General features: G+C 27.6%; 6 protein-coding genes across 7 annotated transcripts; 4 read left to right on the forward strand and 2 right to left on the reverse strand.

Annotated features, from left to right (window-relative positions):
• Positions 1–8,002: 8,002 nt before the first annotated feature.
• On the forward strand, positions 8,003–10,280 carry LOC114165848 (probable polygalacturonase At3g15720). The gene is made up of 5 exons (XM_028050455.1): positions 8,003–8,205; positions 9,191–9,272; positions 9,411–9,519; positions 9,778–9,888; positions 9,978–10,280. Exons 1-5 carry the CDS (start codon positions 8,046–8,048, stop codon positions 10,203–10,205), a joined length of 690 nt encoding a protein of 229 aa, XP_027906256.1. The 5' UTR covers positions 8,003–8,045; the 3' UTR covers positions 10,206–10,280.
• Positions 10,281–15,606: 5,326 nt separating this feature from the next.
• On the reverse strand, positions 15,607–21,057 carry LOC114167626 (probable polygalacturonase At3g15720). The gene is made up of 7 exons (XM_028052736.1): positions 20,896–21,057; positions 20,614–20,748; positions 20,027–20,194; positions 19,676–19,883; positions 19,171–19,252; positions 18,927–19,035; positions 15,607–15,894 (listed from the first exon to the last, which is right to left on the reverse strand). The coding sequence occupies exons 1-7, from the start codon at positions 21,037–21,039 to the stop codon at positions 15,814–15,816; spliced, it is 927 nt and encodes a 308-aa protein (XP_027908537.1). The 5' UTR covers positions 21,040–21,057; the 3' UTR covers positions 15,607–15,813.
• A 9,412-nt stretch (positions 21,058–30,469) lies between these two features.
• On the forward strand, positions 30,470–34,886 carry LOC114166945 (polygalacturonase ADPG1-like). Its single transcript, XM_028051830.1, has 8 exons — positions 30,470–30,616; positions 31,116–31,257; positions 32,329–32,420; positions 33,212–33,419; positions 33,529–33,610; positions 33,707–33,815; positions 34,456–34,574; positions 34,706–34,886. Exons 1-8 carry the CDS (start codon positions 30,470–30,472, stop codon positions 34,884–34,886), a joined length of 1,080 nt encoding a protein of 359 aa, XP_027907631.1.
• An 8,720-nt stretch (positions 34,887–43,606) lies between these two features.
• On the forward strand, positions 43,607–48,754 carry LOC114165774 (probable polygalacturonase At3g15720). Its single transcript, XM_028050357.1, has 8 exons — positions 43,607–43,776; positions 43,946–44,080; positions 46,777–46,983; positions 47,123–47,330; positions 47,816–47,897; positions 48,045–48,153; positions 48,244–48,351; positions 48,445–48,754. Exons 1-8 carry the CDS (start codon positions 43,615–43,617, stop codon positions 48,667–48,669), a joined length of 1,236 nt encoding a protein of 411 aa, XP_027906158.1. The 5' UTR covers positions 43,607–43,614; the 3' UTR covers positions 48,670–48,754.
• A 3,627-nt stretch (positions 48,755–52,381) lies between these two features.
• LOC114167514 (putative UDP-rhamnose:rhamnosyltransferase 1) lies at positions 52,382–54,036 on the reverse strand. Of its 2 annotated transcripts, XM_028052614.1 has the most exons (2): positions 52,806–54,036; positions 52,382–52,678 (listed from the first exon to the last, which is right to left on the reverse strand). In XM_028052614.1, exons 1-2 carry the CDS (start codon positions 53,913–53,915, stop codon positions 52,646–52,648), a joined length of 1,143 nt encoding a protein of 380 aa, XP_027908415.1. In that variant the 5' UTR covers positions 53,916–54,036; the 3' UTR covers positions 52,382–52,645. The 2 variants fall into 2 exon arrangements, with proteins under 2 accessions (XP_027908415.1, XP_027908416.1); XM_028052615.1 differs by having other exon boundaries at positions 52,382–54,036.
• On the forward strand, positions 53,914–60,176 carry LOC114166946. The gene is made up of 4 exons (XM_028051831.1): positions 53,914–53,980; positions 58,419–58,590; positions 58,701–58,770; positions 60,107–60,176. The coding sequence occupies exons 1-4, from the start codon at positions 53,914–53,916 to the stop codon at positions 60,167–60,169; spliced, it is 372 nt and encodes a 123-aa protein (XP_027907632.1). The 3' UTR covers positions 60,170–60,176.
• The last annotated feature ends 11,913 nt before the right edge of the window (positions 60,177–72,089 follow it).

A 72,089-nucleotide genomic window follows, 5' to 3' on the forward strand; every position in this document is an offset into this window, starting at 1 on the left:
CTTAATAGGAATGCATCAGTGCGTCGATGAATAATACAATATATATGAATTTTAAATTCTTTCATATTTCGTATTCTTATTATACATCTAAATGTATTAATCTGGAGAAAACGGGTAAGATGTTGGGTCGTTGTGTTTGGAGTTGCAGAAGTGAATTAAGCATTGTAGGATTGGTGATTTGCTTTACTTTTTGGTTTGATGCATTTTGATGGATGAGTGTACACAGATGTTCCTTTTACGCATCATAAGTAAATCTTTCGAATATTAGGTTTTCGGTATTATCAATGGGATAAAGATGATATGGTTTTGGAAAATTACAGTTTTGGTTTTGCTCTGTCAACGCAACTTTGATGAGGCATAATGTGTTTTGCTTTTATTATGGTTACATGAAAAGACAATATGTGACTTGGTTAGAATTTAGTTATATAACTAGGGTATAAAAATTAAAGGGGATATTGTTTAGTTTAAAGTTTATAATAAATCATATAATTTTCAAGAAAAAGAAATTATATGCAGATGAATATATTATATATATTTTAGGATTATGATGTATAAACATATATAATAATAAGGGAATAAGTAACGTGCAAGTGTGAGAGTATAATTGTTTTAGTTTGGCATGTGTTTAAACTTTCAGGTGACATTATGATTTTGTTAGGTGGCATCAAATTAAATTATATATGAGCCGAATAAAAGTAGTTTTTTTGCTTTGTATGTGAATTCATATAATATAAAAGATAGCATGATAATATATTACATATAGAAATATGTCTACATGGAAGGAATTAAAGTAATAAAATATTAGTATATTAAATTAGTTACTGTTGGGTATTATTGTAACATACATAGATTATTACCTAGCTTTATATGGATATTATTTATATCTTGATTGATGATATTCTGTTTTGGTTTTTAGGTAATATTTATGATCTAAAGTTTTAACGTTCAAAGATTGTTAGTTATATTTTATAGGAATGAGTTGGATATAAAAGTTACTTAGGTTGAAAATTGGCAGAGTATCTTTCATTTTATTTTAACTGAAATGTTTAACGTTTTTAGATAATTGTTCGGTTTGTGGTTTTCTTTCTTGTTCTTGTTAATGAGGGGTTCTTTTTGTAAGAATTGTGAATTTGAGATAAAGAGGAAGGGTTCTGTGATTGGAGGGAGAGGCTTGGTGTCGTGTTAAATCCCTTATTATGGTTGGCATTTAATAAATTTTTATTTATACGTTATAAGTTTGGCAACTTCAGGGAAAGCTTTAAGTAGTGGAAATGTTTTCTTGCTTTGTATGTTAAACTTCCAAGTTGGAATAGATACAGGGAATTAACTATATTCTCGATAATTAAAATACTTAACATATTTTAATGTGGCTTAGTTTCGTAATCTATCCTTCTCTTTATTTTACTCGGCGGTAGAATAATCATAATATTTGGAATTTTGGAACTTGTGGCGCCGACGGCATGTTAAGACCGTTAGGCAGTGTATAGTACAATTTCGCCTGGTGGCGCTTAGGCAGCGCCAGGTAATAGTGCAGGGGCAAGGGTCCATTGCAGATGGATTTGCATGGATGGGTTGATAGCTTGGTCAGGGACATGCTGGATTTGTTACGAGCGGGGAGGTTCGTAACGGAGGTTTGAGATGCGTGATTGATCGGGCGGGGAGGTCCGTATCTGTTGTACTCTTGTGTGGGGATACGAGCGGGGAGGTTCGTATGTTCCGTGCTCACACTTGAGGCTACTATGAGCGGGGAGGTTCATAGTAGGTACACGCATGTTGGACTACGAGCGGGCAGGTTCGTAGAGTTGGACTACGGGCGGGGAGGTCCGTAGAGTTGGACCACGAGCGGGTAGGTTCGTGGGAGCATGATAATCCCTAAGGACCAAGGTTGTGAATGGATCTTTCTCATATAGGTTATGAGATTGGGGTATAATGATAAAAAAAAAAAAAAAGTCAATAAACTAAAATTGACTAAGTTAGATTGGGTGAGGGACAATTCTTATTATCTTATTATTTGTATAATTTTTCTTTCTCAGCTCACCCTTGCTTGTTTGTGTGTTTGTGTTTGGCGATGATCACGTGACTTGTTACGTGGGAGCAGACGTGAATTCAGGTGATCATGCGAATGCTTAGCGACAGAGCGGGGACCACCGATGGGGAATTTTCTTTATGCTATGCTTTCTTATATTTTGTAATAGACCTTACGAGGTTTTATCCAGTATGAACTTGTAATAAAGAAGAGATAGTATGAACGGATTATGACGAGACAAGTTTTTAAATTTCCCGCGCTTGGGAACTTATTAAAATGTCTGAATTTCTTAAAGTATACTTTGCAAAAATAAATTTTATCTAGTAATATCCATCTGGGGTGTTACATCAATAATATTTACAATTTGATTATATATAATTTTAGTTTATTTTTGTAAATGATTTTATTTATTTAATTTAAAAAGATAGATAAATTTAGAAAAATGGTAAAAAAAAAGTTAAATTTAGAAAATGATTACTTGGACGATTAAAGTTAAAATGAAATGTAAACTTGAAGGATAAAATTGAAAAAAAAAAAAGATCAAAAAGGAGAAATCCTTCTTATGATAGTATAAATATTAAACACAAAATGATGCATATATGATAATTTAAACGGTAAATGAATTTTTCATTTTTAATCGGTTCTACTTCTTATACATAAAATTTAAAATAGAATTAAGCATTGAATATATATATATATATATATATATATATATATATATATATATATAATTTAAATAAGTTATGATTTAATGTTAACTTTTATTTTCAATTAGCATTTATGAAATGTTGAAATAATGGATTATCTTTTTATATAATTCCACTTTCAATAAAAAAAAAGTAAAAAAAAAAATTATATGTTTAGATTTTGAGATATTGTAAATAGTATGTAGTTAATAAATTCTGTAGGAAAAAATAAAAGCTTAATTATGTTTTAAGTGTTTAATCAATTTGAGAGTATATAGTCTATTGAGTACTCAATAAATTTAATTTTTTCGGTTAAAGTGGTAGTTGTTAACTTCTATTGTGAATAGATTGATGTGGCGGTTAAGAGGTAGATGTAGTTATTATCTTGCCATGTCACATTTTTTAGTTATAGTCACATGTCATCTTATTATTTTAAGATTTGATTGAAGTTATTACATGACTTTTCCTTTATTTTTTCCTTCAAAAAGTTACTAAATTTGCTCATGTCAAATAAAAGGTAGACATGCCTGTCAGGTTTTACAATTTAAACTAGACATGTCAAAGTGGGCCAACCCGGCTCACACGGGTTGGCTCACCACGAGCCGGGTTGAAAATGAGTGAACCCAACCCAGCTCACTTTCCGGTGAGCCAGAAATTCTGTAACCCGGCTCAACCCACCACGGGTTGGTGGGTTAAGTGGGTTGGCTCACCAACCCACCTAAAAAAATTATTTTTTTATTTTTTTTAGTATTCAAATATTTAAATAAATTTTTAAGTAACCCATGAAATGACAATCATACTAAAATCAAGAACCAATATTTTGATCATGCTCACCGCCAATATATGAAGAATTATTTCCAAGAAAGTATCCATTAGTCTAAGGAAGCATGACTAATATTACAAAGTTTCTGTCATGCTATTCAACAAAATATAAATAAAAAAATTATATATTTTTTTCATGCTAATTTAGAAAAAAATGTTTATAAGACGGTTACTTGAGTAATTTACTATAAAGATTATAGTTAAAGATTAAAGTATCAACATATATATAACTTGACAATCAAATTAATTAAACATTTAAGCTATTCAAATATAATTAAGCAACATTCTAGTATTTAAAATTATGAAATTGTGAACAAATATAATAGGAATAGTAAATAATTATTAAAAAAAATTAAAAAAAAATTAAAAAAAAATTGTAAAAAAATGTTGGTGGATTAAGTGGGCCAACCCACCTTCAACCCGGCTCGAACCCGTTTAACTCGTGGGTTAAGTGAGCCGGGTTGAGTTCAACCCACTTTTGAAAAAGTTGAATTTTTCTCAACCCAACCCGGCTCGAATCCGTGGTGAGCCGGGTTGGCTCACGGGTTCAAACTCATTTTGACATCTCTAATTTAAACCTATGAAACGTCTATTATATATCATTTAATTAAGTTACAAGTTAATGTTAACTTTTATTTTAATGATTTTTTGAATTTCCTTTTCACTTAGTATTTATGAAATATTGAAATAACGCATTTTTTTATTTAATTCATTTTTGAATGAAAGAAGTAAAAAAAAAAATGACATCTTTAGATAAAAATTCATGATAATGATATTTCGGGCCTACTAAATAGTAAAGCACTCACTTTATGTCTCCAGAAAAAAGAAAAGACCTCATTTTTTTACTATTAATATGTTTTTATTAAATTAATTATAAAATTTAAGAAAAAAGTCTCAATTTTTTTCTAATATACCTTTATTAAATTAATTATAAAATTATATTTAAGAAAAAATGTCTCAAAGAGATATTTTATTACTAATATAGTTTTGTTAAATTAATTATAAATTTATGTTTAAGAATAAAATTTAATTTAATTATTATTAGTGTATGTTACTTTGTATTGGTATTAAAAATTATAATTAATTAGTTAAAAAATTTATTTAGTAAATTATAATTTTGTTTATGAAACATAAAATTATTAGTTATTTTTATTCTCTTATAATTAATGTGAATTTTATTTCCTTCTTTTATATTTTTTTTTTGACCTTTCTTGTCTCTTCTTACTTTTTTTTATCTTCTAAGAGTCTTTCTTTTAAGGTTTTAGCATATTACATTTTTTGAATCTCATATTGCTCGTTTGTACCAATTTTTCAATCCTCATATCTAGTTAGTATATTTTTTCTTTTTATTTGTGTTGTTGTTTTTATTCCGTTCTGGATTTGTATTAGAATTAGAAATGTGTTTCTTTTGTTCGATTTTACTTTTTGTACTTTTTGATTTACGAGTTTTGAGAGTTTTTTTTTTGCATATATCTCGATGATGAAATGTAATTTTTCTACAAAACTATTGATTTGTGGATAATATATTATATGAAGCATAATTCATAGTTGGGTTTTCTGTAAAAAGAACATTGAAGTTTAAAAAAACAAAATACTTACTATTGAGTTGAGAAGAACAATAAATTCTTTAATTATTTTTATTTGTGATTAATTTTTAGTCCATTCTGGATTTGTATTACAATTATAAATGTGTTTCTTTTGTTTGGTTTTGTTTTTTTTTGTACTTTTTGCTTTACAAGTTTCGAGAGTTTTTTTGTATATATATTGATGATTAAGTATAATTTTTATAAAAAACTATTGATTTGTGGATAATAGATTAATTAGAACATAATTCATAGTTGAGTTTTCTGTAGAAAGACAATTAAAATTTAAGAAAAAAAAATACTTACTATTGAGTTGAGAAGAACAATAAATTCTGTAATTGTTTTTATTAATGATTAATTTTAGAATAAACTATGTAAGTTTGTGAAAAAGTTGAAACTTAATAAGAAGAACTGAGATTTGAGACTTCAAGATAATACAAATTTACTTATTTTTTAACCAGAACCATGTTTTATTGTTTTAACTTATTTATTTTATATACTTATCTTTAGTAGTGTTTAATATATTATAATTTTTTATTTCACATAAAAAATATAGATATGTAAACTAAAAAATTTGAATGAGGATATTCAAAAATCCAAAGGAAGACAAAAGTTGAGGTTTTAATTGTATCACAAAAAAGAGCTATGAATAAATTTATAGAAGTAGATAAAAAATGAATTAAAAAATACAGGTGGGTCAACAATCTCTAAAAACATTAAATGAATTACTCTTATTTTCTATTAAAAAAGAAATATTAAATGAAATTAATTATGACAATTTAATAAATAATTTTACATTAAAAAAATCTGAAAAAATAAATTTTGAATAAATAACTTTATTTTTTTAAATTTGTTTTAGGTCTCTCAAACTCTTGAGAATGGTCTATGATGATGTTTCTGATGATATTGAAGTATTGTATGCAATATATAGTTAATAAATTCTATGTGGAAAAAAAACACTTTGAAGGTAATTTCAAAAAGAAAAAGTCAAGCTAGTTATTATTTTAACTATTTATATTTGATAATTATGAAAAAGATATGAGTTACAAGTCAATACTATAAGAAAATATTTAAATACAATCAATTTTAAATAAAAAATAATTAATCACTATAATTTATAAATTAAAAATGATTAGTATTTAAAATAATTTTTATTATGAATAAAAATATATAATTAATTTATAAATTAGACTTTAAATTGGTCTATTGATTATTAAAATTATAACAATTAAATGAATTAGTGTTTAGATTGCTCAATAATTAATTAATGACTAATTTAAAGTTATTTTTATTCTTTAAAGAAAAGCATGTGTGATTTAATAATTATGACATTGTGCACTTAATATTTTTTTTTTTCCATATTTATTCATCACCGGTTACAATGAATGATGTATGTAAACCCCTTTATAAATTGACTTTCACAAATAAGAAGAAAAAAAAAGTGGTATTCAAGAATTTGTAAAAAATGCAAAGGTTAATGAGTGGTATATTGATTCTAGGTTTTGTTTCAGCCACATTGTGTCTGAGCAGCAATGCTGAAACCAAAGTCAAATATTTTAATGTGATGGATTATGGAGCTCATGCTGATGCCAAAACTGATGATTCAAATGTATATAAATGTTTTTTTTTTCTTTTTACTTTCTTTTCTCTTTCACTCTATATAATATTTTCTTCATTCTTGGTTTTGCTTTTGCTTACCCTTAAATAATCAAATATATAAGTCATATTTCTTTATAATGAATGCCTTATTTCAAAACTGAATTTTTTTAGATAAGTAGCTTTCACCATGATTAAAGTTTAATATCATCTTACAATACTAATTTTATTGTAATTATAAAATAATCTTTTAAAATGAATGCAAGATTTTATTTTATTTTTTATTTCTTACAATAATCTTTTGATTGTAATATTTTTGTGTGTCTAATCATTGGAGTGATCTTTAACCATTTGTGTTAATTGATTGTAGGCAATTTCAAATGCATGGAAAGATGTTTGTGGAGAGGAAGGGCCAGCAACTCTATTAATACCTTCAAACAAAATATTTTTGGTGAAAAGATTAAACCTAAATGGTCCATGCAAGGCTCCAAATGTTGGCATTAAGGTATTTAATAGGATGTTTAATAAAGTTAAATATTTTTTCTCTAAACTATTATAAAAAATTATGTGTTATCAAATTAAATTTTAAAGTATTTTGTCTCTATACTTTATAAAAATAATTTAAAAGATTCTCTTCATCATCAAACAAGTAAAAACTATATTATAGGTGATTATGAAATCCAGTAAATTTTTTGTAATAGTTGAGAAAAAAAACACATTTATTAAGAGAGAAACAATACTAATGAAATATAAATTCAACATTTACACCATTTTCTCCGCACTTCAAAGAATTGTATTTATGAGTATTATTTCTTATGTGATGTTCAACTTTATCGTTTTTACGCGATGTATCGCTAAAACTCGTACTTAGATTCTCAATAGAAACATTTACTCAAATTTATAGTAAAGTTTGATCATTTTCTTCTAATTTTGTTATGTTTTCCTGTAATTTTGTTGCAGTTTGAAGGGAAGATAGTTGCTCCATCTATGAATGAATGGGTTGGTGATTCATTCAGTTGGATTCAGGTATTTTATGTAAATGGTCTAACAATTGAGGCTGATGGAGGAATGATTGATGGTAGTGGTTCCACTTGGTGGGAGAAATGCAGAAGATGCAGAAGGCCAACGGTATTTTATCTCAAATTCTTTTTCTACATTTCGCTTTGTTTCTTATCCCATTCATCATTTACTTGTTACATCTTTAGCACAGAAAATGCATTCAAATTAAGATTTCTTCTTAATCTTAAAGCCTTGGTTGAATTTTTTCATATGAATGTGATGCAGTCCTTACGTTTCCATTCTTGTAATGGGCTTACTGTGAAATCTCTGAGTATGAGTAACAGTCCTGGAGCTCATATATCAGTAAATGGCTGCGATGGTGCATTATTCTCTCATATCAATATCAATTCTCCTCCGAAAAGCCCCAACACTGATGGCTTTGACATTGCAGTTTCAAAACATGTAGTAATTGAAGATTCCATTCTAGCAACAGGTAAATTAAGAAATATGAGTTCAGATTCTTTATTAATTTTATAATGTCTTTAAAATATACTGATTTTAGTATTTTAAAATCTTTTTAATATACTTTAAAATATTAAAATCAATGATATAAGTATATTTTAGGGGTGACAAAACAGACTAGACCTAACGGGACAACCCGTTAAAATAGATAGATTGGTTTGAAGATTTTAACCCGTCAATCCGTTTTGGTCTGTCTTGTGTAGATTGTCAACTTGACGGACCAAAGTATGGGCTAACCCATCCCAACCTATTGGCCTGTTTTAAAAAAATAAAAGTAATTATAAAGATTAATTCTTTATATTAATTTTTTTAAATATGTAAATATATCATAGTATGTAATTTAAATCATTAACACTTACAAATTAAGTTTTAATTATTAATTATAATTAAATAATTTAATATGTAAATTTAATAATTATTTTAATTTATCTAATTAAAAACATTAACTATTGAATTAAAAGTTTAAAAAATATTTATTTGATTAAATATGTCTTTAATAATAATTTATATGTATATATAAACAAATTTTAAAAATAAAAAGATTAAAATTTTTGAAAACAAATTAAAAAATTTAAAAAAAAATTTAAAAAAAAAGAAAAAAAAAGTAGACTGGCCAGCCTGGCTTGGTTGGTTAGTCCGTCCTATACGCGACGAGTTGTGATTATTGACTTTTATGTTTGACGAGTCAGCTCGGCGCAGCCCATTTTTACGGGCCATAGACAAATCGAGCCAAAATGGAGCAGCATCCTAGTATATTTTGAAGATATGGTAGAGGAACAACACCAATAAATCAACAAAGAACTCAAATAAAATAAAATAAAAAAAACACTTTACTTGCTCGGAGAGATATTTTAAGATGACAACATGAAAAAAGTATTTAAAATAATATGCATATATTATTGATATGGTTTTCATCTTATTCAATGCATTGTAATTTACCTTGTCTTTCAAAATAGGTGATGATTGTATTGCCATCAATGGTGGTTCTTCTTACATCAATGCAACTAGACTCTTTTGTAAAGGAGGCCACGGGATAAGGTTTGTATAAATTGCATCATGTAGTTTCTATAATTTTAAATTCTTCTTTATTCTGAAAATTGATGTAATAATAAAGTTAAATATCTGATTGAATTGTGCATGACATGTAATGAAACATGTATGAAATGAATCACTCAGCATTGGAAGCCTTGGTAGAAATAAATCCCATGAGACAGTTGAAGAGGTACATGTACAAAATTGCAGCTTCATTGACACCACAAATGGAGCAAGAATCAAGACATGGCCAGTGAGTAACTTATATGTACAATACATTAGATATTTTATCAACTTAAAAATTCCAACAAAGATAAAACAATTTTATAATATATAAATGAGGTGCAAATCTCACCTTACAAGCCGATTTTGTAGGATAGAGTTAGGCTTAAAACTCACTTCTAACATGCTATCAGAGCCAAGTTAGAATTTATCTAGCGAACTTTTTTTAGACATTCTATTCTATCTCATGGTGCCATTTTGATTATTATCATTCTCCAATTTTATACAGGGTGGATCAGGCTATGCAAGAAAAATCACGTATGAGAATATCATACTCCAAGATGTTAAGAATTCAATTATTATAGACCAATACTACGGCATTAAAACTCTAAGTGAAGTGGTATAAACTTGAATTTGCATTCATATTATTATGATATATGTGATTTCAACAATAGTTGAATTTTGATTTTGAAATATTTATGGTAACAGGAAGAAGATGCAGTGAGGGTGAGTGAAGTGATTTATAGAGGGTTCATTGGAACTTCTGCAAGTGAGAAAGCAATTAACTTGAACTGTAGCCCATCTGGTTGTTCCAACATTACATTGGAGCATATTTACATTGCCTCTTCAAAATCTATCAAACATGTCTATGCTTTTTGCAAGAATATTGTTAATGGGACAATTGGATCCACCGTTCCAAAAGTATCTTGTAAATAATTCAAATTCCCATGCTAATGTTGGTAGTGGTGGATTTAATGTAAGGGAAATTAAGCTTTGTTAGATTTCCCAATATTTATGGCATTTCTAAGATGGAACATGGAGATGTTTTGAATTTAGTGTATTTTCTCAACTTTCTTGCCTACTCATCTTTACTTTCAAAAATCCTAAAATGTGTTTCATCCTAGATTTCTTCCTTCTTTTTACTTATCTAATCAATGTAGGATATACTCGTCTAATATATATCACTAAACTCATTTAACTAGTTTATGAACAAACTTATCTAATGTATATTGCAAGATTTTTCTAATCAGTAAATAGATAGATTCGTCTAATGTGTATTAATAAACTCGTCTAATATGTATATGAAAAAATTTATCTAATATATATTGTTAGACTCCTCTACTCAATATATAAATGACTTGTCTATTGCTAGACTGATCTAATTAATGCATCAACAACTTGTCTAATAAAAAAATTTCTAAACTTATTGTATGAAATTACTCGACTAATGTTTTTTTCAGACTCATCTAAAATTTATCTATAATATCGTATAACGTGTATCACTTATAAAAACTCAATATTAATTTTATCAAGATAACACGTGGCAATCAACCCCTAGAGTCTAACATCAATGTCGTTCCTAATTTGAACAACAGAAGGATTCCCCTTGATTTCTCATCATAGAAGGTAATATAACCGACGATAAAGTTTTAGAATAAAAGGTCCCATCTATATATTATCATTTTTTATACTTCCTCGTAGAAATGTAATTGTTTATCTAATTGGAAAATTTGAAACACTTCTTAAAATATTTATATATATATATATATATATATATATATATATATATATATATATATATATATATATATATATATATATATATATATATATATATATATATATATATATATATATATATATCTTGAAGTTACTCTCTATTATTATAATGATGAGATTGGTGCACCGTGATTTGGATTGTCACAATTTTGATTGCAATAAAAAATGATATTCTTATTATTAGTATTTTAGTATTTAAACTTCATATCCAGGAAAAAAATCATAACCTTTATTTTATATTTTGTTTTCTTTTGAATGTATCCAATTTTAATTATTTATCTTTCCGCTAAGCACATACACAGTTATTAAGTATCAAATTATAATAAAAATTAAAAAAAAATTATGGATGAAAACCAAAAATAGTATATGTATATCAATTAAAATGAAACTCTCTAATTTTATAGAAAATAAAATCATATTTAATGTTTGGTATTAATTCAACAAATAATAATAGCTATTAAAAATATTATTTATATTTATTAAATATAATACATGGTTAAAATTAACGATAATACTTATTAAATACAATACGTAGTAAATATTAATGACAATAATTATTAATTATAATTACTAATATACATTAAAACGTAATAATATTAATTATATTTATTAAATATAATATATTGTGAAAATTAACGATAATATTTTATTAAATACAATACGATGTAAAAATTAATGACAATAATTATTAATTATATTTACTAATATACATTAAAACGTAATATACATGGATAAAATTAGTAATATATATTAAATGTAGTATTTTTTTCATCACAATTATTAAGCCCAATATCAAATGCAATTATCAACTGGTCCTGTGGTCCGGTTGCTACCGTCTAAAATGTTTTCATCTTTGCAAAAAAAAAAATATCTCTGTATTGACTAAATATGTAAATATTTATCCTGTTTTTGTCTCCATCCCCTTAATCGTCCATAATATTCATTCTCTTTTAAATTATTAAAATATTTATAGTCTATTAAGTAACTTCTTTTATATATATATATATATATATATATATATATATATATATATATATATATATATATATTCTACTTCTTCATTTGTTATGAAATTCATTTTCATCTTCGAGATATTTTTTGTCTTATATCACAATCTTTATGCAATTATGCTCAAATGATGTATGTCGATTAAATTTTTTTATGTTTCACATTTAAATATTTCTACTACTTTTTAATATTTTTATTTATTATATATGTTCTTTTAAGATTATAATGTTTAGCACTCTCAATTTAAGTGTTCAATAACATAAACATTTCATTTACTAGATTGTATACAAAAAATCTTGTTTATTCTATTATTACTAATTTTTGTTTCATTTGAAAAGAGTTTTGTTAGTTCTCTAAGGTGTCTTTCATCTTATTATCTTATCATACCGTTAATTATACACTTATTTTCCTTTGTGTGCGATTTCATTTCATGGTCTCTTAAATTGTTTCTAAGACACACATTTGATCATTTTTTAATATTTTCTTATGTTTATTTTTATCATGTATAATACTATTTTGATATTTTGTTTGTAATTATTTTTATTTACTAACTCATTATCATACATGTAATTATCAATATAATTGCATAAATAAATTTTATTTGCTATAATATATAACTTAATGTAATTGTCATATTTTTTTTATTACCATCCAACATATATTAAAGTTCATAAGATAAAATATCTATGTCAAAATTCTATTATTATTAGTTTAATCTTTCTTTCCTTTGTGTGATCGATCAAGTGGTGTATCATAATTTTTAATAGTGTATAAAATAAGAGAATTCATTACAATGAAAAGAATTAAAGTAAACAAACATTTAATTTTTGTCATTTGAATATTTGTTTTTCTTTTATATTTTCTTAAAAAAATATTTTTAAATTTTATCAACTAGGTTTCATTAGTATCGGTTCAATTTAATAAATGTTTTGGTTTTTATGAAATTTTAGTTAACATTCTAATTTGAAATGTATATAATTAAAATATATACAATTATAATTTCTTTCTAAATACTTAATATTAAAAAACAAACATCTTTTCAATATTGTATATGTAATAATATTATGTTTATGTTATCATAATTTTGTATTATTTTATAAAAATTAATTAATTAATATTGAAACAGTAGAAAAAACGAATACAGGATACAAGTATGAATATATACATGTTATTAATATTAAACGGAGATAAACATGAGACACAAATTTAATACTCCGTTAAGTTTGGAAAAAAAAGATAAAAGATAAAATAATTTCTCATGTTAAATCTTAACATCATCTTCCATCTATTCTTCCTTTACATCCCAAATTAATGAGTTATAAATCGACATTACTTATTATCGCATATGAATATAATATCATATTTTGTGATATGTGTTCCCAAGTATTACAATTCTATTTTCTCTTTATCATTAAGTGAATTCTAATTTCTCTTTCTATTTTCTCTTTATCATTGTAAGTGAATTCTAATTTCTCTTTATCACTGTCGGTGAATAGACATGTGTATGCTTATTCACTTTTTTATATTCACTTTTTTTTATAGTAATATAAAATTATAATTATGAAAATAAATATAAATAATATTTGCAATTTAATCATAAATAATTTTTATTTATTTTATAAATTATTTTATTTATTTAATTTAAAAAGTACATAAATGTAGTGAGAATGGTTGAATAAAAAGAAACGGTTAAACTTAAAAAAACAGTCACTTGATCAATAAAGTTGAAATTAAATGTATACTCGAAGATAAAATTAGACAAAAAAAAGAGAGTGGACACGTTATATTTATATAATAGTACAGACAGAAGTATAGGTTAAATATATTTATCTTTTTAGTTAAATATATTGATCTTTTTGGAGTATACATTTGTCTTTTTCAAGTTTACCCTTTAATAAGTAACGGTTTAAATTTTTTACCTGTGACTATTTTATTTAAATTTAATTGTATTTTTCTTTAAATTCAACCATTTTTTTAATTTAACATTTTTTTGAATTAAAATAATTATTTATAATAAAATATTAACTATAAAATTAAAAAATTCTACAATAAAATTATAAAAACATATTTAAATTAACTTTTATAGTTTTAGTTTTATTATATTTTGTTATCATTAAAAAAAATAACACACATACGTTAGCACATATGTTTTTATCAGGATAGATAATAAAAAAAAATGTTTTTTTTTGTATATTATTTAAATAAGTTAAAATTTAATGTTCACTTTTATTTTACTAATTTTTGAAATTTTTTTCACTTACCAATAATTAAATGTTGAAATAACGCATTCTCTTTTATTTAATTAATTATTCTTTCAATGAAAAAAAGTAAGAAAAATATTTGTTTAGAAAAAAATATAATTAATAAATTATGCGTGAAAAAGAAAAATAACATTCGAGGGGTCAAACTAGTATTATCTTAACTATTTTTATATATGGATGACCATGAAAAGATATAAATCACTCAGACATAATTTTAGTAGAAGATAGATATTACAAGAAATTTTTTAATCACAACCAAATTTTAAAAAATAAAAAATAATTAATTATAATAACTAATTTAGAAATTAATTGAGAAATTAAAAATTATTAATATCTAAAATAATTTCTATTGAAAATAAAAAGTTATAATTGGTTTGCTTTTAAATTAATTTCTAACATTAATGTATTAAAATTTTGACTATTAAAAATAGTTTATGTCTAAATTATCAATAATTAATTAATTGATGACTAATCTAAATTTGTTTTTACTCCTTAAAGAAAAGCATGTGCAATTTAATTTGTGCACTTAATTTAATGAAGAGACATGGCCAGTAGTGAGTAACTTATATACAATATATTATATAGTCAAGTCAACCTAAGTTCTAATCAAACTAACTCGAGTCAAGACCACATTCAATAATGTTAGGCTTAAGGTTAAGTCTAAGTCGAGGTCGGATCTAGCTAGGATCGAAACAAACTAAGTTAGATTTTGTCAACCCAAGTTGGACTAAGTCATCATGCCTACATTAAGTCCAGACCATGTCAAACTGAGTTGGACAAATCTAACATCAGATTGAGACAAGTCCACCTAGCCTAGGTCAACGTAACTTGGGGCTAAGCAATATTCAATTGAGTTGGACTAAAGCCAAGTCTAGTTAGGTTTGATCCAAGTTGGGTTGAGTTTGGTTAGATGAAAGTCGATTTGAGCTTAGGTTGGACCAAGATTGGGCTAAATTGGGTCAAGTCACATTAGGCCTCTGTTGGATCAAGACATTAAGCCCACACCGAGTTGGTTCCATGTCAATTTGAGTTGGGTTGATTCCATGTCAAGTCGAGCTATGTTGGGCTCCAGGTTGGATCAAGCCTGATCGGCAATTAGGTTAGGTAGGGCTCAAATCTAATTGTTTTTGGTTGGGTCTAATTTGGACAAACTCAAGTGAGTTAGATCGAAATCCACATCTTATTTAATCTAATTAACAAAGTGAATTTAATATAGATTTATTCCAACTTAAATGCAAATATCCATTATCAATTGGATAAGTTTATCCTTATCTATTAGCCATCTAAAGAACATATTTAAGAGATTTAACCATACAAACCATATACATCCAACTTAATTAGAACATAGTGATTGTTAAAAATGTTGAACTCCATAATGCAAGTTCACTTGATAGACCCTTAGAAGATTTATTGCATGACTTGTACATAGAGTTCTAACAAACCTTAATTTCCCTTACATTAAATCAGCACCACCAAGGTTGGCGTAGGAATTCATTTTATACACAAGAAACTTTTGGAACGGTGTTTTCAATCGTTCCATTAACAATGTTCTTGCAAAAAGCATAGCCTGATCCACCCTGTATAAAATTGGAGAACATAAAGATAATAATTATGATATCATGAGATATTGATCATGATGAGCATCTATTGGTTGATACAGGAAAGAAATTACTATTAGTATTAGATCAAAAGCGACTTGAGATTTTTATGTTTAATCCATTTTTTCATATTTTTGTGGTAGGGTCTAGTATTGTAACATCCTTTTTTTTTAAATAAACTGTATTATTTATTTTAAATAAAACACTTAGAAAATCTTCTATGTTTACTAATGTTTTGTATTTTATTATGATGTAGTTTAAACATTAAAAATATATTTTATCATGATGTAATTTTTACTTATTAAAAATAACAATAAGAACAAAATAAAACAAATATAATATATATATATATATATATATAGAAAAGAAAAAGAAAAAAAAAAGAGAAAAGAAGAAGAAAGGATAAGAAGATAGGAAGAAAAGATAAAAAGAAAAAAATAAGAAAAAAAAGAAAAAAGAAAAAAGAGAGAGGATAAGATGAAGAGATAAACATTATCCCTTCATTAATTAAAGTAATGATGATTTCAAAAGGATAAGCACATGTGTGGCTTATAAATACATGTATTTGGAGATGAAATCAAGTAAGGAATGAGAAGTTACGTGAGAGAGAGAAAAAAGAAAGAAGAGAGAGAAAGAAAAAGAGAAAAATAAGGAAAAAAAGTTTAGAGCAAAGATTCAAAGAGATCCTAGTCTTTTACAAATATTATTAGTGTGCTCTTCAATCAATAAGGTAAGGGGGAGTGGGGTTGAGCTCTTTTTATATTAATCTTGATAAACTCATGGGTTTTATATTAATCTTTTTTTGACTCATATATTATTCTATTTACTTTCATTTAACTTATTTTCATTTATTATTCTCTTATATTTATTTTATTTCATCTCCAATTATACACTGATCACGTTTATTTATTTATTTTATTTAATCTTCAAATATGTATTGATCCTATTTATTTATTTTATTTTATTTAATTTATCTCCAGTTACGCACTGGTCCTATTTATTTATTTTATTTTGTTTACCTCCAGTTACGCACTGGTCCTATTTATTTATTTTATTTTGTTTACCTCCAGTTACGCACTGGTCCTATTTATTTATTTTATTTTATTTACCTTCAATTACGCAATGGTCCTATTTATTTATTTTATTTTATTTATCTCCAGTTACGCACTGGTCCTGTTTATTTATTTTATTTTATTTTACTTATCTCCAGTTACGCACTGGTCCTGTTTATTTAGTTTATTTTATTTATCTTCAGTTACGCACTGATCCTATTTATTTATTTTATTTAATTTAATTTATCTCCAGTTATGCACTGGTCCTGTTTATTTATTTTATTTAATCTCCAATTACGTACTGCTCCTGTTTAATTTATATTTTTATTTATTTATAACATTCTTACCCTTATCTAATTATTTATTTAAAGTTCTTGCTTTGATTCTTATTTTATCATTATTTTTACAATTAAAAAAAAATGTGAAGTGAAAGTAAATATTATTTTATTCAGTGAGCTTGAATATAAGAAAATTACATGCACATTTTATTTTATTTTATGTTCTTTGTGTATAGTTTATACAATGACATTATTTGATAGTCATCACATTTTATGACCTTTGAAAATATCCAAGAGTATGTCAGTTGAATAAGAGTTAAGTTTGGTTTCAATAAGTTGAGATTAAACCAGTGTCAAAGTGTTTGTATTTGGGAAGTCACAGTTTAGTACACTGCGGGATGAAAGGCAGGACCATGGTGGGGTCTAAGAAAGTTTTACCAAGTAGGTGAATATCTGGATAGTTCAGAATAGCGCCCTGGACTAGGATATTCATAGGCCAAACTTGGGACTATCCAATACCTGCTCGGCATCGCCAAGGTTAGGTAGTGAGTATATATCTCTTTTGTGAGCCGATGAATGACTAATATTCTCGAGAAAGAAATAATTATGATTGTACCAATATTTTATGAGAAATATTCAACTACCTAATCACTTCCCAAAGTAACTTTTGATGTTCAGATTGGATCATCAGAAGTGAAATATGGATCCATATGTCTGGTAAATCAAGATCAAGTTTTGTGGTTGTAGGTCCAAATCTAGGCCCCCGGTGTCTGCATTGTTTGTTGAGTTTATTAAGATTGATATTTAAGGCTTATAAAGACCTCACTCCTTTCATAATTTCTTTCATATGTACCTGTTGCATGAGCAGAAGAGGAACCTGCTCAGTGAGAGTTGTTCGGGATATTATTGATGGATCTTCTGAAGATTGACTCATGGATAATTTCTATTAATATGTTTAGGAGATATTAAAAATATAGATAATCTTCTATTCTAATGTAGAACTCTTAATATTTTACAAATATATATATTTTTTTAATATTTCATGAACAATTATAAAGATGCAAACTACATATATGAATATGAAGTTATGTTATTATTAATGTTCTTTCAAGGATAATCTCTAAAAAAAAATTGATTCCATATCTTTTTATCAAATAATAATTATTTAGTATAGTAGTCGGGGTGTCACAAGTATTGCTTTGTATGTATGGGTATGCAATGTTTTTAACCTTTGTGTTATTTGAGAATGTTAGGTTTATACATAGTAGGCTTAGTATAGGAGGGAAAATTATAAAACTTTAATTTTTGTTTTCTTCTATTTGTATTATGTATATGGGTTGAAGTAACCTAATTATCTCATTAAATTAATTTATTTTTGCCGATAAAAGAAAAAGAAGAAGATCTTACATTGATTAGAAATAAGATGGATTTACAATATATAAGTGAGTATATATCTCATTTTATTGTATACAAAATCTATCCTAAAGAAATTTGTTATTTGGAATCCGTTATCTGACTATTCATTAGTTTCATGCAAGAAATATACATGTCTAGACACAAAGGTATGTGTTGAAGTTGATTTTGTAAGGTTTACTTAAGTTAAAAGTCTATTTTTTTAGATAAAAGGATAAAATATGTAATGAAAGTTAACAATATGAAGCATTATGTATAAGTTACTCACTGGCCATGTCTTGATTCTTGCTCCATTTGTAGTTCCAATGAAGCTGCAATTTTGTACATGTACCTCTTCAACTGTCTCATAGGATTTGTTTATACCAAGGCTTCCAATGCTGAGTGATTCATACATGTTTCATTACATGTCATGCACAGTTCCATCAAATATTTAACTTATATTATCACAACAAACTTCAGAATAAAGAACAATTTAACATTACATAAACTATATGATACAAATTTATACAAACCTTATCCCATGGCCTCCTTGGCAAAAAATTCTAGTTGCATTGATGTATGAACTGCCACCTTTAATGGCAATACAATCATCACCTGATTACAAAGGCAAGGTAGATTAACGTTCCACACAGTATTTAGTTTAAATGCTCACACTCTATTTTATTAGTGCTTCATGATAATTTGAGATGTCAAAGTTATTATTTTTATCGACAAAGAATTAAGAGTTAATTTAAATTGATAATAAAATATTTGAAGGGTACTCTAATCCATTTACAAAAAGATGAGAGAAATACAGTGTATCTTAAAAACCTGTCAAATCCTAAATCCTAAATCCTAAATCCTAGACCTTTAAATCAAAGTTTATAGTAATATTTAATACGACCTTATTTGAATACAATGAAAACTTGGTTTACCATCTCAAAATAAGTATATTTTAGGTCATTTTTATATGTTATCATCTTAAGAATACCTTACAATGCAAGTAAAGTGTTTAAAAGTGTGTTCTTCTTAGTTCACCTGTTGCCAGAGTAGAATCTTCAATTGCTATATTTTTAGAGGAAAATATATCAATGCCATCCGTGTTAGGACTTTTCCGAGGAGAATTGATATTGATTTGAGTGAATAATGCACCATTGCTGCCATATACAGATATGTGAAATCCAGGACTGTTCCTCATTCTCAGAGATTTCACAGTAAGACCATTACAAGATTGGAAAAGTAAAGACTGCATCATATTCATATGAAAATCTTCAGTCACAAGGTTTGAGATTTAGAGAAGAATTATAATCTGATTGCATTTACTCTACTAAAGAAATAATAAGTAGATGATGATTGTGAGAAGAAACAAAAGTATTGAATATATCATACTATTGGTCGTGTACAATTTCTGCATTTCTCCCACCAAGTAGAACCATTGCCATCAATGATTCCTCCATCAGCATCAATTGTTAGACCATTTACGTGTAATATCTGAATCCAACTGAACGAATCACCAACCCATTCATTCATTGATGGAGCAACTATCTTCCCTTCAAACTGCATCAAAATTAGAAGATGTTGAAAGTCTTACATCAATTAAAAATAAGACAATTTCATAATATATAAATATCTCACCTTACAAATTAGTTTTGTAAAATTGAATTAAATTTAAAACTGACTTCTAACAAAAATATCAAACTTGACTATAATATTAAAAATTTAAGTGAGTTTAAGTGGTATTGTACATAGTTGGGTTCATAACCCATAGGTTTTGTGTCTCCTAATTAATATATTTTTAGTCCCCAAACTAATATAAAATCAGAGTTTTATGTTGAGAAAAATGTTTTATATTTTTTCATAAAGTATAAAGACGAAATAAATTACAATTTAATTCGAAACATAATTTTTATGATAATTTTAAGAAAAAAAAAACATATTTAAACCTATTAAACCCCATTAAATATCCTATTAAATACCTTAATGCCAACATTTGGAGCCTTGCATGGACCACTTAGGTTTAATCTTTTCACCAAAAATATTTTGCTTGAAGGTATCAATAGAGTTGCTGGCCCTTCCTCTCCACACACACCTTGCCATGCTTTTGAAATTGCCTACAATCAATTAGCACAAAAACATTGCAATCCATATATTTCATAAAGTTTATTAGAATCAACTTAATATTTTAAGATGATATTAAAGTTTAATGAAGGTGAAGCAAAAGAAAAACTAAGAATGAAGAAAGTAACACATTTATATACATTTGAATCATCAGTTTGGCCATCAGCATGAGCTCCATAATCCATCACATTAAAATATTTGACTTTGGTTTCAGCATTGCTGCTCAGACACAATGTGGCTGAAACAAAACCTAGAATCAATATACCACTCATTAACCTTTGCATTTTTTACAAATTCTTCAATAACACTTTTTTCTTCTTATTTGTGAAAGTGAATTTATAAAGGGATTCACATAGATCATTCATTGTAACCGGTGATGAATAAATATGGAAAAAAAAAATATATTAAGTGCACAATGTCATAATTATTAAATTACACATGCTTTTCTTTAAAGAATAAAAATAACTTTAAATTAATCATTAATTAATTAATTATTGACCAATCTAAACACTAATTCATATAATTACTATAACTTTAATAATCAATAGACCAATTTAAAGTCTAATTTATAAATTAGTTATATATTTTTATTCATAATAAAAATTATTTTAAATACTAATCATTTTTAATTTATAAATTAATATTTAAATTATAATGACTAATTATTTTTTATTTAAAAGTGATTGTATTTAAATATTTTCTTATAGTATTGACTTGTAACTCGTATCTTTTTCATGATCATCAAATAACAATAGTTAAAATAATAACTAGCTTGACCCTTTTTGAAATTACCTTCAAAGTGTTATTTTTTCCACACAGAATTTATTAACTATATAATATATACAATACCGCAATATCATCAAAGACCGTTTTTAAGAGTTAGGAAGAACTAAAATAAACTTAAAAAAATAAGGTCATTTATTTAAAATTTATTTTTTGAAAATTTTTTATGTAAAATTTTTTATTAAATTATCATAATTAATTTCGTTTAATATTTTTTTTAATAGATAATAAGGATAATCCATTTAATCTTTCTAGAGACATTGCTGACATACTTGTATTTTTTAATTTATTTTTTTATCTACTTTTATAATTTTATTCATGACTCCTTTTTGTGATGCAATTAAAACCTCAATTTTTCTCTTCTTTTGGATTTTTGAATATCCTGATTCAAATTTTATAGTTTACATATCTATATATTTTTATATGAAATAAAAAATTATCATATATAAAACACTACTAAAGATAAGTATATAAAATTAATAAGTTAAAACAATAAAACATGGTTCTGATTATCAAATAAGTAAACTTATAGTATCTTGAAGTCTCAAGTCTCGGTTGTCCTTCACAAGTCTCAACTTTTTCACAAATCTACATAGTTTATTTTAAAATTAATCATTAATAAAATTAATTACAAAATTTATTGTTCTTCTCAACTCAATAGTAAGTAATTTTTTTCCTTAAAATTGAATTGTCTTTCTACATAAAACTTAACTATGAATTATGCTTCAGTTAATTTATTATCTACAAATTAGTAGTTTTGTAGATAAATTACACTTCATCGTCGAGATATATGTAAAAAAAAAACCTTCGAAACTCGTAAATCAAAAAGTACAGAAAAGAAAATCGAACAAAAGAAACGCATTTATAATTTTAATACAAATCCAGAACGGACTAAAAACAACAACACAGATAAAAAGGAAAAAACATACTAACTAGAGATGAGGATGAAAAAATTGGTACAAACGGACAATATGAGATTCAAGAAATGTAATGTGTCAAAACCCTAAAAGATAGACTCTTAGAAGATAAGAAAATAAGGTGAGACAAAAGAGGTTACAAACAAATAAAAAGATAAAAGAAGAAAATAGAATTAAAATTAATTAAGAGAATAAAGATAATTAATCATTTATTTTTTCATAAACAAAATTATAATTTATTAAATAAAATTTTTAACTCATTAATTATAATTTTTAATACCAATAAAATAAAAAGTAACAGACAATAATAATTAAATTAAAATTTATTCTTAGACATCAATAGATCAAGCAAAAGCATACACCCTTATAATGACGTTATATTAGTAAAATTATCTCAAAACAAATATGTGTTATTGTTTTTTATTGGTGGGTAAATATCTTATTTATTAAAATTTATTAAATGGATTTTTTATTTCACAAAATAAAGAAGTACACATTTTAAATAAATTATTAAATAAAATGATTTACTCGGAATCTCAACTTTCTATTATATATATATATATATTATATTATATATTATATATTATATATTATATATTATATACTATTCAAATAAAATATGTAAGGTCCACTTATTTTCAGCTCTAATGTTTTAGGGTCTAGCCTTATGGGCCTGAGGCTGGTCCATAGGGTGTCTAAAGCCCCTAAACCAGCTTAACACACCCATTTCTGTCACTTTTTCAGAAAAACCCTTCTCCTCCCTCTCTTAGAATTACAGCAACTCTCTGCTAGGGTTTGGTCTCTGGTTCTCTTCAAGTTAGCTCAATCCCACCTTTACTCTACGTAAATTGACCTTCAACTCTTATCTTCTCCTCTTTAGCTCTATATTTCGTAGTCCAATAGAGATTCATCGGGATAACCTCGTTTTTCTTTCTGGGTTAGTGTTTTCAGCTCACGAATCGGCTCCTAGAGCTACTATGTTGTTTATTGAGTGCTTGTCTCTTTCGCTAAAATTTGTCCAAGTAAGGGAAGTTAGGTCCTTTTCGCATTTTTGAAGTATGTGGTTTGTTTCCATTTGTTTCATGCTCAAAATGATTTGGAAAGTGTTTGTATTCGTGTGTGAATGAACTATATGGAAGTGTTTGGTTGTTTTTTGGTGTTACAAGAGTGGAATATTGAGGGAGAATTGTTATTTTCGTCCAAGCGAGCTCATCTCGCCTAGGCGAGAGTAGCAGAAGCTCGCCCAGGGTTTTTGCTCGAGCACTCGCTCAGGCGAAAAATTGAGTTTTTGAGCGACAAACCATCTCACTCAGGCGAGATGGTCTCGCTTAAGCGAAAGCTCGCAAAACCTTCCAGGGCCTCTGTTCGTAGTCTCACCTAAGCAAGAGCCTACAGCTTGAGCGAGACCACTCCTCTCGCCTGAGCGAGAGCTCCTAGCTTGAGCGAGACCTGACGCAGACCGTGTTGATTTCTTACATAATTTTTGTTGGTTGCATGATTGACTGGTTTGCTTTATTTAAAGTATGAAGTATGTGAATATGCATGTAATATCTGATTGTATGGGCTGGAATTGATGAGTTTGGTATGAGGTTGGTATGAAATATGATTGGATGGTTGGTTATCTATATATTGGCATGAAATTGGTATGCATGAGAACTTTATGGTTGGTTGGTGAAACATGGATAAGGTATGGGTAGGACGTAATTCCATGAACCTCGTGGTGAGAGTTCATGGTGGTGCCTCATCTAATGGACGTAATTCCATGAACCTCGTGGTGAGAGTTAATGGTGGTGCGTCATCTAATGGACGTAATTCCATGAACCTCGTGGTGAGAGTTCATGGTGGCGACTCATCTAATGGACGTAATTCCATGAACCTCTTGATGAGAGTTCGTAGTGGTGCCTTATGTAAGGACGTAATGTCATGACCCTCTTAGTGAGCGCTCATGGTGGTGTCTCAGGTAATGGACGTAATTCCACAAAACTCTTATTATGGTTTCGTAGTGGTGCCTCAGTATATAATTAAGTAAGGATTGCATCCTAAAGCTCTAAAGAGTTAGTTAGTCTCACATAGAGCGTACTGATTCAAATGTGAGAGTAGAGGCCCTAGTTTTTGACAAGATATATTTGATAATATTATGTTTATTTTATAAGATTTTTTTATAATTTTATAAAAATTAATTAATTAATATTACGGGTAAGAGTATATTCGTTATCTGGGGAGAATGAAAATGAGACAAAATTCCATACTCATTGAATTTAAATGTGGAAATAAGAATAAATTTTCCTTAAAAACATATGAATAACAAAACTCATTCTGCTCCACACGCTATGTTGCCATCACTAATTGGGATACAAGATAATATTGTTTAGGCATGAGAGAGTAATTAATGTGCATTTATAACTTATTAATTTAGGACGTTAAGATTCACTACTAAAAAAACTCATATCTCCAGTCAATTTTATATTGATTTTTTTTTTGTAAGAAATACCTACAAGTTTTGTTGTAAAAAAAAAATTGCAAGAAATTGCTACTAATTTTCTTGCAAAATATTTTGTATAAAACACTTTTCACAACAAATTTTGTAGGAAGTATTTGCAAATTTTATAATTTTGTAAGAAATGATTATCTACGAAAGATTAGTTGCCAATTAAATATAATTATTATCAATAATCTTTTCTATATTTAATAAATATTATCATTAATTTTCACGATGTATTATTATACTTATATATAAAGTTCTTCTTTTTGTTCATATTTGTTTTTCACTGTTATTTCTTAAATGCGTTTTTTAAATTAAAACAATTATTTCTTTTCATGGTTTGACTTTTTTTTAAAAATTTAATATTTTTTAATTATAAAAATACCTTCAAGTATTTAATTAATCATAAAAAATATTTATATTTAATTTTACCCTTCAAGTAACAATTTTTTTCAATTTTAATCGTTTTTTTAATTTAACTATTTTTTAAATTAAAAAATTATTTACAAAATAAATAATAATTATCTATAATCAAATTGTAAAATTTATGCATTTTTTTTATAATTATAATTTTATTATTATAAAAAAATAACACATGTAGCATTTCGCTAGTATTTAACAAAGATAATTAATATTGTAGAGTTTGATTTTAATTGATGTACATACTATCTTTGTTTTTAATGCGTAAATAATTCATAATAAACTCATTCAATTAATCAATTCAAAAATTATAATTTAATCTGAGTTTAAATAATTAGATTTAATTAATCAATCAATTTAAACTAATTAAACTTCAATATCATTATTCAACCTAATTCACATTAAGTTAAAATTAAAACTCAGTTGATTTTTAGTTTAAATTATAATTTAAAAAACGCAAATTCATAAAAAAAAAAAAGTTAAGAAAGAGAAGAAGAAATTCAAATTCTCGAATGATTATTCAAATTCGTATGTTGATTATGTAAATTAATTGTCAGAGATTTAATTATTCATTAAATAATATTGAAAACACGGTAAAAGAATAATAGAACAATACAAAACACGAAAATAGATCGAAAATAATAGAAACTAAAATCTTAAAAATTATAGAATTGATTTCTGTTTCTTGTTCTAGTCATACCCGATCTTATCCTACCAAGACTAGATATTTGGTATTAGCTATCGAAATAGAAGATTAGTCAGAACTCTTTGGTAATTTAATTTCACCATTATCAATGAATTTCAAAAGGGTTAGAAAGGTATTTTGGGCTAAAAAAGTTCCGTCTTAATGGAACTTACATGTAAAATAGTGTATATATAATACATTCATTACGTAAGTAATATATTTTGAAATTCTTTAATATTTCCTGACATCTGCCATGTTAACCCGAAGTATTAGAGTATCTTTTATCGGCATTCCTCCACCTTGGACGAGGAGCAGGACTGCTAGAAGTTAAGGATTTCCGAATGGAAGACCAAGTGCAAGTGGAACCTTGAAGGCTTAACAAAATACAACTTGGTCTAAGAATAATTGTCGTAAAAAATTAGGTTTCATTAGGCTCTAACCTAAGCCTAGGATGCTAAAAAAACCGGTATTCGCCGATATTCGTGGATAAGAAATGACATTAGGAATGATAACAGGGCAGGGATGAGTTTCGCTATCTCATATCCATTCTTGCAGAAAAAATTCATCCTTATTCCCATACCCAAACCCAACGGGTATCAAACTTTTGATTCATTCTCATTCCCACCGGGTAACGGATATAATTTCGTACCCATACCCGTACCTGTGTTTTAATTACTTCAATATTAATTTTTATAAAAAAAAAAATTACAACAAAAAAACATAATATTATCAAATATTCAATATTAGGAGGATGATTGTTTCTTCCATATCAAATATTTTGAAATAAAGTATAATTGTTTACATTTTAGATTAGAATACCAAATAAAAATTCATGAGAACCAAAATATTTATTAAATTTGCAAACTACAAACATGAGTGAGACTTAGTTGATAAAATTAAAAAATATTTTAAAAAATATATAAAAGGAAAACTAATATTCAAATTAAAATATATTTTAAATGTTTGGTTACTTCAATTTTTTAAATTCCAATGAATCTCTTTTTTATACACTAATAAAAGTTATAATAGATCACTTAATCAAAATGATACAAAGAACAAATAATAAACATAATAATAAAATTTTGACATAGATTTTGTATCTTTTGAATTCCAATATATGTTGGATAGTGACAAAAAAATATTCATAGAAATTACATCAAATTTTTATATTGTAGTAAATAAAAATTATTTATACAATTAAAGTGAAAAAATTATAATTTGATTAATAATGAGTTAGAAATAAAAAATAATTAGATAGAATATATCGAAATATTATTCTACATGATGAAAATAAACAATAAAAAATATTAAAAAATTAACAAATGTGTGTCTTAGAAATAATTTGAGAGACTATCGAAAAAAATCGCACAAAAGAAATCAAATGTATAATTAAGGGTATGATAAGATGAAAAATAACTTAGAGATCTAAGAAAACTTTTCAAATATCAACATTTATACTCAATGGTTGAAAAATAACGAAAATTATTTTAATTAAACAAAAGAATTCTTCAAATTAGACAAAAATTAATAATAATAAGTAAATAATTCTTTTTATATTACCTTAAATTGAGAGTATAAACATTCTCGTGTAAAAGGAAAATATATAATAAATAAAAATATTAAAAAATAATAGAAATATTCAAATGTGAGGCATAAAATTTTTTAATTAACATACATCATTTTAACATAACTACATAAATGTTATAATAAGATGAAAAAATATATTGGAGATGCGAATAAGTTTCATGACAAACCAAATAATTAGAAGAAATAAAATATATATATATATATATATATATATATATAGTTACTTAATTAATTGTGACTATTTTAATAATTTAAATGGGGACAGAGATATGACGGGGACAGATATTATGGCGGGGATATGTACATCCCCATACCTAATTGAAAAGGTCGAGGATTCCACATACCCATACCCAGTCAATGCGGGGATTCCCCGTCAAAACGGAAATGGGTTCGAGCAATACATATGGGGTAAGTTTATTTGCCATCTCTAAATGACATTGTAAAAAATCAGTACCCACCGGTATCCGTACTCGCTATACTCTAATTTAAATTAAAAATAAAAAATAAAAAAATATGATCAAAATATTAACACACTCATTTTGAATGGATTATTTTTTATCAATTTGTTTTAAAAAAAATAATTTCTTTGTAAAGTATCATTCAACACTATTTAAATAGGTTATTTGGACTAAATGTTTTTTTTATTTGGTTAAAATAATTTATCTAACAATATGTTTTGTGTAATAAGTTAGAAAACTTAAATTAAATTTTACTACATAGTTACATTTGTCTAATTCATTTCAATTCCCTTAATTCATATTATTCTTTATTCTTTGTTCACTCCACATTTATTACTAACTTTTTCTTTTCAAAACTAAAAATTTTAATACTAAGTAATTTGCTTTTCTAATTACTACCTTTAATTTAAATATATTTTCATTAAATATTTTCTTAAAAATAAACTTTACATTTATATTACTACATTTTAACTTTATATTATTATTTTTTTCAAATATTTCAACCTACAATCATATATTATTTTATTTTATTTTTCTTAAATTTTTACACACAAAATGTTTTTACATAAATACTTTTAACCAAATAAATATACATTTATTAAAATTAATTTGACAAAAAACTATCACATTTATAATATTTTATTATTATAATTTTTCTATTACCATAATTACAATATATTTAAATGATCTTCTTTATTATAATTACTATTCAAAATATTTATTCTTGATTAATTTATACATATTAAACTAAATATATTTTTTAAATTTATATTCACTTGGGTTTATAAAAAAGTTATAAATTTTAAAAAAGTAATTTATTAAAAGTAAATATAAAAATATATAAAACCAGAAAAAAATGTTATTAGGTATTCATTCATAAAAAAATAGGATTCCAACAACAAACAACATGCAAAATTATAAAAAGAATGATCAGAATTTAGTTTTTACCAAAAAAAATTGTACTTAAATAGGCTCTAGTTTGAGAAAAAAATAATCCTAATAATCTACGTATGTTAATAAAGTTCAAAAGTGGTTTATATAAATAAAAAAGTCCACAATTGATCACAATGTTTTAAAACCTGAATTAGTCAGAATAACTAATAAAATATTTATTTTTTATATTTTTTATATCCGTAATAATGAGTAAAACTATCAAATAATAATAATAATAGTAATATTGCTATTATTATGTATAATTTAAAATTTGATAAGAATAATAAGACATACAAATATTATAAATATCTATTTATTATTTTTGACTTAATTTCATGTATAATTATAATATAAATAAGTATAAGCTAAAAATATCTTCTTAATTTTAATTACAATAATCAATATTGTATGTATATTTGTTTTTTTTTCTTTTTCTTTTTTGATTTTTTATTAACTATAACTTGAAGAATTCATACACATTTGATGTTTACCACAAAAGCTTTTGTGATGAAATTAAAATTGTAATAAAGTAGGAATTCGTTACAATTTTTTATGACGAAAAACATTACTCTATGTAAATGCTGATGTCAAAGCTATGGTCATCGACATTTTCTGTTTTACAAAAGAATTCAAAAAAATATTATATAGACATGTATTATAATAGAAATGTTTTATCATAAAATTGTTTGATAATTTAATTGTGCATGATAGGTAAATTATTTAAGCGTGATTAAACTGACTTAGGTGTTTGAAGTATTCTCTTATTAATAATAATAATAATAATAATAATAATAATAATAATAATAATAATAATAAACATGACTTTTATTATAATTATTTACTAAAAGAGTATTATTTTTTTAGTAAAAAATATTTGAAATTATAAATACATTAATATTAATGTAATTGGGTTCAAATTAGAAATAAATAATAATATTTTATTAAAATGGAGAACATCAGTCAGTTTAAAGAACAAATTACAATTATTTTTGTACAGAGAAAGTATTTGTAATAAATAAGAATGTATTACTACTAAAAATAAATAAATAATCTTCAATTTACTATTCCATTTAATTTGAAGGGTTTCACTAAAAAAGACAGTTTATATTGAATATAATAAATATGATAAATAATATTTAATTATTTTGACCAATATGATAATAAATTGTAGGGAAACTGCCATACATCAATAAATATGGAAGATGAAAAAATATTGTATCACATTTTAGTCATAATATATCTAATATATTCTATATTTAATATAATCAATAACTATTATTATTGATCCGTTAATTGCCTCCCTCATTGAAAACACATTTAATATATTTTTACGTTTTTCTTTTTGTTTGTTTTTCTGATGCAAATTCTCTATTTAAACGAAATTACAATACCTGATAAAATTCCAACACCACTCTTCAACTAATTAAGTCAATCTCACTCTTCTCAAACATGCAAAGATTAATCATTTTTCTTTTCATTCTTGGTTTTATTTCACCATGTTTGTGTGCGAGGTGTGTTAAAACAGAAGAGAAAGAAAACACTTATAATGTGATAGATTATGGTGCTCATGGTGATGGCAAGTCAGATGATTCTAAGGTACTTTTTTTTTGTTTCATGAGATTTTCTTTACTTTCTACCGGCTTATACACATATGAGGTGCACTACAGACATGATACTACAGACATGATATTAGTAGGTGATGGTATTAGTAGATGATGATAATGTAATGTTTTTAAGTTAATATATAAAATAAAATTATATTTATTAAAATTAAAATGAAATATATAAGAAAAATGAGAAAATAACAGTGAATAAATAGAGTAAAAGAGAAGAAATAGAGATAGATGATTTTTTTTAAAAACCTTGTAAAAATAACGGTCAATTTTTAAAATTATAATAAATAATTATATTTTAAAGGATAAAATTGGTATTTTAAAATGTTACACGAAAGAGGGAATCCTCTTTATATATTTTTATAGAGTATTTAAATTAGTTTAAATTATACTTCATGAGAAATGTCACTTTTATTTTTGTAATTTTGGGTTTAATCTTTCTAATTTAATATGATTAATCTTTGTGTTTTTTATTTATGTAGGCTTTTGTGAGTGCATGGAAAGAGACATGTGGAACAAAAGGAACATCAACTCTTATTATACCAGAAAATAGAGTATTCTTGGTGAAAGGCATAGCCCTCAATGGTCCTTGCAGTGCCACAAAAATTAATATTAGGGTACAACTTCTTTAATTTTGGATTGATTTTTTTTAAATTTTAGTGGTAAAAAATATTTTTCTTTCACTTTTGACTATAATAAATTTTAATGTTTTTCTTATCAATGTTTTTTTTTTTAAATTTTTGACTTCTTATAACTATAGACACGGAGTGACTTTTTCCTCGAGAAATATTATTTAATTTTGGAGGTATAAAATATTTTTCTTTGATTTTTACTGAATTTTAATAATGTTATCAATGTTTTTCTTATAACTACTGAATTTTGGTTTAGTGTGTGTAAATTATTATAAATTTTTTCCTAAAATATTTATTTTTCCAATACTTTCTCGATCATTTTCTACTCTTCTTATATACTCTTATAAACAAATTTGAGTAGAAATTTGGTCTCTTGCTCAAACAGTATTTCACTTTGCTTGCATCAAGCAAATAAAGAATAGCTTCGTAAATTACAAATATATTTAATTTAGCTTCAATTAGAAATAAAATTTCAAATCCAATGAATAATGTTTTTTAACAATTGGATTAAGTGGAATGAAATAACAATAGAAAAAACTATGCAACACTTGCACATCTGAAGGAAAGAACTGTAATTTACTTGAATGAAATAAATTATACAGACAAAACTATATAACATGATATATTCTTGTGTTAAAATATACAATTTAGCTTATATATTTGATTTCCTTCATGTAAATCACAATTGCAAAACATTGATTCTTGTTATAAGTTTAGTTTATTCATCATTTAAATTTGTTTGATTTGGGGAATCTAATCTATAGATTGTATCACTAGTTGAATAATTGCTTCTTTTTTCAGATAAATTAATAAGTAATGACAAATAGACGTTTTAAATATTTTATTTTCAAAATAAAATTAAAAAAAAATTCTTTTCAATTTGTTACTATAAAATCTGATTTGAAAAAAAAATGAAAATAGTTGCACCTTGAAGCTTATGGATATATGAAACCTCTATCTAAAATTATCTGGCTACAAAATATCTTTCAGATTGAAGGGAAAATAGTTGCACCTACGAAAGATGGATGGCGAAAAGGTACAAGTAATTTGATAGTAATCTCAAACGTAAATAATCTCTCAATTGATGGAAGTGGAGGATCAATTGATGGCTATGGTTCTTCTTGGTGGAAATGCGAGAGTTGTGGAAGACCAACGGTTTGACTACTCTATCTAAACTATGTGTTTTTTGTCTTTACAATGAAATACATCATATTTTCTTGGGAATATAAGAGTAAATCTAAGTCTGATATTAGGTAAAAGTGATAAAATTGAACATCATATAAAGAACAAGACTCACAAACTATGTTGTCTGGATATGGACACAGATACGACACGGACACAGACATATAAATACGACTAAATTGAAAAAATATAGGACACGGGACACGATGTGTATATACATATATGTTTGAAATTGTCATCTAACACAATGTGTCCACTAACGCAACAAATGAATCTAATATTCAAGAAGTGAAAAGTAGTGATTGTATAAAATTTGTTTCTTATTTTAATCAACATAATAGAAACTTATGTAATAAGTTAGTTTATGGGTCTTAAAAAATTGTTAGATTTGTGAATTTTAACATCGTGTTGTAACCATGTCAAAGAGAAAAAAAATATCTTTCAAATTTGATGTAGTGTATTTTACGAGTATCATCGTAGAAACGTCAGTGTCCGATACGTGTCACACACGGGACATATCATGTGTGTCTGAGCTTCATAGTCACAAACTTATTACTTTCAAATTTTGGATTAGAAATGGTGTGTCAATTTCTTATATAGACCGAGTTCATATCTCATTGATGTTGTATCGGTAAATCTTCATATCGAATAGTTCATGACATTTTATCTTCCAAACATATACATGAATTGATAATTGCAAGCTGGAGCATAACATGTTTTAGTTTTTAAACGCTGAGACTAAATGTTTGATGTGGTTGATGCAGATTCTTAGGTTCAAGTCTTGTAAGGATCTTAGTGTTAGTCACGTGAGCATCACGAACAGCCCAAAAGCTCACATAAGGATAAATAATTGTGAGAATGCCAGAATCTCTCATATCAACATTGATTCTCCTGGTGACAGCCCCAACACCGATGGAATTGACATTTATTCTTCAAAAAATATCTTCATTGAAGATTCCACCATACAATGTGGTAAATCATGTTTTCATATATTACGTACAAAAATTTAATGTTTCAAGCTGTTAATTTTATACATGCATTAAAAAATAACTGTTATTTGTTCAATTTTCTTTGTGTAAAGGTGATGATTGCATAGCCATTAGTGATGGCTCCTCTTACATCAATGCTACTCGAATTGCTTGTGGACCAGGCCATGGAATAAGGTTTATTTATATAAAAAATTGGAATGTTTAGTTAATATTTTTTTTTGACTCCCAAATTCAACAAACCCTAATCCAATAACATGAACAAATTAACAGCATTGGCAGCCTGGGTAGAGACGGATCTTATGAAACAGTGACAGAAGTTAATGTAAAAAATTGCAGCTTCAGCCACACTACAAATGGAGCAAGAATCAAGACAGCACCAGTAAGTAATAGCTTTTGTTTTTCTTTAGCTCCAATGAAGTAATTATATAAAAAGCCATAGTAATGTGTGAGAAAATACTATTTTTAATCTTGTAACATTGATTTTAGAATTGGTGAAACTAGGAATCAAAGCCTATGGAAGGATAGGAGTATATATGGAAAAAAACTAAAGTAAAAAACCAACATCAAATAAATATATATTCCGACCACAAGTTAGCAAAGATGACATGTTTAAAGTACTTTTGAGTATTTTTTTTTTCTATTTTCGAGAGAATAAACAATTTGAAAAATACCATAGCCATTTTCACGTTTAATTAAAAATATCGTTTTAGGACATACGTGATAGGATGTTAATCGACTTCTGGACCAAAATTCCAGTGTTGTATGATAACTCAAAAACTCTATTTTTAAATTCTATTAATTATTTTTTGTTCATTGTTCTGTCACGATTTTTGCTGACAACAGTTTAAAAAAAGTTATTATAAGAAAATAAATAAAAAGGAGCTAAAGTAAACAAACAACATCAAATAAATATATATTCTAAAATTATTATATTTGAAATATGATCTATAATTTTAACGATTAAACAATGTAAGACCATAATGAACTAAAATATCTCATACATTGTCCAAATTTTTTAGGGTGGATCAGGTTATGCAAAACACATAAGTTTTGAGGACATCAAATTAACACAGGTTGAGAACCCAATTATTATAGACCAGTACTACGGAAGTAAACATTCAAAGGTACTCTTAACTTTGTGTTCGTGTTTATATCTTTGTGATTTCGACTTATTTCTTATTTCTTATGAATGTTGCATTCTTGAACTCAGAAAAAAGGATTGAGCGTGAGTGATGTTACATTCCGTGGATTCAGCGGAACATCTGCAAGTGACGAAGCTATTAACTTAAATTGTTGTCCACCTGGTTGTTTCAACCTTGTTCTCGATAATATTGACATTGTCTCTTCTAAACCAGGAAAACCAGTTTCTTGTTCTTGCAACAATGCCCATGGAAAAGTTACATCCACTCATCCAAATTGTTCTTTCTCCTATAACCAAATAATTATGTAGAATCTTAGTGAGTGGGTGGCAGATCTTTTACTTTTAGGAAAACTACTGCAAAATAACTATGACTTTATTTCACCTTCTAGGTTTTGTTTTGTTTTGTTTTTTTTTTTTTTTTTGGTTTATCTTAGGAACACTGGATGCATGGGGTCAACTGACTAGGATGTTCTAAAACTTGTATCTTAAATTTTAGTGATGTTAAGTTGTAGTTTCATTGGAAAAAGGATGGAGTTGCTTCTCTTACTTTCTCATAAGGGTTTTTTTGAAGATTAATTCTATTCAGTTTATTGTAAAATGTATTTTGAATTTGAGGTTGGACGTGATTTACTCTCTCGAGTTCTCATATGGTAGAAGTCATTTATAATAATAATAAAAAAAAGGATTAAATATGTTTTTGGTCCCTTAATTTCCAGTGAAATTTGGAATTAGTCTCTCTTTGAAACTTTGAACCAATTTAGTCTTTCAACTTTAAAAATTCGTAAATTTAGTCCTTATAATCAAATTTTGTTATATTTATTTGATATTTCAAACGCATTTCAGAATTGTATTTGAGTTGTTGATAATATTTGAAACATTTTGATTTTAATGTGAAGTCAAATACTATTATCAAACGTGTTTGAAACGTCAAATAAACTTAACAAAATTTGGTTAAAAGGACTAAATCTATATATTTCGAAAGATAAAAGACTAAATTGGTTCAAAATTTCGAACATGAACTAATTACAAATTTCACTTAAAGAAAGTTAGGAAAAAAAATATATTTAACCCTTAAAAAATTATATTAAATGTAACTTGAAACAAGTGATACATAAAAAAGACATTTTGACTCCCACAAAATTCTTGAATTATCTATTAATTGACTTTTAATAAACTTATATCTCAAATTTTAGAGGCGGATAAAAAAATTAAAATATTTAAATTCAGCTTATTATAATGATTACTTTAATTGGTTTATCTTACATCAAAGTCCATACTTTTAGATCAAGATAGTTGGATTGAACGAATGTTAAGTTGGGTAAAAAAATTTAGGTCAAATCAAATTGGAACGGATCTTGTTAAGCGAATCATTTAAAATTTAGGTTGGATTGACCTAAAAGAAAACTTATTTTAATTTCATTAGTACTATAAAGTTACACTCACATCAATTATGATTATTGATATAGTAATGATTAATATAAAACAAATATGAAACAAATTCAGGTTATTGTTCAAAAATAAAGCTTATAGAAATTAAATACTACCTAGTTTATTCGCACTCACCATTTGACTTTTGTAATTTATTCACACATTCTCACACTCACTTTATAGATATAAAATATTCTTCTATAAATAAGTAGCATGTTTATTACCCTGAAAGTGAGAAAGGTTGTGGGAGGACAAGGAAAATATTATGTATTATTTTCTTTAATTTTCAATTTTAAAAAAATATTTAACAAATATATAAAATGGTATAAATTTAAATATAAATACACCTATTACTTGAAGGATGAAACACTTCATATTCATCAAATATTAAAAACTAGGATAAATATAATTTTTTTTATTAGAAGATAAGATGTGTATCATCAAATTCACGATGAAAGTGTAGCTTTTACTTTACATATCATTCATTGTAAATTTAATCACATTTCCATTTTTTTTCATTTTTAATCAATAACTTAAACTCACATTTCCATTCCCAACATATTTATATTTCGTTACTGTCACAAATTCTTACAATAATTGTTTGACTTTTGTATGCCTTCTTCGGGTTATTATTGACCATGTTCTCTTACTAAAATAAATTGTAACGTTGAAATTGTATATCATTTTAATTTAGAGATGCAATATAATTAATTTTTTTCCTGCTTTCTTTGTTGACCTAATTAATTTGTGTAATGCTTGGATTGAATACTACAAAACAGATGGTATATGAATAGAGATGACAAATAAATCTGTCTTTGTAGATATTGCCCAAGCTCGTCTCTGTTTTGACGGAGAATCGCATTGACTGGGTATGGGTATGGGTATGAGGATGTACATATCTCCACCATATCTCTATCTCCACTTAAATTATTAAAATATTCATAATTAATTAAATAACCAATATATATATATATATATATATATATATATATATATATATATATATATATATATATATATATACTTTCAATTTTTTATTTCTTCTAATTATTTGGTTTGTCATGAAACTCATTCGCATCTTCAATATATTTTTCATCTCATCAGAACCTTTATGTAATTATGTTAAAATGATGTATGTCAATTAAAAAATTTTATGTCTCACATTTGAATATTTCTATTATTTTTTAGGCTTAGTTATCATTTTGGTCCACTAATTTGTTGGTTTTGTTCATTTTGGTCTCCTTATTATTTTTATGTTCAATTTGGTCATCTAATTCTTTAAAAAGGTTCAATTTGGTCCCTGCCATTAGGTTGACGTTAACACCGTCTTCGTACATGTCACGTGTCATTATATGGAATTTTTTAATTTTTTTTTAAAATAAATTGCCACGTGTCACTTTATGGTTGTGACACGTGTCAACTTGATAATTTTTTTTAATTTTAATTTTTTAATTTAAAAAAAAGTGCCACGTGACACATCATAATTGTGTCACGTGTCAAACTAACATTGGTTGTTTTCAATTTAGTCCTTCTATTTACAATTTTGATTCAATTTAGTCTCCCAATTTTTTAAAATGATTCAATTTTTTTTCTCTCTAATTTGAGATCAAATTAGTAATTAAGCTTAATTACAACTTATATATACATGTTAAAATAATTTTTATTATATTTATAGATCAAATTACTCCTTCTAACTATTCAAATTTTTTTTTTACATGTATACAAAATTTCAAGTGTAAAAAATTACAAGTGAAAAATGTAAGAAATAAAATAACATGAGTATTTAGGAAGAGATTTGATGTATAAATGATAAAAAATTATTTTAACATGAATGTATAAATTGTAATTAAGCTTAATTATTAATTTGGCATCAAATTAGAGAGGACAAAATTGAATCATTTAAAAAAAAGGGAGACTAAATTGAATCAAAAATTCAAATAAAGGATTAAATTGAAAACAATAAATGTTAGCTTGACACGTGGCACAATCATCACTTGCCATGTGCCAGTTTTTTTTTTAAATAAAAAAATCTCAAATTGACACGTGTCACAACCATAAAGTAACACGTGGCAATTTAATATTTTAAAAAAATTCAAAAAAATTCAAAAAAAAATTACAAAATTCCACAAAATGACACGTGGCATGTATGAAAACAGTGTTAACTTCAACTTAACGGTAGGAACAAATTGAACCTTTTTAAAGAATTAGATGACCAAATTGAATCAACAAAAAATAAGGGGACCAAAAGGAACTAAACTAACAAATTGAGGGACCAAAAAATGGTAATTAAGCCTATTTTTAATATTTTTATTTATTATATATTTTCCTTTCACATAAGTGTTTAATAACATAAACCTTTCACTTACTAGGTAATATAAAAAAAATTATTTACTTATTAATATTCATATTTTTTTCATTTGAAGAACTCTTTTGTTTTGTTAAAACATTTTTCGTTATTTCTCAACCATTGAGTATATATGTTGATTTTTGAAAAGTTTCTTAGATTTCTAAGATATTTTTCATCTTATCATACCCTTAATTATAAATTTGTTTTTCTTTATACAATTTATTTCAATAGTCTCTCAAATTGTTTCTAAGACACACACTTGTTAATTTTTTAATATTTGTATTTGTTGTTTATTTTCATCATGTAGAGTACTATTTGGATATATTTTATCTAATTATTTTTTATTTTCTAACTCATTATTAATCATACTATAATTTTTTCACTATAATTGTATAAACAACTTTTATTTACTACAATATAAAAATTTGATGTACTTGCTATGAATATATTTTTATCACCATCCAACATATATTACAGGGCTTAAAATTCGTGTGTTTAGAATGGTCATCATTTTCGTAGTGTTTGTTGCGAATGGTCCTCATTTTCACAGAATGTTTAAAATGGTCCTCATTTTTACCGAATGTTTAGAATGGTCCTCATTTTCACAATTCGTGTTTTATTTGGTCCTTTTCTGTAACGTCGTTTAAATCATTAACGGAGCATTGTACATGTGGCACGATTTGTATTAGGGTGTATTACGTGTACTGTACAGGTGGCTTAATTAGATATTTGGGGATAAATAAGTGAGCTAGGGTTTTGGTAGGGAATGTTTGGGCAGTTGGTGAGTTTGACAATCTTGTTCCTCTATTCCCAATTGGTATTGCTACAATCTTCTTCTTCCTGCAATCCCATTATATAGGTATGTTACGGTCCCAATCTTCTTCCTTTACCTCTGGTTGTAATCGTTGGAGACAACCGTGTTGTATCACTTCGTGCACTATTGGTGGTTCAACGAGAAACGAATTAACCCCGAATTGTAGTTGTAGAGAGATGGCTGCTTTGAGGATGACAAGAACTCCAAAGAATATTGGTAGAAAATTTTGGGTACAATCTATTTTTATTTTTGTGTTAATAATAAATTGGTTTTAATTTTTGGTTTATTGATTTACAGAGTGGTGGTTCCAATAATATGGGCTGCAACTTTTTCAAATGGTGGTGTTGATGAAAAAGATGTCATCATCATGACACAAATGAGGCAGATTAATGATTTGGAGAAGTCACTGAAGGTTGCTGAGAAGAGACTGCAATTAGTAATAGGGTTCACTTGAGTTGTTATTGTATTATTCGTACTGTTATTGTGTGTAATCTTTTAAAGTCCAATCTGTTTTGTACTATTGTTAAATGAAGAAATGAATTAGTTTGATTATGTTGATATTAGTCCCAACATGTTCAAAATGACATCTTAATCTGAGCATTGAAGTAAGTGAAATTGATTTAAGTTTGGGAAAAACTAAATTGATATAAGTCTGGAAGAAGTTAAATTCATAACATTAATTCATCCTCATCAAAATGCACTACATCAATGTTTGGCAAAAGTGAAACTGAACCAAGTTTAAGGAAAGTCAAAATGCAGTACATCAATAATGAATTCTACATCAGAAATTCTAAAAAATAACTAAGACATTTGTAGCTGCTATCATGGTCTCCTCCTAATCTGTAATTTCATCCTAAACTGTAATTTCATCCTAAACTGCTGAGATGGTTCTTCTGGTGTTGGTAGTGGTGTTGCTTGACTCTCCACTTCATTCCTTGGTGGTTGAGTTGTTTGAGTTATTAAGTCTACTTTAACGCAATGGGGAACCACTGCTACAATCAATTACAAATAAAATAATGGGAACCATTACACCAACATCGACAACCGACAAACAAACCAACTAAAATAATACCCCACTGAACCCCACCTACAGACACAAACTACACAAAATCATGGAAGTAAATTAGAAACCATGCAGAACATCACAACAATCGAAAGACAAACAAACCCAAAAATAGAATTACGAAAACCCTAACCCACGAGCAAACACAACCCAGAAAACCCTGAACCCACTTACCTCGTTGATGATGATTAACTAAAAAATGGAAATGAAGAGTGCAACTGCAATCCAATGATGAAATGACAAGTATTAGTTGTTTCCTCTGCAAATCTGAACTCAAGAAAGACGAAGATAAAGAAATTTTCCTAATTGCAAAATTTCCCCTAAATTGAAAAATTAATGTTAATTAGCCACCTGTACAGTACAAGTAACACACCCTAATACAAACCGTGCCACCTGTACAATGTTCTGTTAATGATTTAAACGGCGTTACAGAAAAGGACCAAATAAAACATGAATTGTGAAAATGATGACCATTCTAAACATTCGGTAAAAATGAGGACCATTTTAAACATTCTGTGAAAATGAGGACCATCCACAACAAATACTACGAAAATGAGGACCAAAAAGGTATTTAAGCCTATATTACAGTTTAAAAGATACAAAATCTATGTCAAAACTTTATTATTATGTTTATTATTTGTTCTTTGCGTCATTTTGATCAAGTGATGTATTATAACTTTTATTAGTGTATAAAAAAGAGATTCATTAGAATTTAAAAAATTGAAATAAACAAACATTTATAATATATTTTAATTTGAATATTTGTTTTCCTTTTATATTTTTTTAAATACTTTTAAATTTTATCAACTAGGTTTTATTAATGTTTGCAAATTTAATAAATGTTTTGGTTCTCATGAAATTTTATTTGCTATTCTAATCTAATATGTAAACAACTATCATTTATTTCAAAGTATTTGATATCAAAGAAAGAATCATCCTAGTATTTTGAATATTTGATAATATTATGTTTCCTTAACCGTAATTTTTTATTATTTTATAAAAATTAATATTGAAGTAGTAAGAAAACGGGTACATGTATGAGTGCGTGCGAGATTATACCCATTACCCGATAGGGATGGGAATGGGACAAAAGTTTGATATGCATTGAATTTGGGTATGACGATGGAGATGAATTTTTTCTATAAGAATAATATATGATAGTGAACCCGTTCCCGTCCCGCCCACCCGTTCCATCCAAAATATGAATGAATATGGATAGTCAAATTGTTTTCCTTATGGATTAATATTGATTAAAATAACGTAAATAAAATGTTGATAACATACTCTTTAAATATTTTTTTAATACATATTAGAAATATGATAAATATTGATTAAATTAACGTGTATATATATATATATATATTATTTATTTGTAGGAATGATACTTTATTTATTTATTTAAGATTAAAGTAATACATATCCAATACTTTAATCTTAAATCAGAAGCATAGATGCATGTAAGCATGTTAAGTTTAAATACATTTGTAGTCTTTAAGAAATTAAGTGCGTCTCGATGTTGAGCCTATAAAAATAATTCTTTCTATTTTGTCTTTAGAAATCTTTTCAGATTGTTTAAGATGAAGAATTTTAATTTTGATCTCTATAAAACTTAAAAGAACTTATTTATTTACTAAATTTCATATCAACATAATAAATAAATTAAAATTGTCTTAAGAATGTAGAAATATTTTTGAAAGTACTAGTTTTAGTTTAATTGATCTTCCATTAAACACATAAATCACCCATGAAATTCCAATAATATGAATTGAAAGAAAATTTCAACCATTTTAAATGAATGAAAACCAAGATATGTATAAGGTTTAATATTATTCTACTTTACATCTAAATATCAAATTTATATTCTTTGGGTATGGATGGATCGAGTACTGTTAATTTTTGGATTAGTCTTTTGTTACTTCTATCTCTTGTCTGTTTGGTCTTCCGGATCTCTCGTTTGTCCAACATCGTTCAGACGGTACCTGCAAAAAGTATTTCGATGCTAAAATTAGTAGGTGATTAATCGAAAAAGTATTAAATGTTGTGATCGAAAGAGTACTAATTGTTTCAATTAGATCATTTAAAAGTAATAATTATTAACCGTGTTAACAGTGTTAGCAATGTAACACGTGTCAATTTGTAGTTTTTTTTATTATTTAGTTTAATTTTTTAAGTATTTTAACTTTTAATATTTACAAAAAAGAATTTTCTCGTGCCTCGTCTGTGGTATGACACGTGGCCCTGTCAATGCCACGTGACAAGGTACTGTCATGTGTCAGTGTTACTACAAAGTATTATTATCTTGATCTCAATTTAGTCTCACATTCGTCTCTTTGTTTTAATTTAGTCCCAACATAACTTTTTTTTATTCAATTTAATTCCAATTTTTTTTTTCAAAATACAAAAATGGCCTCTCTCTTAAAGTTGAGACGAAATTTATTATTTATATAAATATTATTGATATTTGTTACTAAAAATAACTTATACAATTAAGCACTTATTAAAAGTCATGAATAACAAAATAAGGATTAACAATTAAGAAAAATGTAATATCTTATAACGTCATTTTCAATAAAAAAATGAGTATAACATGTATATAAATAAAAAATTTGGTCTCAAAATTTAATAGAGAGACAATATTGCTTTATTTTGAAAAATAATTGGGACTATATTGAATAAAAAAGACACATGTGAGGACTTAAATTGAAATAGAAATACATATGTGAGAATTAAATTGAAATCAAGACAATGAAACTTGGTAGTAACACCTTGTCATGTGACACTGACAGCACCACGTGTTATACCAGATACCTGATGTGACAAAAAAAAGAGGAAAATTTAAAAAAAATTAAAAAAAATATAGAATGTCACATGATAAAGCGTTAACGTCATTAATAATTTGTTTTGAAAATGATCTAATTGAGACATTTTTTAAAAGTTGGAACGTAATTGACACCTTTCTCAAAACGAAGACCAAATTCACACATCCCAACAAAAGTGAGTACCATTCAATTAATTAATCTATTTTAAATTATTAAAATACTTTAACTCTTTACGTAATTTTAATAACCTTATATCGGTTTTTTTTTATTCTTCAGTTTCTTAACTTATTTCCTAGACATAGTTTGACTTTTTAACCTTTTTTAATAATTATTTAACATTTATTTAGTTATTATTTAATATTTTCATTTAATATTTCTGTAATTATAATTTCTCTTAGTTATTATTTAATATTTTCATTTAATATTTGCCATCTTTTTATCATTAAATACTTAATAATATCATTCTTCTTTTCCTTCATACCTATGTCCAAAGTTCTATTTAATTGAACTCGAACCTACCCTTCCCTCATTATCTATTAGCCCACTCTTCTCCTTAGGATCTTGCCATGCCAACTTCCTCAAACATGCAAAGACTAATCACTTGTCTTTTGATTCTTTGTTTTGTTTCACCATGTTTGTGTGCGAGGTCCACACTTACTACCAAAAGCAATACTTATAATGTCAAAGACTATGGTGCTCATGGCGATGGCAAATCTGATGATTCTGGGGTACCTTTTTTCTGTGTTTTATTTTTCTATATTCAAATTTAGTTTAATATATAGTTAGTGAAAAATGCCACTTTAATTTAAGGAAAAATTTATGATTGATATGTGTTGGTACAAATTTGATATTTGAAAACATATTGAAATATTTTTTGTTATTTGAATTTATATGTAGGCTTTTCTAAGTGCATGGAAAGATACGTGTGGAGCACAAGAAACACCAACCCTAGTTATACCATCAGAAGGAGTATTCTTGCTAAATTACATAACCCTCAATGGTCCTTGCAATGCCCCAAGTGTTAATATTCAGGTAATAATGATGATAAAGAAAATAATTATTTTAATAAAAGATGACATGCAAAATTATATAATGTAAATGAAACGAAAGAAGAAAAAACAAACTTGTGACGATACCAAACCAAAATGCGTTAGACAAATCAAACAAATTGATTTTTCATTATAAGGTTGTTATTACAATATATTAAATTATTTTCTAATAAATATGGGTAGGATATCCAGAAAAAAAAAGAAAAGTTCTCTATAACGTCCAAACCAATATAAATGACCAATGCAATGCAATACCAATATTTATTCATATCGACAATAACTTAATTTTAGTTTACCTTATTATGATGAGTGCAAAACAAACTTTTATATAAAATAATTTTGGCTTTTTACATCTGAGAGTACTTCAACATTGATGGATGTGAGTGACATCAATATTATTACTTTTAATGTCTAATGCTTTTTAGATACACATTAAATTAGTAACGTAAATGTCTTTTATTTTTTACATGAGCAAATAAAAACTTAAAAATTATAAAAGTATTAAATTCATTGATATCATCTATTATTATTATTATTATTATTATTATTATTATTATTATTATTATTATTTTGTTAAATCAGATAAGTATAGTACATGTCAACCAAAAGGAGTGAATTGGTATTTAGAGATTTTCATTATTTTGAATGATTTTTGAATTATTTTTCGATCTTTATCAAATGTTCCGATCAATTTACCAACATCGTGTTAATAGATTAATTCAAACAATTAAGAATAATAGAAAAGATGAAAAGAAACAGAGAAGGCAATACTTTTTATATTGGTTTGATTTAAGATGATTCTACACCTAATTTTCTTCTAACAACCCGATCTTATAAATTTTTCACCAAATCAATTGAGTTTTAAGAATTACAATATCATCTAAATAACTCTAGACTCTAATGATCCAAGAACTTAATTCAATAATCAAAAACTCTCCCTACATGTAACAACATTCTAATAAAATACAATACATAAAATTCACAAACTTTAAACAAAATCCAAATAACTTATTTAAATAGTGTTGAATAACAGTTTACAAAGAAATGAGGATTTTTTAAAATCAATTGATAAAAAATAATTCATTCAAAATCAATGTATTAATATTTCACTCGTTTTTTTTTTTTAAATTTAAATTAGAGTATAGCGAGTATGAGTATCTACGGGTACAAATACTACAATATCCATACCTGCTCCATTAACATGCGAGTATAAAAAATACATGTACCCGTTACTCGCAGGTATCCATTTTCTACTCGTTACGAGTTTTATCCGTGCGTACCCGCAGATACATATATTTTTGACATCCCTAGTAACATGCTTAACCATGTTGCTTGATTTTAGACATCATCAAAACTTCATTTGGCTAACTAGACTCCCACTTTCAACATTATTATTATTATTATTATTATTATTATTATTAATATCATTATTACTATCATTATTATTATTATTATCATTATTATCATAATTATTATTATTAATATTCTCATTATTATTATTATTATTATTATTATTATTATTATCTATAACAATATATAAAGATGATTCCCTCCTTTGTGTCCACATTTCAAAATTCTAGTTTTACCCTTTAAAATATAATTATTTATTAAATTTTTGAAAATTGACTATTATATTTACAAGTTTTTTATAAAATTATCTATTTCTGCTTCTTCTCTTTCTTCTTATTTATCAATTTATCAACCGTTATTCCTTCATCCTTTCTATTATATTTCACTTTATTTTAAATATAATTTTATTTTATATATTAACTTAATAACATTACAATATAATCATCTATTAATATAATATCATTTATATTTTAAAAATGGATGTACAGGTGCAACAAGATATGTGTTTATGCCGGTTATTACATAAATAGGATTCGTGTTGATATACACATTTTATTATTCATTTTACCCTTTAAACATGTTTTTTTAAATTAAAATAATTATTTCATTAATTTTATTCTTTATGTAATGTTTTTTTTTCTAATTTAATTGTTCTTTTTTATTTGACACTTTTTATAATTTAATAATTTTTTAAACTAAAATAAATATTTTTAATAAAAAGTTATCTATAATATAAATAAAAATTATCTACAATAAATATTCTCATTATCATTATTATTATTATCATTACATCATCATTAATAATAATAATAATAATAATAATTATTATTATTATTACATAAATGGGATTCTTGTTCATATACACAATTTATTTTTCATTTTACCCTTTAAATAATGTTTTTTTAAATTAAAATATTTATTTCATAACTTTTATTCTTTATGTAATGTTTTTTTTAATTTAATTGTTCTTTTTTTATTTGATATTTTTTAACAATTTAATCATTTTTTTAAACTAAAATAAATATTTTTAATAAAAAGTTGTCTATGACATAAATGAAAATGATCTACAATAAAATTATAAAAAATGTTTATATTTATTTTTATAATTATAACAATAATAATTTCATTATTTTTGTCACACAAAACAAAAGTAAACGTAGATATATTTTTTTTCTCAAATCTTCTACTCATCTTCCACCAAATGATAATGAAAACACATACAAAACTTCATCTCTGAATTCTTTGCTTCTTCAATGCTCCAAATTTTCTTATGTATATGAAACATATGTATTAAAATTCATCTAACTACATTAATATATGTTCTTGCAGCTTCAAGGGAAAATAGTTGCATCTGCGAAGAAGGAATGGATAAAAGTGTCAGAAATCCAAAACCCTAACACAAAAGGTCTCACAAATGATACCTCCAATTTGATTGTATTCTCAAACGTTACTAATCTCTCAATTGATGGAAGTGGAGGATCAATCGATGGCTATGGTTCTTCTTGGTGGGAATGCAAAAGTTGTGGAAGACCAACGGTTTGACTATTCTATCTCAACTATGTTTTTTGTCTTTATAATTAATATACAATACATTTTACTAGGAATCTATGTCTCATATTCCATAGAAATGATAAAATTTAACATCATATTAAGATTTTTCATGCGGTCGATGCAGATTCTCAGATTCAAATCTTGCAATGATCTTACTGTTAGCAATTTGACCATCACTAACAGCCCAAAAGCTCACATAAGATTAAATAGTTGTGACAATGCCACATTCTCTGATATCAACATTCGTGCTCCTGGTGACAGCCCCAACACTGATGGATTCGACATTTACACTTCCAAAAACATCTTGATTCAAAATTCCAACATACAATGTGGTAAACCATGTTTATATTTTATTTTATGGTTAAATATGTTTTTGTCCCTTAACTTCTGGTTAATTCTGGAATTAGTTCATTTCGAAATTTTGAACTAATTTAGTCCTTCATCTTTCGAAATACGTGAATTTAGTCTTTTAATAAAATTTTGTTAGGTTTATTTGATGTTTCGTACGTATTTTAGGATTGTATTTGAGTTGTTTATACTGTTTGACATATGTTTGCTTTAATGTTAAGTCAAATACTATTTTGAGATGTGCTTGAAATGTCAAATAAATTTAACAAAATTTGATTAAAATGACTAAATTCATATATTTCGAGAGATGAATGACTAAATTAGTCCAAAATTTCAAAATGGACTAATTCCAAAATTCACTAAAAATTAAGAAAAAAAACATATTTAACCCCCTTTATTTTATGTACAAGAATCAAATTTCAATGCTTCATGGTTTTTTAAAACAATTACTATTTGTTCAATTGTGAAGGTGATGATTGCATAGCCATCAGTGATGGCTCCTCTAACATCAATGCTACTGGAATTGCTTGTGGACCAGGCCATGGAATAAGGTTTATTTATACATATATTTGATGAAATTATCACACACTTTTGCTAATGACATCAATCAGTAAAATGTTCCTTGATTAATTAATTAATATCTTTTGTTAGTCCCAAATTTAACAAACCTGATTAACTGACATGAAAAAATTAATCAGCATTGGCAGCCTGGGTAGAAGCAACGCTCATGAAACAGTGGAAACAGTTCATGTAAAAAACTGCACTTTCACAAACACTAAAAATGGAGCAAGAATTAAGACAGTCCCGGTAAGACATGTTCCTTAACATAGAGTAGAAATGAAAAAAAATTAGTGATAAATCTCCTTATTCTAACTTTGCTATAATTATATTTTGTAGGGTGGATCAGGTTATGCAAGAAACATCATTTTCGAGAACATCACATTAATAAATGCAGATAACCCAATAATCATAGACCAGTACTATGACAGTTATGGAAAATCAGAGGTATTATATATATATGTGTGTGATTTCACAAATTCTTTTTCCTTCAGTTTATGAATGCTTAATAAGGTTGAATTTGATATTTGGTGTACTTAGAGTGGAGCATTGAATGTGAGCGATGTGACATTCCGTGGATTTAGTGGAACAGCTGCAAAGCAGAAAGCTATTACTCTGAATTGCTGTCCATCAGGGTGTTTCGACATTGTATTGGATCATGTTGACATTGTCCCTTCTACACCAGGAAAAACAGCTTCTTGTTCTTGCAATAATGCTCATGGAAAATCTACAGAAACTGTTCCACAATGTTCCTTATCATCATAACTTATGTTACCTTCATACATACATGCATAAGCCAAAATAATGTGTAGTAGGCTAGATCTTTTATTTTTTGTCAAAACTACTACAAGATGTACGAGCTTTTTTGATCAATGACATGAGGAACACCAAACTGTGGGTTATCCGCTTTCTCATTTTAAGATATTCGTCAACTCTTGCTACTCATATCTTATTTTATTACGAAGCATTTCAACAATTATACGAAATTGAAATATATTATATTTAAAATTTTTATAATTAAATTTCTTTTATTTTTTAAATAATTTATTTGGATAGAGTAATTGAAATACCTTATATTTCAATTTCTTGTTTGGATAAAATAATTGAATTTCTCTTATGAGATAAAATTTCATTTAACAATATTTATTTTAATATATAAAATTTTGAAATTAAATTTTAAAAAATATAATAGTCAACTTAAAATATTTAAATTCAGTCTAATTTTGATCGAATCGACTAGATTGAATTTGGCTAAATTTTAGTCGGCGTAAACTCAGTCCAATTTGGCCAAATTTAGGTCGATGTTGACTCGACTAAATTTTGCCAAATTTCGATTACGGTCAACTCGGTCCAATTTGGCTGAATTTTAGATAGAGTCATTTCGACTGAACTTATCTCTAAGTCGATTAGGTCATATTTGGCCAAAATTTTGGTCGACGCCAAATTAGGTCAAGTCAGCCCCAACCAAAATTTGGTCGTACCCGGCCAAGACGATCTCAGTTGAATTCGGTCGAGTTAGTTCCAGTCAAATTTCGATTGAGTCTATCTTGACAGAATTCGGTCGAGTTGGTCCCGATCGAATTCGTTTGAGTTGGTCCCGATCGAATTCGGTTGAGTTAGCCCTAACCAAATATTTGGCCGAAATTAGTCGAGTCAGTCCTAACTGAAATTTGGCCAGTCGTATCAGTCCAAACCGAATTATGACCAAGTCTGCACCAAGTGAAATTAGACCGAATTCAGCCAAGTCACTGTTGGTCGATTATTGACCAAGTCGACCCCAATCGTTTTTCATCTTAAATAATGAGGAATTTAACAAATTGGGAATTTCAATTTCCTTCTTTTTTGAGTGAATTTCAAATTCTACTAATTTAATTATTTGAAATACCTTCTTAAAATTCCTCAATTTTAATTTCCTCTAAATTTTCTCATCTAAACAAGTCATTTTACTTCAAAGAAATTCAAATTCTCCAAATAAATGAATTACTCTCTTAAATTACCTCATTCAAACACACCATTAAGGAATTTAGGAGTTTAACTTACTCGTCCACAACTCGTACAAAGTTGTCTTGTCCTTCGTTTGCACTATTCTGAATGTCAACCTGTGGTGTTAGCTGGTTCTTCGTAACTATTTTCCACCATGTCTCAATTATCTTGGAAGCCAAAGAAGAACCTTTATTTGCATACTCCAATTATCATAGGTGACAACTTTTGTCAACTTGGACTCGGCATCTTGTATATTATTCATGCAAAGAGCATTGCAATATCGAAACTCTAATTTGGTTTTTCATTCCAAACCTTAAAATTTTACTATCAAGACAAGATTATTATGAAAATATAGCACACTAATGACAGTAAAGCTTCTGACCTTTGCACTTTTGTAAAGAGACAAAATCCCTAAAACATTTATTATCCCTAAAACAATTTATTTAAGGTGATTCCAACAGGCAATAACCCAACTGAAATCATTGGTTTACCATATATGTGGTATGAGAACTACGTCCGGTCATCTATTGGACGTAAATAAAATTTTTAACTACTTAAAAAATAAATTATAACTTTATTTCACTACTCCAAAATATTTTCTCAAGACGATTACCAATCAAACATCATCAATTATAGTACTTATTTTCATAGGAACAAATTAGATTTTTGGAGTGTCATAATGAAGACATTCTCTCAAAATTAAAGATATATTATAGAAGAGGGATTCACTATTCTTGAAGACACCTGCACTCTTAGTACAACTCAGAAGAAGTTGAAGCAAAACAAGAAGAAGGATTCAAGAACTTTTTTTGTTCTTCAATAAAGAGTTGATAACACAATCTTTCCAAAAATAATAGGTGCCACAAGTGCAAAGAAAGTTTAATTTATTTGTGTCTTTTGTTTCTAAATATAATAAAAAACAATGATTTTACATTCTAGCTAACTAACAAAAGTGTTTAAATCTATATGCATGTTAATCATAAGGATTTTTAAATTTAGTTGAGACTTTACTTTGATTTAACTTAGAAGCTTTCATGTGATTAAATAAGTTTTTATCAATAATTGATATTTTACTTTGATTAAAGGTAATCATTTTAACTAAAATTAGTCAAACATTTAATTTGATTGATTAAGCTTTTTATTTAGGCAGAAAACAAAGGAATAGACATGATTAGACATAGTAAAATTTAATTGAGGTTGTATTTTTGTTGAATTTATTGTGATAATCAAAAGGTTCTTATTGTTAATTGAGATTGTACTTTGGTTAAAAATAAGCATGTCAAAAACCTTACATTGATTGATTTGAAAATCTAAGACAATAATCAATTAAGCAATAATCTTTAGATAATATATGATGAATCTATTTTAAAAAAGTAGTGGAATCAATATATTCTCTTTATCATTATTTTTATATCTTTTTATCTTTTTGCAATTTGTTTCTTCCTATCATTTTTATTATTTAAATTTTTATTTATTTAATTTTTCTCCATCTTCTATTATTTTTATTTTATTTGACTAACCCTTTTATATAAATTTAATGAGGACTAATTTATTAGAAACAAATTACGTGTTCATTAGGACACAACTTAGGGTTAAGTCAATCCTATTGTTAACTACTCACTTGGAAATATTGAAGTTATTATAGTTAAGTAAATGTAAATGTTAATTTGATTGTGTTAACAATAACGTTATCTCAGGCGAATCTGAATAATGAACATTAAAGACCTTTTTAAACATGATGATGAGAACCTGAGGATGAAGGATGAAGGAAGCAAACAAAATAGAGAAATCAAGAAGAGAGGTAGAAGGGTTCACCACAAGAGGAATTTAAAATTGTATAGTATGGAAGTAACTTTTCTAAAAATTTAACCCTAAAAACAAGAATAAGCTTGGACTCTTCATAGAACTGAAATCTATTCTAGTATAGGCTTCAATTATTTTGGACAAAAAATTTCATAAATAACACCATGTTTTGAAAGACTTTGTTTTTTTTTTTTTAAATCAAAGTCTATCGGGCAATTTCCAATATGTTTTCTGCACTAGTAAATATATTACTAAGTTGCAAATTTGTGAAGAAAATTATATTTTTTATGTCTCTAAGTGATGTAGTGTTTGTTTTTGTTTTACCTATATATCGGTCAATATTTAAACCCTCGCAATAATCGTACACTTTACATTTATTTTGTAACCGGTATAAGATGTGTTTTTGTATTATAACATATGTTTATATCGGCCAGGCCAGGTTGCCTACATGTTGGAGTTACCTCCACACAGCAGAATACATCCACTTTTTCAGGTATCGCTGTCGAAAAAGGCCATTCAAGCAACTACAGTACCTCAACCCTTGCCTTCTACATTGAATGAAGACCTGGTGTTGGTTCTTAATCCAGAAGAACTATGTTAGGAATACGAACCAATCCATTTAAACTTGGACTAACATTTCTAGACATCACAAATGCAGTTTGTTTCTGACATCACCGATCAACTCAACCAATAACAAACAACCTTAAAACTTATGAATCAATTACAAATAATAAACCACAACCTAGATTGTGCATAGCTGACGACATATTACAAGGAAAACACCACACCAAACCAATTATTTCTTCCAACAAGTGATTGTCCTCAATGATAAAAAAAAAAAATTAAATCTGGGATGCCATAGGCTGAGATTACTGAGATACAGAAAGAACAGAATGGCAGAAAGGCTAATCCTTTAAGACAGGTTTATGGATTTCCATATATTCAACAAACTCATCTATATACTTTTGGTGCAGTTCCTTGTCCCCAACTATCTTACTCATCTCTTCTGCTTCACTTGTGTAACTTTTTTCCAACATCACTGCTCTCAATGCATTGGCCAATGATTCTCTGGTCAATTTCTCATCATGCTCACTTCTCTGTACTTGGAACCCTACCCTTTTCTCCTCCATAAGCTTAGCAACTATAAATTGATCATTTTGGAATGGCAACATCACAAGTGGACACCCAACTAGAAGACTCTCATTCACTGAACTCCAACCACAGTGAGTCAGAAACCCCCCAACAGACTTGTGTGCCAAAATCCTCATCTGTGGTGCCCATGTTCTCCACACCAAACCCGTTCCTGAGTTATTCACAACCAGATCCTGCAACTCAACGTTAGAGGTGTTTTGCTTTTTCAGAACCCAGAAAAATGGAAAACCAGACATTTCTATTCCCTTTGTAATTTCAGTAAAGTCTTCATCACTTAGTCTCACTTCACTTCCAAAAGCTACGTAAACCACTGACCCTTTTTCCTGTTTGTCTAACCATTTAAGGATGGTATCCCAGTTTTCATCATTGCTATCTTCACTGAACTCTAGTGAAGGTGGCAATAAACCAACTGGAATCATTGGTTTACTATATATACTTTCCAACAATTTGAGAGACGCAGCTTCAATCTCCATGCAGGTTCTTATAGCACTAGCTTGAGCACTATTAGTAGTTTCAAGGACTCGAAACACGTCTGAAACCCCCGATTCATTTGTCTCATAATGTTCATCAGGAAAACCTTTGTTCTGCGCAGACACACGTGCTTTACTAGTATAATGATCTAAGAGAAAATAATACAAAGCAGATGCACTAAAAATAGAGAAAAAGATGCATGAGATTCCAAGCTGAGAACATATTGGAGACAACCAATAGGGTGCAAAGTCGTATATTATCCAATGGGGTTTGCATCTCTCAAGAAACATGGTCAAAGGTTGTTCAAGACCATCAAAAGCCTGCTTGAGGTATGGAATGAGGTGGTAAGGAACGTCCACTGTGGCCTCTGCATTTTCTGGGAGTTTGTCAACACGGGGCAGTGGCAGTTCTATCAGATCCACCAAATGTTGCAAGTTTTCAGGCACTTTGGGTAGGTGATGGATATTTCTAGGTGTGGAAATGAAAGAAATTTTGTGACCCTTTTGAGCTATGAGTTTGGCAAGCTCAAAAAATGGGCCTAAGTGTCCAAATGCTAGCCATGGAAACACCACAATGTGAAGCTTCTCACGCTGCTCCGCCATGGATATGCTTCAGATTAAGAATGAATGTGTGGCTTCAAGTTCTTTACCTTGGATTATCATGGATGGTTGTTTATTGGGATTTGTGTATTTTGTTTGTTCCTGTTTGTAACATCTTGCAATCAGTGAGTGACCCATAGACAACATAGGAACTTCTCCTTTTAAAATTACTCAATTTGATCAAAAAGAAAACACTAAATTTTGATACCTACCATTCATTCATGATAACCTTGCATTCATTACTGTCTCTCTTGTCATGTCACGTCTCACTCAGCAGGGACCATTCTGAATTCCTGCAACTCATGATAGCTTCTTCTCACGTTTTACTTATGCATAACAGGAATTCACTCAAAAAAGTGGAAACCATTTGAATCATACCAATCACATCTAATTACACACAATTTACTATTAGGAAAATGATTTTTGGACAAATATTTAGTTAATAACATTGATAAAATTATTAAATAGAATAATTTTTTTTATGAAAATTAAGAAAATAAAATAATAAATTTTTAACTTTTTTTATTAAAAATAATTATTTATTAAAATTTATAAAAAAAACTTTGTCAAAATATATTTTTCTTATTATTATTGGACCATTAAGTGTATCAGAAGAAGGAAAGGGTCGTTATAGATTGTGGTGCCATGGAGCAGTCATAGATTGTGGTGCCATGGAGCAGTTATAGATTGTGGACAAAAGAAATTGTAGGGTTGCTGAAATAAATTTTTTTATAGATAAATTAATTTTTTTTCATTTTGTCTACTAAAAATAAATACACATAATAATAAAATAAAATAAAAGTAATTATAAAAATTTACCTAATATAAAATTTATAAATAATATATAACTATAAATATAATTTTAAATTTCATATAATAATATATAAATATAATATTAAAATATATATAAAAACAAAATGAAAAAAAAAATTGGGAGACCAATCACTCTTTTTTATCTAACAAAGGACCGTCCTGAGGTCTTGGAGAGCGAGCCAAATTCACGAGTTGCTAAATATGTGAATTTTTTAGTTTTTTTGTTATTCACTTGTTTTTTTTTATTTATTTATTTTCAAATATATTGATTTTCACCAACTAATTTTATAATTTAAAATTCTTTTTAATACGTAAGAATCAATATATTTTAAAATCAACTTTTCGTATCTTTATACTTAATATATAAATCCAAACTTATCATTGTAGAAGTTCTTAATAATTATTATTTAGAAACAACACATATTGATTTAAGTTAATAAATTTCAGTGCGTGAGATATGTAGCACACAAAATGTCTTCTAATGTTCACAGTTTCATGTGAAAAATGTGAGATCAAAATGTGTAATGTTTCAATTGTGACAAAATCACCACAAATCAATTTTATAATTCTACCAACCTCAACATGAGACTTTCACCTCATTTTCCCTTATAATCCAAGGAAAATGTCTGCACACACAATTATATATCATTTATGCCTTTTTAAAATAAACAAATATGAGTTTATATCTATTTTTATATATATATATTTGTTTTTTTTATGTCTAGTTTTTTTTTTCTTTATTACAATACTTTTACACTATTTTAGGTTAATTTTGTTATCAAAATATTTTAATTATCCTGTTTTATGAGTACAATATTGATTGAGTTAATTAAAGTAAGTGATTCACCCTATTTTAATTCATTCTTTATGTCAAATTTTTTTTTCTTCTTTTTTTGTTGCAATATTATTCAATATCTTATTAAGTATTTTTTAGAGTGTAGGTCACACCTACGAGTAAAGAAAACTATTATTTAATAATTTTTTATTAATAAATTATATTTAAGAATTAAAGTGAAAATAAAGTTATATATTTATTCTTTTAAACAAAAATAGTTTTAAAATAGAATAATAATAAATATTTGATCACGGTTAAATTAATGATTATATATAAGATATTAGGTATACTTTTAAAATGATTTGATGTAGATTAAAGTTATATCACTACTAAAATTTTGTTTTAACATCAATTTAATTTATTATTTAGTTACTATTCCAATAGTCTTTTTTGTTAATTAATTAATTTTCATATAAATTGTCACAAAATATTATAACGTCAATTTATTATAGTCAGTTTTAACTGTCTTTAAATTAATTTTAAAATATTTTATATTTACAATTCTAAATTAATAAATTTGAAAATTTTAAGAATGGTAACTACAGTCATTTAAGTGGATGTTATAATCTCCAATAAGTTCCTAGAAATAAAAAAGTACATTAATTACCTTTAGCAAATTGTTTCACCTTGTTCCTTTTATTATTTTCTTTTTATTAACAAAAAATAAAATAAAATTAAATAGGATATTTGAGATGCTCAAATCTTTATACACAAAACATAATCTATTAAGTGTTGATGCATAGTTAAAAAAAAAAAAAAAAGCGTCATCAACCAAAACATTCCATGGTTCCTCTTACCTATCTTACCTAATAGTCATCTCCTATTGTTTTATGTTCCACAATCAAGAGTTCATTAATTCCGAGCTGCTATTATTTAAAACTCATTATTATTTGATGATTTGTTAATGTATTGTGATTTTAGAATCTTGATTGACGTTGATTTAGAATCTTGTGATTGGTTTGATAGAATTGTGTTATACTAATACTTTAATAAAAATCTTGAATATCAGTCCATTTTATATATATATATATAAAACTTATGGGAACAACCAAGTGTATCTTGTCTACTTAAAAACTAAAAAATTAACTATTACAAAATTTACAAAAAACTCTATATCTAATTTCGTAACACCCGTACATTTCTTTGGTTTTTTCAACCTTAGATGGGCTGAAAATGGTTTGGTGGTTAATTACCAACGTATCTCTTTTCATTTATTGTGCAACTGATTATTTGTAATGTCAAATTTGTCTTTGACCGAGACTTTTGAAATAGCGCGAATATTATACGTGATTTGATTGGATTTCTGTTCGAAGTCAGAAAATTGATGAGGATTCTTACCGAAGACTCAAACGAATTAAATTTTTTGAAATTTGAGAGTAAACCAGAAAGGTTACCTCCTTCCTCTCCCACTGAACTTCCTTGAACCCTAGCAAACCATTTTCTCATTCGGGAAACCAAAACACCTTTTGCTTTCCTATGTCAATTCTTCTCCTTCCTTTTCCATGCTTTATCAAATTTATTTGCTTTCTATTAATTCTTCAAATTCTCACAAATGTCTATCAAAATTTATTTGCTTTCTATGATTCCATCAAATTGCAATTTCCGTTTCAAGTTATATTATTTATTTGGTTGTATCAATTCTCATCAGGCATGGTACGTGGTGGCTACCATGGAAGTTGCATCAGCAAGTTTTCATTTCTGTCTTCTGGGTTCCAAAGTTTTCATTTTTCGCTATTTTTACTATCATTTCGTCTTTATTGAACTTGTCGTTTGGTTTGATGAACGTTTCACAACTTTTTTTATTTATTTTTGCAGTATTTTCGCCGTCTTCATCCTAGTGGCGTTTTTTTTGGATTATTTGTGGTTATGGTTGACGAGTAACTTTCGTGGTTTTTAAATAGAAGATGGAAGGTTTTTGAAGATCATCAAGATGAAGTTCTAATGAAAAAGACGAAAAAGGTTTAACTTTTTTTATTTCTCCATTTTTTTAGTTTTATTTTAATATTTTTGTTCTCTGAATCAATTTGTTCCGATATTTATTGGGTCATGTGACAAATGATAATGTATTTTAGATCCTTTTTAATTTTGTGGTAACAAAGACGAAGGGGTTCTTCTTTATTACATCTCAATCCATACAGCTGGTCAAAGGTGTATGCTTTATAAACAGAATAGAATTTTGATTGAGAATAATGATGATTTATTGTGTTATAGTTATGTTTTCAGTGTTTGTAATTCACCAATCACTCAGTAAAACAAAAGAAACATCAACTCCCGATGCACATCTAACTTTTTTTTTAATTTTATTTGACTAATTCTTTTTAATTATTATTATAAATTCAATTTAAACTTGGTGCTGTATTTATTTTGTATCTTGTATCGGATCTGTAATATGTAATGCACAATACACTAACATTTTATTTTAATAACGATCGTAAATATGTATTTTATTTTAATATAATATATAATATATAACTAAAATTTATAATTATAAATTTTAATCATACAATAATATTATTTTACTATACATAATTAATAATATATTAATATTATCACTGTTAAAGTGATTAGTATTTAATAAATATTTAATAATATTATTATTATTTTACTATTGTTATTATTTATTGTTATTATTATTATTTTAATTAATATTATTAATATTAATGAATATTTAGTATTATTATTTTGCATTATTAAACTAATAAAACAAAATCATAACATATAATACCAGCAGTTAATGTAACAAGATTTTATTATTTATACTAATACTAAATTTAGTAATTAATTGTGCTCATATGTAAAACATAGTGTAAGGCCCCATTTCTTTTCTGCCTTAAAGATTAGTGGGCTGCCCTTGTAAGTGGGCCTAAGGTCGGCCCATAGTATAAAACCCTTCAGATTGCCCTTATTTCCACTCTCACTCTCACTCTCGCAGAAACGCAGCAGCCGTCACCCCTTGCCCTCACGAAAAGCTCTGCTAGGGTTTGCCCTAAGGTCCCCTTCACCCAAGCTCAAACTCAGTTCCCACTCCATGTAAGTGATCCTGACCCTACTGTGACTGCTTCCTAAAACTGTTATTCACATTTCCCCGTTTAGAATCGAACTAACCCCCTTTTTCTTCCACTGTTACGCTGTTCCGCCAGTCCGCAAGTTCAGCGCGCGAGCTGCCGTACTCCGAGGTCCCGTGTCGAGGTTCCGTTAACCCTTTTCCAGGTATGGGAAGTTAGGGTTTCGAGTCGAGTTGTCTCTGATCTGTTTTGAATTGTTTTGATCTGTTTACGAACTTGTTGCATAATTCCATGGATGAAATTGTTATTTGGGGTGCGTGGGATACTATGTATGATTAAAGGGTTCGAAAATCGTATCTGCTGCAGGTGAATCCAGGGCGAGACCTGATAATATCGCCCAGGCGAGTCGGGTTCGCCTAAGCGAGTCTGGCGGAGGCTCGCCCAAGCCTTTTTCGCCCAAGGTCGCCCAGGCGACCAGCTCTTCCATTTTGAGCGAGCGAACCACTCGCCCAGGCGAGAGGGATCTCGCCTAAGCGAGATCCCGCAGTGGTTCCTGTTTCCTCGTTTCGAGCCCTCGCCTGAGCGTGACCCCTCAGCCTGAGCGAGGTGCTGGGCGAGACTGTGCTATGTTTGAATGTCTATGGGCCCCTGTATGATCTGTTTTGGTTGAGTATGATTGTATGAGGAGTGATCTGTATATAATGGAGCATGATGTATATTTTTGGCATGATTCATGAATTGTGGATGATGGGTTGGTATGAGACTTAGCATGCGAAATGAATGTGGGGTTTGAAATTTAAGGAACGTGGTATTGACATGAGATGAGACCCTAGACTCATGGGGTGGTGATGATCAGTGGTATGGATTCTAAATGTGATGCGTATGAGGAATAAATCTCATGGATGGGTATGGAATTGTAAACATGCTTTTGATGTTCTCTTAATGTTGTTTTATGAGTGTTGGTTCGTGTCAGCGTGTAAATTCCTTGGGGTCTCTAGGTGAGACCTCCGGGGTCGCGCTTCAGTGGTCGGGACGTAATTCCATGGCCCCTGCTAGTGGGTGTCCATGGTGGTGCCCCATCTATATAATTTGGTAAGGATTCAAGGTAAGGATTGCATCCTGAGACTCTAAAGAGTCAGTTAGTCTCACTTAGAGCGGACTGACTCTTGTGGTGAGAGTAGCAGGAGGCCTGAAACTCATTAAGGGCTAACCTTGTGTGTGGGGGATTGATTCATTGTAACACTTGTAACACATAGCTCGGGGGTGAGCAGCTCGGGGGTGAGCAGAGGTATCCACCACAAGTGCAAGCATCCGCTGAATCCGACCAGGTTATATGTATCCGGATGAGTCGAGTCGAGTCTTAGTGTATTGATTGGAAGGTCATAACATGCTTGGATGATGTATGCATATTGGACTGTGAAAATATATTTGATTGCATGTGAATATGTTGATTGGCTCTAGCTTACCCGTTTCGTTGTATGGTTGTGTTGTATGTGACTGTTCTTTCTTGCGATGATCATCGACTTGGTTGATGGGAGCAGATGGGCGAAGTTCTCGTGGTCAGCAAGGGAACGGTGATCCAGCAGCTTAGCCATCTGGGCTAGATTCTCACGCTTCTTTCCTTCATGTTTTCTTTAGGGTTATGGCCCATGTATCTCTTTCTGTATTTCTACGCTACACTCTATGTTGTATTCGTATTCAGCTTTCCTTTGGCATCGTGGTGTGCCTGAGTTTTGTCGGGGTTGTGTTAAAGACCCCAGGACTACGCTACTGTACTTGTATTGTGTGACGTTTTCCTTTAATTTCGCTTAATAATTAAATGGGACGTTACACATAGGATTGATTTATACAATCAAATTGATTTATACAATCAATCATGATTAGTTTTTTAAATTTTTTCATTAGTCGAATAATTAATTCTATTAATTGTTTTTAATTTTTAATTATGAGTGAATTTATTTATTTCATACATTTTGAAATCTTTTAAATTTATACATTTATAATTAATAATTGCATGATTAATTTCTAAAAGAATTTATCAATTAATTTATTTTATTAATAATTTTAAATTTCTTTAAATATGAACGAAGTTTTAATCGGTAATTAATAATACTGTTATAATTATTATTGTTTTTGTTATTATTATTTCAATTAATAAATATATTTTATTTTAAATTATTTCTTTAATTATTACTCAACAAATCTTAATAAATATTTATTAAATATATTTATTACATTTCACTATTTTCATTTACAATGTTAGTTTTAATATTATTTTATTTTTATAAATACAGTGTAGATGAACTATTTTAATGATAGTTATTAGTTGATTATGGAAGAAAAATTCAAGAATCAATTCACGTCGTCTTTCTTAATTTATAATCTATTTATCAATAATTATTATTCATTTTAATACTTTTTCTCGATTATTAATCTTACTTTTACTATTATTGTTTGTTATTATAAATATAATCAATTGTTATATTTTATTTTAATTAATTTATTTATTTATCAATTTATTTAGGCTACAATTTTAACACTCAATGAAGATTGAATTTATATTTATTGAAAATTAATAAATTTATTACACTTTATTATTTTCATATTTAGAATGTTAGTAAAAAAAACTATTTTCAATGCTTGGACTTGGTTGAATGCACAATTACATGATTAACCTTAAATTTGATTCAATAGGTGCTAAATAAATATATCATTAAGTCCCTCTTTTATACATTAAACACAGTAAAGTTTTATCTTTAAAATCTTTGTAACAAATATTTATCCATTACATTTATTTAAAGAAATTAATATTCAAATAATATTATTATTTTTTAATTAATTTGTCACTAAATAATAAATACCCATAATTAATGTTTTAGGTTTTTTTTATCATAAAACTCTCTTTTAAAATATTATTTTATAACTATATATAATTATAAACTTAAATATAAATTAAAAAGAAAAAACAAATGAAACATCGATTCCTCATGCACATCTGTTTGTTTCTTTAATTTCATTTGGCTAATTCTTTTTAATTTCTGTTATAAACTCAATTTAAATATTTTGTTGTATTTATTTTGTATCAGATCCGTAATGCATAATACACCTATGTTTTATTTTAATAACGATGATGAATATGTATTTCATTTTAATATAATATATATAATATATAACTAAAATTTTTAATTATAAATTTTAATCATATAAAAATTTTATTTTACTATACATAATTAATAATATATTAATATTATTAGTGTTAAAGTGATTAGTATTTAATAAATATTTAATAATATTATTATTATTCTACTATTACTATTGTTATTATTATTATTTTGTAGAAGATCTACAATTCTAAACTATTCTATTATTATTATTATTATAATTAATATTATTAGTATTAATGAATATTTAGTATTGTTATTTTGCATTATTATTATTTTTTATATTATTATTATTATTTTATACAGGATCCGTAATACGTCATATATCTCATATATATATATATATATATATATATATATATTATTTTTGATTATAATAATTTATATTTAGCTTCACATTTTTTATAATTTCATATCACCAATTCATTTTAAATATTAGTCTAAGTTTATGTTTTCGTTAACAAAGTTTAACATCAATTTTATTTTTATATTTATTTTTTACGGGATATATAATGCAAAACTTACCTACATTTTATACATTTTATGCATTTCATACGTTATTATTACATCTCACACAATATTAAACTTATTGAATTTAGAAAAGAAATATATACTAAGGAACTATAATATTATTATTTATAAAGTATTAATTATTCCATCTATAGTTTTTGTTCTTAATAATAATAGATTCTAAAAATTATATTTTAGTTTGCTAAAAATATAAATAATTATTAAATTTATTGTATTATAACCTCTCTTTTATTTATATTTTAATTAGTTAAAACTATACATAATTATTAAATCAATTATATTATAACCAAAACCAAATATTGTTATTTTAAATATATTGTTATTGTAAAATATACTATAACCCTAAACATTCTTTCGTAATACTAAGATATTAAATTTGTTTTTTTAAAAACAATAAATTTGCTTTTTTTCCTTACTGTTATAAGATTGAAATGTGAATTCAATGGAGATCAATGTCTAATCTCTCAGAAATTGTAGAATATAAAACTAATATAATTATTGCAGAAATCATAATTTGTTATTAGTAAAATATGCATCATTTATCAAGGCAAGCAACGTGTTTTAATGTCCATTAGTTATGTTATCTTTATATAAATATTGAAAAGGGATTTGGTGTTATTGATTTTCATGATTTTGTTACTATTTTGACCCTACATAGTAATTTTAAGCATTATCAATATTTTATGAGAAGTATGTTTCAATTGATGATATAGTTGTAAATTATGATAAACTTGGATATCAAAAATGAATTATGATAATATTTTTATAATATTAATAATATTAATAATATAAGTTAATAATAGTGAAATATGGTAATAATATAAGTTAAAAACACTAATAATAATATTATAAATAATTATAAACTGTAAATTTTTTAGAACATAAAAAATTTATTTAATAAAATTATATAGTACAATAACATTTTTATAATTAAAAAAATACATATAATAATAAAAATATTATCAATAATATATATATATATATATATATATATATATATATATTCATGCAATTAGCTCAATCTTTTTTAGGTTTATGCATTATCCTTGATATATACTTTTTAGATCACTCATTACCTTTGATTTTTCAGACTAATATTCAAATTTCTATTTTATAAAATATAATAATAACCAACATATCATTAGTTAATTGACTAGAGAAATTTTCTTAGGATCATTTGCACATACTTTAGATACAAATGAGTTAACTTTAATTTATCTAATCTAATCATAAAATATTATATAGATCATATAAAGTATAGTTTTAAAAATAATTTCATAAATTAAGATATATAATTAAATTACAAATTATATACATGTAAGTGTGCACACAACTAACATTAATTATTTGATTATATATTAGAAAAAAAAATATCATATTATTTATAATTACATTAACTCTCTTAATATAATTGAAAAAAATAATAATAACCATGCGTATGTCTCAGTACTGGCCACTACTTATTATTATTAGTTGTATTACATTAGTATTATTATTAAAAATAATAATAATATTTTTTTTTCTGAAATAAATATTATTTATTACTAAACATACTTGTGATTAGTTATTTAATTATTTTTATACGGTTATTCTTTTTCACAGAATCCATAATATTATTATTATTTAAATTATTTGAATTATTATTATTAGTATTATTAATATCAATGTTAATATTAACATTAATAAATATTCAGTATTATTATTACTTTTATTATTAGTATTAATGTTATTAATAATATTACTATTATTTTGTATTAGTATTATAATAATTATCATCATTGTGATTGTTATTCTTCTTATTATTATTTTGTTCGGGATTTTTAAAATATCTTATGTTTATATTTTATATTGAAAAGTGTAAACTCCACTTCAACCTTTTATATGGTTTAATTACGTAATCATTAATCAATTTTATAATTTAAAGCAAATAAATTTACATATAAATATTATCAAATTATTTATTTAGATACTATATATAATTATACATCATTATAACACTTAAATATAATTTTTCTATTTAAATATAACAATAATTATACAAATATTGAATTAACGGTCATCTTTCGATCCAATGCATTTTCATATTATATACAAACAAACTTATTTTTCTAGGATGAAAACAGGGTAACGAATTTTGGAATTTGTTGGTGTATGGCCGGGTACATCCTGACCCAATAAGATAGAAATGGCCAGGATCACCCCAGCCCAAGTATGAGGCACATTCGTTGTGGCCCAATTACCGGGGTACCTACTTTTCACCTTTTCTCCAACACAACACAGAGGGCCCAATAAGTGTGATGGCCGGATATATCCCGGCCCCTTTTGGCCGAGTACATCCCGACCCAAGGGAGTGGCAGATGGAACATGTGATTATGGCGCAGAGGTACAAAGGAGCAGCGTGCAATCTCAGCCAAAAAGGAAGGAGTTGATATTTGGTGAAGTACAGACGGACAAACCCCACAAAAGGAAGGAGTTGATATTTGAGAAGTACAGACGACAAAACTCCAAAAAAGGAAGGAGTTGATACTTGAGAAGTACAGACGGCTAAACCCCAAAAAGGAAGGAGTTGATCTTTGACAAAAGTACAGATGGACAAAACTTAGAATGAAAAGAGCTAATCTTTAACAAAGACACAGAAGAACAATCTCAGCCAATAAGGAAAGAACCGATGCGTGCAACCTCAGTCGGAAAGGGAAAGAATCGATCCTCAAATACGAACGGCCCGCAAATAATAATAACAGGTCAATTAAGAAATTAGTATAAATTAAGGCCTAGTGAACAAGTAAAGGTACACTTTTCTCACTAACCAATTACACCTCATATCAATCACTTTCTGACTTGAGCGTCGGAGTGTCTACAGGTACGCCCACCCCCGGAGTGCAGACGGCGGGGAGATCCAGAAGGATTCCAGGGAGGAACAGGAGGAGATTCGACACAGAGGGTTCTTGAGATTGTCTAGTTCCGCATCGAAATAGTATCGATCAGGTACAATTGGCGCCCACCGTGGGACTAGACAATTCTCAAGAAGGATGGTGTCGACAAGAGCAGCAGTCGATCAAAATACAGTAGCAGCGGAGATGCAATGAGAGATGAACCGCTAGTTGGAGGAATTGAGACACAAGAATGAAGAAGAAATAAATGCCCTAAGAGAGGAGAACCAACGGTTGCGAAGACAACTTGAGCAAAATTTCCAATAAAGGGAAGAATCTCATAGTAATGGAGAAGGAGAGGGTGGCACAAGACAAGATGAATTCAGGGTACAAACCACCACCCACCAAACAAGCGCGAGACCCAGAACAGCTAGATGCCACCCCTTCGTGGACGAGATCATGGAGGTAGAACTTCCTACACGCTGGAAGGGATTGACTATGAGCCAGTACGATGTCACTACTGATCCAAAGGAGCACGTGGACGTATTCACCACCCAAGCAGGGTTGTACACTTCAGATGACGCAATTCTTTGTCGCGTGTTTCCAACGTCCCTGAAGGGTCCTGCACTCAACTGGTTCACACGATTACCACCTAACTCTATTGATTGTTTCGATACGTTGGTCACCCGTTTCGACATTCAGTTCGCCACTTGTAAGCCACACCATCTCACTTCTCTAGCGTTAGTAAATATACGACAGGAGAAGGGAGAATCTCTGCGAGAGTTTATGGAGCGCTTCGGGAAGATATCGTTGAATATCTCTAATCTAAATCTTGAGGTCGCCATGCACCACCTTGTAACAGCGTTAAAGCCTGACCCGTTCATTGACAGTTTGTGCAAGAAGCCCGTGAGCAATCTGGATGAGCTTCGAACCAAGGCAACCAAATTTATGCAGATGGAAGAATTAAAGGAGTTTCGCAGTACGACCCAATCAGACACTTGGGAAAAGAAATACATTGACAGAGAAAGGGTGTTAGCGCCACGACCTAACAGTAGGTTCAAGGACTCTAGACAACCAAAGTACAACAGGTACACACCCCTCGTGTCTAACTGAGCGAGAATTTTGGAGGAGGCCTTGAATGCCGACCTAATAGCAACCCCTCAAAGGGTCTCGACTCCCCCAAACGCGGATACCACTAAGCATTGTCGGTATCATCCGAATTATGGGCACACGACGGAGGATTGTTTTACTCTGAAAGATAAAATCGAAGAGCTTATACAAGCAGGACACCTGAGAAGATTTGTCAAACGAGAGGAAGGGAGATTCTCTTCCAGAGAAGAGCGAGAAGGTAGATATGAGGAGTGACCACGAAAAGCGTTAGGGTACCAGGAGAGGCGAGAAGAAGGCACCAGAAGGAGGGTTGAGCCCGAGAAAGATGATGAACAGGATGTGAGGGAGAAGCCATTGAGAGGGGTGATCAACTATATATCAGGAGGCTTTGCAGGAGGCAGAGCCACTATGTCCGCGAGGAAAAAGTACGTCCGAGCAATCCAAAATGTCAATGTCGTATCTACATGTCCCTGGCGGCACATGCCACCCATCACATTCTGTGATGATGATTTTCAAGCCATTAACCCCCAACACGATGACCCAATGGTGATCTCAGTGGAGATTGATGACTTTGCAATAAGTAAAACCTTGGTAGACCAGGGTAGTTCAATGGATATCCTGTACTGGGGCACTTTCAAAAAGTTAAGAATTTCGAAAGTAGAAATCCAACAATACTCGGAGTCAATCATGGGCTTCTGAGGGGAGCGAGTGAATACAAAGGGCTACATTGATTTGTTCACCAAATTCGGAGCATGGAGAACGATGCGAACGGTAAAAATTTGATACCTTATTATTGACGCTCACACCTCTTATAATATTTTGCTAGGGAGACCTTCGTTGAACATGCTTGGTGCGGTGATATCCACGTATCACTTAACTATAAAATTTCTGTCAACTTCGGGAGACATAGTCACTGTACATGTAGACCAGCCAACTGCGCACAGATTCTATGCAGACAGCTTGAGAGAAATACCCATACACCAAGTTGAGAGCCCAACACTGCTACAATACCAAAATCAAACCCAAGTCTTTTCACCAGGGAAATCTAGTGTGGCAAATGGCAAGTGCTGCCCGGAAACACGAGGAGAAGTTCTCGCCCAATTAGGAATAGGGTCACTCCATGTTAAGAAAGTTGTGGGTAAATGCGCATACAGATGGGAACACCTATCAGGTGTCTCTATTCCAACAACCTGGAACGCCTCACATTTGAAGTATTACAGTTAGTTTGTTAAATGCTTATTTTTTATTTACAGACTTCTTACGAACGATTTGTGGATTGATTGCATAATAAGTGGTGTACTCTTTCCTACCTTGATATTTTTTTTAACCTAAGGAGGGTTTTGGTCAAGAAAGTTTTAATGAGGCATCGTAGCAATGAATAAAGCATAAGTTTTCATTATTATTACTCTACGCTTACATTTTCCATCGCTGAAGCACGCACACATTTAAATCAAGTGCATCAAACAAATACTTTCTTAGCATTCTCTCTATGGTAAAGGAAGCTTCGTCAAACTAGATGATCCCCCCATATATATATCAATGGAAAAGGAAGCTTCATCAAACCAGATGATCCCCTCATATCTGTATCAATGAGAAAGGAAGCTTCATCGCCCTAGATGATCCCCTCATATCTATATCAAAGGGAAAGGAAGCTTCATCGCCCTAGATGATCCCCCCATATTGATAAAATAAATACGACAAAAATGACACATAACAACTCACAAAAGCGGACTTACTAACCTAGTAGGGCTAGAGGCCAGCCACATCTCGGTCAGGAATGGCCGGGTACATCTCGGCCAAGACACATGTTGGCAGCATCACAACCACATCCCAGCCAGGAATGGCCAGGTACATCTCAGCCAGGAATGTCCAGGTACATCTCGGCCAAGACACATGTTGGCAGCATCACAACCATATCCCAACCAGGAATGGCCAGGTACATCTCGACCAGGAATGGCCAGGTACATCTCGGCCAGGAATGGCCAGGTACATCTCGGTCAAGACACATGTTGGCAGCATCACAACCACATCCCAACCAGGAATGACCGGGTACATCTTGGCCAAGACACATGTTGGCAGCGTCACAACCACATCCTAGCCAGGAATGGCCAGGTATATCCCGTCCAGGAATGGTCAGCTACATCTCGGCCAACCACACTCTTTCTTTCCTTCATACTCGATTTTACACATTTCAGCCTCTTGTTTCACTTCGTTCACTACGAGACTGGAGGGGTTGGTGTTGGTGTATGGCCGGGTATATCCTGGCCCAATAAGACAGAAATGGCCGGGATCACCCCGACCCAAGTATGAGACACATTCGTTGTGGCCCAATTACCGGGGTACCTGCTTTTCACCTTTTCTCCAACACAACATAGAGGGCCCAATAAGTGTGATGGCCGGATATATCCTGGCCCCTTTGGCCGAGTTCATCTCGACCCAAGGGAGTGGTAGATGGAACATGTGATTATGGCACAGAGGTACAAAGGAACAACATACAATCTCAGCCAAAAAGGAAGGAGTTGATATTTGACGAAGTACAGACGTGCAAACCCCAAAAAAGGAAGGAGTTGATATTTGAGAAGTACAGACGGCAAAACCCCAAAAAAGGAAGGAGTTGATACTTGAGAAGTACAGACGGCCAAACCCCAAAAAGGAAGGAGTTGATCTTTGACAAAAGTACAGACGGACAAAGGACAAAACTCAGAATGGAAAGAGCTGATCTTTAACAAAGACACAGAAGAACAATCTCAGCCAATAAGGAAAGAACCGATGCGTGCAACCTCAGTCGGAAAGGGAAAGAATCGATCCTCGAATACGAACGACCCGCAAATAATAATAACAGGTCCATTAAGAAATTAGTATAAATTAAGGCCTAGTGAACAGGCAAAGGTACACTTTTCTAACTAACCAATTACACCTCATATCAATCACTTTCTGACTTAAGGGTCGGAGTGTCTGCAGGTACCCCCACCCCCGGAGTGCAGACGATAGAGAGATCCAGAAGGAGTCCAGAGAGGAACAGAAGGAAATTCGACATAGAGGGTTCTTAAGATCATCTAGTTCCGCACCGAAATAGTATCGATCAGGTACATAATTCTTTAGTTTATAATCTTCTTGATACAGTCATGAAGAGTTCTTTTCCTTTCTTACCTAAGATTAAACTTTTTCTTTGAACCCAAACAAATCCACCAAACAATTTTTTCTCTCTTTAAACATCATTTTCCATCTATCACTTTTGATGTTTGTAATTTTGTATTCCAATATATTAAAAAAAATAATTCCTCACTTTTGCAACTATATTTAAACTTTTAATTAATATATCCCTCCAAAGATTATAATAACCAATAACCATGTGACATTTTAATACATAAATATCACAATAATAATAACCATAATATTATTTGTAACCAATTTATTTATTAGTAAGCAATTAAAAAATATAATATTTTATTATTCCATCTAATAAAATATATTTGATTATTTATAAGCAATTTTAGAGTAATCTATTAAAAAATATAATATATTTTTATTCCAAATAATTAACAAAATATCTAGAGTTATTTGTAATCAATTTTAAATTAATCCATTAAAAACTATAACAATAAAGATTAAAGCAATATTCATCTATCCTAATTTTAATAATATATAACTCTAATATTTATTATTATTATTCGTGTAAACAATAATATTGTATGATAATATATGTAAAATAATTATTTACTGCAAATATAACTAATGTTTTTCTATTTTACAAACACAAAATTAAAAGAAAAATAAAAAAAACACAGCATCCGTGCATACGCACGGATATAGCACTGGTTCTATATAAAAACATCCATTCCTATCTGAATATAATGCGGTTCAAGATTTATAGTTGGTAGGCTTCCTTGTGTCACTAGAATATCTTAATGTTCTATCTTTTCATTGAATATTTGATTCTTACCGTACAACCGAAAATAATAAAATAAGATTGAATCTAACGTTTTTAATCACTCTATTATATGTTTTCATTATAAGAATTGGAAACACATTTATTTATAATTAGAGAATGTATTAAAATAAAGTAGAATAAATTTTTCATTAAATAAAATACATAAATATTTATAAAAATATAATTAAATGTTAAATCATTATTTAAAATCATCTCTCAAAGAGGATTTTTCATTATAAAATTTCATCACAAGTTTAGGAATATGTTTCGTAAATGAAGATACGAAAATTTAATTTAAAATTAAAAAAATTATTCCAAAAATGTTTGAAAATTGAATTTCATATTTTTTTCGAGGGATAAATTATTTAAAAATATCTATATTCCTAAATAGTATGTATTCCAAAATTAATTTCCATATATCGTTAACCAAATTTAAATATTTTTTCAACCCAATCTCATATCTAAATCTTTTTAGATTAAGATGAATATTCAAAATACAATCTAACATTAATTTCTTTGGTTGGATTGATCTTATGTTTTTATTTCTTGATTTTAGGACAAATTTTGTATTTTCTTTACTACATAGAATAAATGTTTTATTAATTCTGTATTGATATTTTTATTTTAGACAAAAAATTTGCTTTTACTAATTAGTTATTTTTTTTATCTTATAGGAAATAAAATACAGATTATAGCTTCGAATAAATTGTTATTGTCTTGATATAGTTCGAATAAATTGTTATTGTCTTGATATCGTTTACGTTTCAGCATAATTTATACTTTTTTTTTTTTCATTCCTTGTGTAGTTAACCTAAGACACCAATTAAACTGTATAAGTTATAGACAAATTTATGTATTTGGCTAGTTACGTGTCACTTTATAAATAAATAAATATATATATATATATATATATATATATATATATTTTTTTTTTTTGAAATGTTTACTAAATTGATCGATTACAAAACCCTTGATGAAACGAAAACATTTACAGTACCAAAATTGTAATAATTAGTTAAAGTTTACCCTTCAATATTTTGAAGTGACCAAAAGGTCCAGTTCTGTTTCAAATTAGTGCTTATCCAAAGACACTTATTTGATTAACTTTGTTCATGATTTTGTAAGGTTAAAATACCTTTTTTTTTTAAATTTTTGTTAAGTTTTGTCAAATAAGTCTTAATTTTTGTTTTGTGTTCAAATAGATTCTAATTTTCGTCAATTTTGTTCAATTGAATCTTTTTTTACTAACACCGTTTAAATCATTAATGGTCATGAACAGTGACTGCCACATGTCACTTCGTGATTTTTTTGAATTTTTTTAAATGTCCACATGTCAACCCAATAGTGTGTCAGTGTTAAAGTCAATATTCTATATTCAATTTGGCTATATTTGTTATTTTTGTTCAATTTAGTTCCAATTTTGTTTAAAATTGACCAATTTTGTTCCTATTGAAGATGTGACTAAATTTAACTTTTATATCAAAGTTATAATGATGTGAATTTTAATATATTATATAAACATATTTAATAAAAAATGTGAATTTTAATATAAAAAATAAATTTGGTTTCAATTTGGAAAGGGACGAAATTGGTTCATGTTAACAAAAATTGGAACTAAATTGAACAAAAATAATAAATATAGAGACTAAATTGAGTATAGAACATTGACTCTGACACGTGACACGCTACTGGGTTGACATATGAATATTTTAAAAAAATTTAAAATACACAAAATAGTCTTTCGGCCCTACTGTACTTACAAAGTTTGTAGTTGACAAAATTAAATTTGGAAAGGAATGTAGTTAGCAATTATCTATGAAACCTGAAAGCAAAGAAATGGAGTAATCTTTAAACAAAGTAAATTGGACTCTGAAGAAAGATTTTATACATAAGTAGTGCATGGACTTTGATGAAACACAAA

The sequence above is a fragment of the Vigna unguiculata genome, chromosome 10, assembly GCF_004118075.2.
Source record: "Vigna unguiculata cultivar IT97K-499-35 chromosome 10, ASM411807v1, whole genome shotgun sequence".
Lineage (NCBI taxonomy): Eukaryota > Viridiplantae > Streptophyta > Magnoliopsida > Fabales > Fabaceae > Vigna > Vigna unguiculata.

Excerpts from the sequence above, each read along its gene's own strand:
- LOC114166946 (XM_028051831.1), top strand. The coding sequence starts at position 53,914 with ATGGATATGCTTCAGATTAAGAATGAATGTGTGGCTTCAAGTTCTTTA. Across the intron at positions 53,981-58,418 it reads ACCTTGGATTATCATGGATG|TGGGCCTAAGGTCGGCCCAT; the intron begins GTTGTTTATTGG and ends TGCCCTTGTAAG. Across the intron at positions 58,771-60,106 it reads TTCCGTTAACCCTTTTCCAG|ATGGGCGAAGTTCTCGTGGT; the intron begins GTATGGGAAGTT and ends TGATGGGAGCAG.
- LOC114165774 (XM_028050357.1), top strand. The coding sequence starts at position 43,615 with ATGCCAACTTCCTCAAACATGCAAAGACTAATCACTTGTCTTTTGATT. Across the intron at positions 44,081-46,776 it reads CCCCAAGTGTTAATATTCAG|CTTCAAGGGAAAATAGTTGC; the intron begins GTAATAATGATG and ends ATGTTCTTGCAG. Across the intron at positions 46,984-47,122 it reads AAAGTTGTGGAAGACCAACG|ATTCTCAGATTCAAATCTTG; the intron begins GTTTGACTATTC and ends CGGTCGATGCAG.
- LOC114165848 (XM_028050455.1), top strand. The coding sequence starts at position 8,046 with ATGAGTAACAGTCCTGGAGCTCATATATCAGTAAATGGCTGCGATGGT. Across the intron at positions 9,273-9,410 it reads AAAGGAGGCCACGGGATAAG|CATTGGAAGCCTTGGTAGAA; the intron begins GTTTGTATAAAT and ends TGAATCACTCAG. Across the intron at positions 9,889-9,977 it reads TTAAAACTCTAAGTGAAGTG|GAAGAAGATGCAGTGAGGGT; the intron begins GTATAAACTTGA and ends TTATGGTAACAG.
- LOC114167514 (XM_028052615.1), bottom strand. The coding sequence starts at position 53,915 with ATGGCGGAGCAGCGTGAGAAGCTTCACATTGTGGTGTTTCCATGGCTA.
- LOC114167626 (XM_028052736.1), bottom strand. The coding sequence starts at position 21,039 with ATGCAAAGGTTAATGAGTGGTATATTGATTCTAGGTTTTGTTTCAGCC. Across the intron at positions 20,749-20,895 it reads GCCAAACTGATGATTCAAAT|GCAATTTCAAAAGCATGGCA; the intron begins GTATATAAATGT and ends AATTGATTGTAG. Across the intron at positions 19,884-20,026 it reads GAAATTGTACACGACCAATA|TCTTTACTTTTCCAATCTTG; the intron begins GTATGATATATT and ends AATATGATGCAG.
- LOC114166945 (XM_028051830.1), top strand. The coding sequence starts at position 30,470 with ATGCAAAGATTAATCATTTTTCTTTTCATTCTTGGTTTTATTTCACCA. Across the intron at positions 31,258-32,328 it reads AATTAATATTAGGGTACAAC|ACGTAAATAATCTCTCAATT; the intron begins TTCTTTAATTTT and ends TAGTAATCTCAA. Across the intron at positions 34,575-34,705 it reads TCAAAGGTACTCTTAACTTT|TGACGAAGCTATTAACTTAA; the intron begins GTGTTCGTGTTT and ends AACATCTGCAAG.